Below are 72,089 nucleotides of genomic sequence, written 5' to 3'. Positions count from 1 at the left end.
CTTTCTTGTTGATAGATATCCAGCTCATACATTGGTCTCTATGGCATCAGAGCCTTGTAAAGCAGTGGAGCATAAACACTGGCAGCCCCTGTGCTAACTACCAGTCTGTATGCAAGAAGTCCTTCACTGCCAGGGGGTGGGGCTGAGATCCAAGCGCCTCAACCCCCCGGGCAGCCATGTTGCTCGGGGGCTCAGGTTCTCCCCATCTCCAGCACGGCACACCCAAGTACGTGGGCTGAGCGACTCCTGGGCGGCCAGTGCGCCATTTGGCACCAGGCTGTGCCTGCTGGCTGCCCAGCCAGGGAGTTCTGGAATTTGGGTTCTTTGATATACTGCATGAATGGCTCCAGGCTAAACCCACAGTGCTCTGAGAATGTGTATTAGTCCTTAAGATTCTCAGTGGCAGTAAATCTTCCTCCGATGATCCTGTACTCACTTTATAGTGCAGATTGCCAATCACCAGTTCATTTAAAGGCAAAATTACGGGCTTGTCCAGCAGGATGTCCCCATTGCCTAATAGGATGATAAATTAGCAGAGGGGTCACAATAGGCAAGACCATGACATTGACTGGCATTCGAGAACCATACCCTGGGTTAGAATGTGTCGGGCTGTGTGGGCCAATCCCCATGGAAATTCTGACCCCACTGGATGGTTTAGGAGGGCCAGTGGAGACAATGCAGGAGGTATGACAGTCTATGGGGCATGCTGGACTGACCCAGAGCAACCACTGGCATACTTAATACTGGCAGGGAACAGGCCTGGTTGGGGAGCTTGTGGGAGGCCTTGGCTGGGTGGAGTCTACCACTAAGGAACACAGGAACTGGAAGGGGGCTGAGTTCTGGTCAGGTCACAGTTGTAGTCCCTTGGCATAAATATGGATCAGAACTTGATGCACCATGCCAGGTTAGACCACAGCACAGTTTGGTGCTCTGGAGAACCAGGGTAGACGTGGGACGGACTTGGCTAGGTTTCAACCCCAACTGAGCCATATAAGAGCTATATGTGGGTATGAACTAGCCGTGGCTGGGCTGAAACTTCCAACAGCAGGAACCAGAATGGGTTGAAGAGCGGAGCTGGCCCAAGGAACTGCTGGTATGCGTGAAGCCTGACACCAGGAAGGGGTCTGATGGAGGAACCTGAACAGTTCCTCTGACAGGACACTGACCCTACAAATAAACGCAGGAAGCAAGGAGGTAAACAACCCAGAAGAGGCGTTGGAAAGTAACCCACTTGCATACATTGGCTCAGGCTGGGGGCGGACCAGGCTGAGTTAGCTCGCGTTATCCACTGGCAGGTCTGTGCGCTGGAGCTGTGCGGGGGTCTGGCCAGGTTCGGTTGCGATAATAAAAAAAAGTATACAATACAAAATGCTAAGGCAAGGCTGCCTGTGCCGGTTAGGAATGCAGCACCCAACCAGCACACCTCCCACTGGTTTAAGTGAAGGATGAGTGTGTGATGGCCAGAACCAGGATGGGCTGCAGTACTCATTGGTTCCAGTAGAGGTCGAGGCTGAGAATAGAACCAACCCAGCAGTTGCAACCAGTAGCTGATCGGGGTGATGGATTGTGGCAGGCACTGTGCTTACTAGTACATGTAGGAACCTGATCTGGGAACACCTCAAAGTTTCTTTGGGAACTCCCTTAATCATAATGGAGGAATCAGAACATTAACCAAGAAAAGACTGAAGATGGAATAGATCAATCAACCACCTCAGTTATAGGTTGGCAGCGAAATACTGGACAAGGGGAGACGCTATGATGGTCTAAATCAGTCAGTGGACTCTGCACCAGCCTCATCATACCTGGATTGTTGCTGATGATATGTTGGAGCCTCTAGTTGATTGGGATGACACTCTGTTGGCTCTGCCTTCGGACCTGAGAGGGCCTCCCTAAGAGGTGGTTGAATTTGGACGATGGGATGCTGGACTCTATGTATGATATATGCTTGCAATGAGGGAATCCCAGCGGAACTTGAGCTGTGGCTATGCATCAGGATGGAGGAATCCACCAGAGGGGGGAGGGTTTGGGGTGAAGGGGGGAAAATCCCAGTACCTATGAAATTGTGTCGCATAATACATTGTAATTAATGGGAAAAAATAATAAAATTTTTTTAAAAAAGAAGTCCTTCACTGTTTTGTCTCTGTTTTAACATGTGAGATTTGCTGAGGATCATCTATCTCTCAGCCCTCAGGTAACACTTGTCTGCGTGGCTGTGAATAGAGTGGAGAGGGGTTCCTTGAATGCATGCTCAGCCATTCCCTTGCCTGCAGGAACAATATCCTCTTTTCAGGCTTGGTCATGCTGTATTAGAAGTGATCATTTTTCTCTGTAATAGTTACACGTGTCTACAGGAGGAATGCTTTTTGAGTTTTGCTTTCTCCCTGGGCTTTGCTTAGAATAAAAAGACTCAAGTGTCTGTACTATCAGATCTCCACATTTAAAATGAACTTTTTGTACTATCTCACCTATTTGGCAGGGAGATGGGTGTATGTCTCTCCTCTCCAAAACTCAAAAACAAGCAATTTTTCCTTTTATGTCCAACACTCCTGTTTCTTCATATTTTTCCCCTGGTCTAGTTCCAACTATTTTTAGTTCATGAGAACATGAGAACTTGGCCAGCACACAGAGAGCTACCATTACTTACTGAAGTCACATGCTTATCACAGGAGTCATACAGCTGATACCCTTGTTTTTCGGTTGACTTTTGGGAAAGATACATTGACTACAATATATGGTAGATTTTTACTTTTTCCCAAATCATCTATTTTATTTTATTGTTAAGCTTAACATTATAGATAATATGCACAGCAACCAGTAAAAAGTTTGAAAGAAAGATGCTATATAAATAGCAATCATTAAAGTTTTTGAGAATGAGAAAAAATGAGCAGATGGCTCATCAGGCTTTGGTTGGCTTTGAGGTTGGTTCCAAATGGCAAACTACTGTCTGGACAAATATTTGGGAACAAATGACCCTACATTGTTTGTTGAGGATGTGTCAATACTGTGTGCTCTGCAAATCATGTTCACCACTGAGAGGACATAACCACTAAGAGAGGAAAATATCTATGATTTTTCAGAGCACTGGGATGCAGTTAGAAAATAAAGCAAGTGAAGGAACAAATATCCATCACCAAATGGCCAAGATACTAAGAAGAAGAGTCTGAGCACATTACAGAATTTGAAGGCAGAGTGGCATAACATGTTAAAAGATGTAATTGAAAGGCAAAGCAACTGAGAAATAGGGAGAGGGTTAGGGAGAAACAGAGGGGGAGAGAGAGATAAAGGCCTTATATCCTCTGGTTCAGTCTCCCAATGGAAGCAACAGTCAGATCAGACAAGAGTCAGGAAGTCTGTCCTAGTCTCAGATGTGAATGGCAGAGGCCCAAGTGTGTGTATCATCTCCCTTTGCCTTCCTAGGCACATTAGCGGGGAGCTAGGTTGAAAGCAGCGCAGACAGAACTTAAATTGGTGCTCTGATAAGGAATGCTGGAATATCAGGCTCTGGCTTCATCCACTGTGCTATACTACAGCCCTGTTTGGTTTGGGAAAATTGCAGAGAACAAAACCAGTACCAAATGAGAAGTGGATATTTAGTCATACACATTGTCCTTAATAAGCCTAAGACAATATTCTATTATTTTGATTGAATCAGTAACTTCTAGGAGGAAATTGCTTTGAGGAATTTTTGTTTTGTTTTGGTTTGGTTTTTGCTGTTAAGTATTAAATCATTATATTCTGGAATAGATCTTGAGAATCTATCAGTGAAATTATCTGGGCTTAAAAAGAAACAGGCTTTGAAGAATACTTGGTAAGATAAGCCACATTTTGGACACATTTTGGCTGTCTTGGTGCCCTAGTTTATTATTGGAGATTACTTAGAAGACAACATGATGGGTATACAGAGGCTAGAGAGCATGCTGCAGCCTGCACAGTCAGGTCAGCTGGAGTCTGAATTACAACTGCCCCATGGAATAGCTGTTTGAGGTTTGGCAAGTCATAACCTGTCAGATTCTACCTTCCTTATGTAGCAGTTTCTTCTTTTTGTAAAATGGAAATGTCAAAACCTAATTTGATATTTTCAAGAATAAAATGTAGCAGATATTAGAAAGCAACTTGGCACAGTGTCTGAGATTTAGGGTCAGGAATTTTGCATCTAGTTCTTTGAAATAAACCTGCTAAGCAAAGGACCCAACTGTTACTGCATATTAAATGCTTCTTTAGACATGTTTAGAAATAAACTCTATGAGCAGGCACATTTGCTCTCCTTCGCTTTACTTAATGCTTAAGGAAAACTGAAAATCTGTTGGAAGGTGGCTACAGAGACCCAAGTTCCCTGTTTCTGTTAAGTTTCCTTGAAGCAAAATAGATGTGTTTCTTTGGCCATGTTTCCACTGTTTCATTTTCTCATTCTCTTTCTCTGTGCAGTTGATACACTTAGTTAGGATTTGTATTTGTCATTGCTAGACGTTGGGCAAGTGTAAGCTAGTTCACTCCACCTCAAAGTAATATTCCTTCCTATAGTAGGAATTTACTCTTCTTTGTTATTCTGAGAAAGAACAGTATGTCATGGGGTAGGGAAGAGGAACCCTTTAAAAAGGTAGGAATTTTTCAAGATCTTGTTCGTGTCCTGTCCACGAAACCTGTTTCTTTGATTCTCTGATAAGAGTTTGTTCCTTCAGATTCCCTTAAGTGGTCTGTGCAATTCAGTTTTGCAAATGCCTCACTGTCTTGCGTACTGCTTTTTCTATTCGTCAATCTGAAAGAGTCAATAACCTCTCTGGGAGCAAGGACCAGTCTGCTTCACTCTTACCTTTCCCGCTGCATTCAACATGTGGTCTTGCACAACATAGGCAAGCAAACCAGGTCAGTGTTTGTTGTTGAATCCTCATCTACAGTGCCTGAGATGAAGGTTTTGAGGTCTGCCTATTTGTAGCTGCAAATGCATATTCTTGGGCAGTGTGGAGACTTTCTAGCTAGCTGCAATTATCTACTGCCAGAGTTGGAGGCAGGTGACACAGATCAAAGATTATGGAGCCAGTGCATCACATCATGTAAAAAGCACGTTCTGGTCCTGCAGGCTTCTTGCACCTTGACCTAGGAATGCCACAGACTGCTGGAGCTCCTTTCCAAGCCAGAGGCATAGATTTGCACAGTTGTGACTACTGCTGCTTCCAATTCACATCTGCTTCTCAAATGCTCCCCTCCCTTCACAGTAATATTTTCTCACTCCTCTGTATAAAATTTTCTACTCCTAAATATGTTTTTCTGAGAGGGATAGAGACTCTTACATGAAAGAAAAATGTGCTTGGCATAGGCCATTGCCTTGGACAGCTGACATTTACATTTAGCTGTTACCCTTCTAAAAAGTAACAATATCCTTTAAGGCACAAAACTGAAACTGTGTTATACTCTGATCTTAAAGAATCATAGATATTCTGGGTCGTATCTAGATCTATTTGTCTTGGAGGGAAATGACCGTGTCACCCGGATTCTTTCATTGGTATTGTATTGAAATTGACAAAGCTTTGTGCTTATTGATTGGAAAATGCGCATAACACTTAAAATTGTTTCCCAAAAAAGTCTTAAGTCCTTGGATGCAAAGTTGTAGGTCAGTGCAGATTCTGATGGTTGAGTTACAACTCACTGAAAATCAGGGTTTTAAAGGGAAGCACTGACAAACCTTCAAGCCAGGGCAGCATAAATGGCGCCTTGATAATTTATAGTCCACAGGCAACTCTTGGGTTTATTATCACAATGACAAATGCACTGTCATTGTTAATAGGATATTTCCCAGCAAGGACCTCTTGTTATGCAAGCCAGGTTCGGTATGTCATGCAGCATGATAGCAATAAAGTCTACAAGAATTTGTAATGAACTTCAATTACTAATAGATTATGGTTAATGGGAAATATGTGCAGTAAAGATATGGGTTTTTATATGCGCCTTCTGGTATTCTATGAGGCAATGATTTATGCTACAATTTATGTTAACATTTTCCATGGTGAAAAGGCTCAATTTGGTAGAAAGCTACTTCATCTATAAAATATATTTAAGATAATTCTGCATACCACACATAAATGAAGGCATAAAATTTGATATTAATCTATTTAATTCAACATTTTTATTTTTATTGAAGATGAAGACCTTTTCTCTTCTGAATAGTACTGGCGAATAAAACTCCCACTATACAACAAAACATGAAATGTACTACTGTCTTTGAGTTAAATGTAGCATCTTGAGTGTTAATTTCTTTGTTTAATTTCCTTATATATCCAGGACTCCATAAAATTTGATATATATTGGTAAGTTGCTTAAGTGAGTATTATTTTAAGAAAATCAGCAAATATAAAATGAATTTGTAAGCCACATAAGTTTTTCTCTTAACACAAAGGCTGATAGCTGTAATATAAATGTGGAAGGGCATACAAAAATAATTTATCTGTGTATGCAGACACAGATACAAGATTTTTCACACAGTCACAACAGGGCACTTCAGAAAATTCATGGAAATGTAATTTGAAAAATTATTTTGGTACAAAGAACTTTAAATCCTGGAGTACTTTTCATAATAAGCGTTTCCATGAACTTACAAAAACTGCTTCTATGGAAGGCCTATTTACTCGTATGTACATTGACAAAACTAGAGAAAACTGAAAAATACTGACCAATACTTAGCCAATTGCAGACAAAAAATGAATGAAACAAAACCACAAAAGGAAAAGATTCACTAAAATAGTTTTGATTCAACTGTGAATCTTATGAAAATAGGGGCGTCACAATCTTAGGAACCTAATGAATGCAATTTTATAGCTCCAAAATGTGTGAGAATGTATACGTGTGTGCATAAAATTGCTAAGATAATTTATTACAAAAAATTGGTCTTTAAAATCAAAAAACATATTTTGCTTTAAATTTATTTGATACACAGAAACAGTGATCTCCCATTTGTTGATTTACTCTCCCAAATGCCAAGGTTAGGCTGGATGGAGGCAGGATCTCATGCATCAGTGGCAGGGACTCAACCACCTGAGTCAGTACCTGTTACCTATCTTGATGTGCATTAACAGGAATGGGGAATGGAGAAAAGAACCAAGACTCAAATCTGGGAAGTCTGGTACGGCATACAGACACCCTGAGCCAGGGTCTACCCCCTGAACCAAATACTCACCCAAGGAGGCACATTTTTAGAGTCTCTTTTTTCTGATCTCTGAATTCACGTTCTTTTCCTGACAACCATGGATTCCCATGCTATCTTACACATGAAGATTATTGGCAGAGACAGACATAATGAGTATCTTGTGCAGTCTCTACTAGCCTTTCATGAATAACATTTGAAGCACATATTTTTTCCTCTCTGAATAGTGATGACTATAAGAAATCAGAGAAGTCTTAGCAAATCTTTAAAGGGAAGTGATTCCAAAAGAGACCCGGCTCTATCCCTTCTTAGCTTGGACTATGTACAAGTCTATCTAAATTATCAAACCTCTAAGTCATCATCTAAAGATGAGAATAGTTAATAAAACCAACTTTGGATTGTGAAAAGTACATTAAATTGTCAGGAATGTTGTCCAATGCCTGGTGTGTAATAAGTACTAAATGTGTTGAAGACAGCATTGACATATTGGTACAGGTTAGCAAATGGTGAACTGTTTCTTTAAATATTGCTATTTCTTGTTGTTTCATTAGTCCTTACCTTAGTGGCTTGTCAATTTCGAGATGCCAGTAAGCCAATCATTGACTCTACTCATAAAAAGAGGCTTTAGGCTGCACATATGGTTCAGAGACTAAAAAAAATGCATGTCTAAATATCTTCCCTCTGATTCTTCAGTCTATTGAAATCTTTTCAACTTTATTTGCCAGGCATAGAGGCAAATAGAGAAAGAGACAGAAAGTAAGAGCACCCATGTGTAAGTTCCCTCCTTCAGTGCCTGTGAGCTAAGGCTCACCAGCAGCTACAAGTCAATCTAAGTCTCCCATCAGGGTGACAAGAAACCAATCACGTGATCCATTATCTCAGCCTCCTGGGTGTTCACTGCCTGCAAACTGTACCTTCTTATAAGGTAGAGGGGTATTTCTTTCCTCACATAACAGAGGGTGGGCAGTTGACCTCTAATGCAGCAATGTCATTCCATCAAGTCCAGGAATGCAGATCCTTCCACCTTGTTGGTCTGCATATCCCAGATATCACTGCCTTGTTTGCATGATCAGAGATAGTATCCCACTCACATCCACAGCCATGACACATGGGAGGAGTAATCACAGAGGAGCAGAGTGTACCTCTTTTGTTCTCAATGTGCCCATAATTTTGTACTTCTCTCATACTGTAGGTTAAAACTGTTACATGATTATTATTTCAAGGGTATGTAAGATATGATGTCTTCCTTTGGACAGTCTATGGCTGAAGAAAAATTGTACATAGTATTACCATAAAAAAGAATACCCAGACTGCATAATAGCAGTCACCTAATTATCTACTATTACTATGCCCAGCAGTGTCTCACAGACCTTGATATTTTCCATTAGCAGGTCTCTTGTTAGGGATACTAAGTAACTGAGGGTATATTTATGTAAGTTCAAACTAATAGAAAAATTCAGTGCAATTCTTTTCTAAGCAATGTAAACATGAATTGTACATTGTGAATTCATTTCTCAAGATGGAACTCTACCAATCAGAGGGACCAAAGAAAAGAGAAAGGAGAGATAAGCCAAGGAAACCATTTTTAAAAAAGATTTATTTATTTTTTATTGGAAAGTCAGATGTATATAGAGGAGGAGAAACAAAGAGGAAGACCTTCCATCCGATGATTCACTCTCCAAGCAGCCACAATGGCCAGAGCTGAGCCGATCTGAAGCCAGGAGCCAGGAACTTCTTGGTATCACAAGTGAGTGCAGGGTCCCAAGGCTTTGGGCCATTTTGCACGGCTTTCATTGGCCACAAGCAGGGAACTGAATGGAAAGCAGGTCCTGTGGGACACAAGCTGTCACCCTATGGGATTTTGGCAAGGTGAGGAATTCAGCCACTAGGTTACCATGCCAGGTCCCAAGCAAACCATTTTTACTCCACCATTCATAAGGTCACAGATGGGAAACACATGAGTGCCAACCTTGCCAAGACAAAAGCATCCCATGATTCTTCTCTGAGGGCTGTAAGCCCTCACTGATTACCTTTTGTATTTTTCTTTACAACTTCTAGGTAATAAAAAATCCACACTCTTCTCCCAATCAGTCCTGCAGAATTAAAAACCTAATAAAAACAGCAATAAACAAATCATAAGAACAGTGAGACACCTTCTATTGAAATCTATTGTGAGGTAGACAAAGCTGCTCGGAAACAGTCCAGGACAGTGGCAGCATCTTGATAAATAAGCTAAGGTTGCAAGGTGCTTGTGCTGATAATAAGTAGCCTGGAACAAGTGCCTCTTCTATACAACCCTGGGATTTATGTCCACTCTGCCTGCTCTGAAAACCAGAGAATTAACTCATGAAAACCATACATCAACACGTGGAGGAAAAGGAGTCCTGGTATAGAAATGAAATTAGCATGGAATTAGTTAGCTGTAGGACATAAATAGAAAAAGTGACATTTTCCTGTTTTCTATATCACATGTCTTTGGAGAGCTCACCGAGCTTGGACTACAGTTGATGGCCCCTGTGATTTATTTCAACATTTTCAACTCCAGGCAGGTTGTTTGCGAAGTCCTTCAAGTATCATTAAGACAAATCAGGAAACACAGATACTTTTTCAAGAGGAGAATACGATCATGGGAAGACATGGCTTATAGAAAATGTCTGCAACATATCATTGCAGCCTCCATACCATGCATCATTGTATTTATTACTCTACTGCTGCAAAAATTATGGCAATATGACATGGAACCCTAATGAATTTTTGGCACATTTGAAAATTGTTACTGCTGTTTTCCTGGCAGCCTCTTAAATCACTACCACCCAATCCCCTCCATCTCACATGTTTTACTTCAGTTACCTTTTCATGCTGTGCATCATGTTAGGAAGCGGGGTACATGACACATAGCTTCAACTGCTCTGCGTTAGTTGATCATGTACTATGGATGTGTAGCATCTAAATCATAGGGAGAAAAGGGATAATAGAATTTAACCATTAAATTGGTGATGTCTGAAAAAGGGAAGGGGTAGAGCCTAAGAAGTACTGGCAAAAGTCAAGGGACCTGGATGAGAGAGCCCAGGTTTGGTGAATAGCTTCAAACAAACGTATTAGTGAAGTGTCATGTTTTGAAACTTTGATGCATCATTGATATTGCATCATTCAAGACAGATATTGGTTTCCCATTTCTCTTTTAAACATTGATTGATTTCTTTTATTATCAGATATCCATTAGTTTACACATGGACACTGAGGGGCCAAGTTAATTTAATATTATGAAATTTTACACTGTATCCAAGATAAAACAAGATTATAAATGTAATTTGGCCAATATAGACATTATATATAGGATACATGTAATGTGTATTAATATATTAACACTATCTCAGTTTCCTTACCTGAAATTGTGATAATATGAAACAATGCATAAGGTAACATTCCAGATTCACATTGCATGTTTTTTTCTGAACTGCAGAAGCATGATAAATCAACATGTGACTGTGACAAACCTTTTGTAACATCATATGCTGCACAAAGAAGCCCATTTTCCTATCATTTGTGTTTAGAGAGCTCCTCATGATTAACCTTTAGGTATTTATAATGATTTTTCTTATAGAAAATACTTCCATGTTCTGTTACATTAAACTGATGCAGGAATGAATGTATTTATCTTAGTATTTTATACTAGTCTTTGCAGAATGAGAAAAGACCATATTTATGAATACCATCCTAGAGACATCACTTTCAATCTTTGAATAGCATGCTAGTTCTATTTTTGTTTTTGCACATATAATTTTTACAAAAGGTTACAGGTTGCCTGACATAATCTTGATTGTCATGCCTCTGGTGAAGTTGTTCAAGGTCATCTTAGTCCTGTACCCATCATTCATGTGTGTCTCACATATTTCCTTTGTCACTAGTACGTATCAATATGATGAATGGTCTAGTCTTCATGTTCAACTATCTGATAGGGTAAATGTTGTTTCATTGGTTGGAATCTATAATTCAAAGCACACTGATGAAGTTGTCTGAGAAAAGAGACCAATGCAGATCAATTTTATTTATTATGGAACACAAGGCCTGGCAGTTTGTTAGTATAAGTAGGCTCTGTATTCTGGTGGACTCCCAGGGGGAGAGTGCAGGGATTAGGCATGAATGCAGACTTCTTTTTTGTGACTACAGTGCAACATGGAGTGGTAGTCCTGTGTTAAAGACTACCTGTCAAATTGGATTTAATGCCTCCTTGCTGGGAGATCGAGAGTTCATGAACTCCTGAGAAAACCTTACTATCCACCTGTTTTAGACAGCGAATAGTAGTTCTTTCCTTATAAAAATTGCAGAAGTAGTTGTTTACTTCCCTCAGGAGGTATACTGGTTTTAAAAGAATGACAAAAATAAGGAGCATCGGATAAGTGACTTAAAATTCTCTTGGGGCAGGTGTTCAGTACAGGGGTTTGAACTCCTGTTCTGACACTTGTATTTCAAGTCAGAGGGCCTGGGTTCAAGTCCTGGTGCTGCTTCCTGTCCAGATGCCCGCTGAAGTAAATGATGCCTCAACGAACTGAATCCCTGTCATTCATATGGAAACCCAGATGGAGTTTCAGAAGCCTCTGGCTTACACCTGGCCCATTCCCAGTAGAAGGAATTTAGTAGAAGGGAGATGTTCATCTGTGTGTGTCTTTTTTTTTTCTCTCCATCGTTCTGCCTTTCAAATAAATAGGCGCACACTTTTAAAAAACATGAAACAAAAAAGAACTTTTAGGCTAGCACAGTGGCGTGACAAGTTAATTCTCCACCTGCTGATGCTGACATCACATACACACATCAATTCATGTCTTGGCAACTCAACTTTCCAAGACCTCTGCTTATGGCCTTGGAAAGCAGAGGAGTATGACCCAAGTCTTTGGGCCCCAACACCCATGTGGGAGACCTGGAAGAAACTTCTAACTCCAAGCTTTTTATAGGGCCCAGCTCTGGCCATTGAAACCATTTGTGGAGTGAACCAGTGTATGGGAGATCTCTCTTTCTCGCCTGCTCTCTCTAACTCTTACTGTCTCAAATTACAGTGTTCAAAGATGATGCTTGCTCAGTGACACAAGGTACTAAATAAATCAAAATATATTCAAGATTTTCTGGAAATTTAATAACTAATAAAAGGTGCATTTGAAGCTAGTACAGGGGCCCAGCACAGTAGCCTAGTGGCTAAAATCCCCACCTTGCCTATGGGTGGCTAAAATCCTCACCTAGTGGCTAAAATCCTGCCCCAGCTGTTCCACTGCCTATGTAACTCCCTGCCTGTGACCTGGGAAAGCAGGAAAGGATGGCCCAAAGCCTTGGGGGTCTGCACCTGTGTGGGTGACCTGGAAGAAGCTCCTGGATTTGGAAGGAAGATCTTTCTATCTTCTGTCTATAAATGCCTTCCCAATAAAAATACTTGAAAATCCTAAAAAAAAGTCTAGTACAATCTCTTGGATTTCAGTACATTTTGTTCCTGTAGCTGGTTAATATTTGATGAGCTTGGGAATAGCTTGTATTCAATCTCATTCTTTGCACATATTTAAATTTCAAGCATTCCACTCTTCATTTTTCCAAAAAGTAAAATCATCACTTCTGATAAAATATTAAATTTTTAAAGAAAATTTATTTTAGAAGGACTTTCAAAATGTACCAGAAACCCAGAAATAAGAATAGGAAAATTATATTAAGGTTACATAAGGTAGAAAACATTAAGTATATTTAAAAAATCACAGACGAAATTATAAGAGGAAACAATGAGAAGTGAGAATGCATAACAAAGAGTTAATCTGTAATATTCTAAAGTGGTGTCAATCAATAAAAATACATAAAACATAATAGAAAACAAATAAAAATGTTTTTCAACAAGTTCACGGAAAATGCACAGAGTTAAAATTTTTTTCTATCATGATAAACATGATTTAGTTCCATTTTCCATAGTTTTTATCCATAAAAATATTTAATATGCCAAGTAATGACAAATACGTCTATTTCAGAAGTATTCAAAGAATCTATAACATACAGTTCATTAGTATTCTAATAAATTTGTATACAACCAGTAAAATGAATGGATTTTACTTTCAATGAACCATTGAAACCCAATTTTCTCTACATAGGTGCTGTTTAGCCAACATATGTTCTTTATCTAGAGGAAGAATAGGCTACATCCTGCAATATCTCACATAAATCTACATGGAAGACCAGGAATGCCTTGGAATATTCTAAACATATTTGAGATGATGCTCTATCTCCTTTAAGATATTTACTTGATAATTTTAATGTTGAAGTAAATGAGTGATTATTATTTTTCAAACATAGTTTTTAACCTACTCTTCAGTTATGCCTCCATCACTATGAAACTCAGATTATTGTTAAAAAGAACCTTCCCCTCTTTTTTAACACTGTATTCAGGCTCTTGTAGATCTTTCATAATTTCTGCCTTAAGATCAGGTGGTGCTGTTTTGTTAAAGTTGCAGGTTTCTGTCAAAAAATCCCAAAGCAGCTCTCCATTTTCATTGCCATCAATGAAACAGTCAGATATATCCAAGGTGGACAGAAGATCGTAGCTCTCATACTTAATCCCCAAGTCGTCGAGCATCTGAGTGATCTGAAATGATGTGACATACTGGCAGAGGTCATTCTGGGGTAAGCGAGGTCCGTATTTTGTGAACAGCTTGTTCCAGGCACTGGTTCCTATGCAAGAAAACAAAGTTCATGCTCTCATTGACCTTCTATCAGGCAGTGAATGCTAACAGCAGAAAAGCGAACAGAATACTACGCAACTTAATTTAAGTACAGTGTAAGGAGCAGAGAGACCTAAATGAAAAACTCATCAGAGGAAGGGATAAGTGGTTCTGAGAAGGAGCTGGCCTTGTGACTTATCACATTAAACCACCGCCTGCATTGCTGACATTTGACATGGGTGCAGGTTGGACACCAGCTTCTCCACTTCCTTTCTAGCTCTCTGTTAATGTACCTGGGAAGCAGTGGAAGATGGCCTAAGGCAGACCTGTACCCACATGGGATGCCTGGAAGAATCTGTGGTTCCTGACTTCTGCCTGGCATAGCCCTAGGTGCTGCAGCCATTGGAGGAGCGAGCTAGTGGATAGAAGGATGGTGCATTTCTCTTTCTCTCTCACCCTTTCCTCTCATTCTTTCTCTAACACTGACTTTCAAATAAATAAAAAAATCAAAGGTAAATGGTTGAAGAGTCTGCTTCATTACCTAGGGTCATCATGGAAATGTTCTAATAAGGCAACATTTGAGTAAAGATCTGAGAGCAAGCCCTATAGACAGCAAAGGAATTGTTACTTCAGATTGAAAAGCACCTATGAAGTGCCAGACATAGAAGCATGTTGGCCTATCTATCTATCTATCTATCTATCTATCTATCTATCTATCTAAAGCTTTAAAGGTTTATTTTTGATGATGTTTACATAGTTAAGAAGCATGCATGCCCATATAGAATAATTATTAGGGTTCAAAGGGTCAAAGATTAGGGAAAAGTGGATGACACTCTTGTTTTAAGATTTTCTTTTTTCTTCTTCCTGTATCTGGAAAAAGGCAGGAGAGGGGGGCGAGATGCCGTATCCAGCATGCTAATTGCACCAGTACCCAGTGATGAGGAATGGTCACTCAGTGTCATCCCAGGGTCCCTGATGTAGAGCATGCTCCAGGGGTTCTGTTTAAGTGGTTTTGGTAATTCTGAAATGCTGTCGATCTTGCCAATGCAAGGATGAGGAAATCTTTCCAAGGTCCACTGCCTAACACAGTCCATCTCAGGGTCTCCATCTGTCCAGATACTTGCTAACAACACTTGGCTGGGAGAGTTGTCCAATTTGTTCTGCCTTCCATCCTCTGCTATAATACTAGATGTCCTCTGCAGGCCCCAACGGACTGCCACATCCTCTATGTGCTTCTGAGCATACCATCCACAGCTCTGTCTTAGCCATTGAGGAGGCCCGATTCTGACACATTCATTGTATGGTCTGTCCACAGATCCTACAGTTCTCCCCATGGTTGGAGTTCTCAATCCAGCAGTTCAGTTGGGATGCTCCCCCAAAAAATCTTACCTGAGGTGCCCTAGACCTGACTTTTGTGTGTGTTTGCCATTACAGGGTCTGGCTCAGTCTTCACCTATGTCAGCCTATGCAATTTCTGGGTTAGTTTTGTCTCCAGCCCCATCTCTTTTTTAATTTTAATTAATAATTTTTATTATTATTTTATGATACAGTTCCATAGGCCCTGTGATTCCCTTGATCCCCTTCCCATTTCCCTCCCCCACTTACTGAGTTCCCCTATAAGATGACTATAATATAGTACTTCATAAAAGGTCATATGTCCATCATTGTGGGCATGGACAATGGCAGAGAGTCCAGCATCCCATTGTAAAGATATAGTAAACAGTTTCAATGGGAATCTATCTTTGTCTGGAAGTAGAGATGCATACTGCTTTGTATCCTCACATCTGGATATGATAGTCTCCATTACACAGTTACTCTACATCCCCTTAAGTGAGAGGCCACAATACAAAATCAACAATAGGAAGAAAAATACAAACTTACAATGACATCAAGTTAAATAATATGCTGCTAGGTATGACAATCTCCATTACATAGTTACTACATATCCCTTTAAATTAAAAACCACAAAACAAAATCAATAACAGGAAAAAAAAACAAATTTACAAGGCCATGAAGTTAAATAACATGCTGCTGAATGAGTAATGTGTCACAAAGGAATGAAAATCAAATCAAGAACCTTCTTGAAAAAAATGATGCAACTGTATAATCTGAGTCATTGAAGAATTTAATGAAAAGAAATTGTTTTGAAGAGATGAAAATAACAAAAAAAAATCAAAATCCATGATACTGTTTCCACTGATCTTTGTTGGTAAAATGTGTCTCCTGTAGGCAACAAATAGATGGTTTTTGTTTTTTAATCCAGTCTACTAATCTGTGATGCTTGATTGATGAGTATAAGCCATTTACATTCAGGGTTAATATGAATGGGTGGTAATTTGGTCCTATCATTTCGACAATGGATTGTTCATTGATTTAGATTTCTGTTTTTATTTTACTGGGATGTTCTTCCCATTTGCCTTTGGTTTTGGTGGGTGCTATTCCTCTGTTAAGAAACCATCTTCAAGTATCTTTTATAAGGCACATTTGGAAGAGGCATATTCTTTTAACTTTTCTTTACTGTGGAAGAATTTTATTTCATTTTCAAAGACAAAGGAAAGTTTTTCTGGGTACATTATCCTGTACTGACAATGTTCTGCTTTTAGAATCTGGAATATGTCACTCCATTTTCTTCTTGCCTGTAGAGTTTCCTGTGAGAGGTCTCCTGTGAATTTAATTGGCATTCCTTTATATGTCAGTTGATTTTTTTCACATGCACATTTAGGGATCTTTTCCTTATGTTCGATTGAAGAGAGCTTGATTATCATGTGTCATCGTGAAGATCACATTGGTCAACCCTATTGGGAGTTCTGTGCCCCACCCCCCAGATGTTGTTTCTCAATTCATTCTCCAGATTTGGGAAATTTTGCCTTATTATTTCATTCAATACATTTTTAAGCCCAGCTTCTCTTTCTGCACCTTCTGGGACTCCCATTATTCTTCTATTTGGCCTTTTAATACTGTCTTTCAATTGTTGAATACTTTTTTTGGCCTGATCCAGCTCTGCTTCCAGCTTTTTGTTTGCTTCCCCCTGGTGACAAGAAATATCTTCTAATTTTGAGGTTCTTTCTTCTGCTTCCTTCATTCTAGTTTGGAGACTCTTCACTGTACTTTTAATTTGGTCCACTGTATTCTTCATTTCTGATACATCAGCTTTCTTTTTTTTTTTTTTTTTGTTAATTTCATTGCATTATGTGACACATTTTTTTATGCACTGGGATTCCCCCCACCTCTCCCCAAACCCTCCCCCCCACACGGTGGATTGCTCCACCTTGTTGCATTTCCATAGTTCAAATTCAGTTGAGATTCTTTCATTGGAGGTTTTGACCAGTCATAAAGTCCAGCATCTTATTGTCCTGGCAAGTTCAATGGCTTCTTGGTGAAACCATCTCTGGTCTGAAGGTAGAACCAGCAGAGTATCATCCCAATCAGGTAAAAAACCCAACATAATATTTACAACCATTTACAACATTATGGCATTAATTGACATGGTATTGATTAACCAATATGTTACCAGGGAAATGCAGGTTCTCAACCACAACCTGTGACTTCCTCATAGACATTTCAATTTTGGTTTATATTCAACCATGTTCTATATACCTTAAAATGGCTATAGATTGCTATTCAGCTGTCTCTTGTCTATTTTAATGTTAGTATTTAGCATTTTATGGCATTGAAGCATCAGCTTTCATTTGAATCATTTCCAGTATGACGTATTCCTTGAATTCCTTGAATGCCTTCTTTTGCTCTTGATCATTGTATTCTGGTTATCAGATTCTTCTCTTTGGGGAAGGTTTGTAAGCTGCAGGTCTAGAGTTTGATTTTACTTATTGCAGTTGGTATCCAGTTCTTTGTCTGCAGTCATTTGTGCCACTCATTCCAGTGAGTTCCAGGTCTGGGTTCTTACGTTAGATTTCCACCATGGTTTCTGTAGCCCTAGCTGCTGGCTCACCACTCTCCACCTCCTATGATACTGTGCTGAGGCTGCACTGTTGTCTCTACAAACTTTCTCTCAGTTCCAATTGGAGCAGATCCCAGGATTAGGGAGACACCAGGCATCCTATATAGCTAGGTTGTTGGTGGTAGTGATCTTGCCGGAACCTATTTGGCATTAGGTCTGAGGGCCACACAGACCTATTTTGTCCCATATGCTGCCACAGTCAGTATTATTTTCCTTTGGGACGAGTGCAATGCAATGAGTTCAGTGCGTTTTCACGAGCTCAGTGCACATGTACCTCACTATTGTCCCTGCAATCTTAAGTTTTTTGTCACACTGTACAAAATGGTGCCTGATGTGCCACCACTAGAGTTCTTGATCTGCTGGCCATCAGGTCTGAGGGCTATCTTGGGTGGAATCTATGGGAAGCCACAGTGTTGCAGTTTGTTGAGCCAGAAATGAGCTCACTCCCAGCTTAGTGTATGTATAGTACTGTGCATAACTCTTGCCTCCTTAAACAAAATGGTGCCAGACTGGGCTGCGGAATTCACCCAAACTGCCCATCTGGGGCTGCTGCTCTGTCTCTGCTACTAGTCAAATCAAACAGACTATCAGGACAGGCAGCTCCCCACCTTTGTTCACTTCCTGAGCTCCCAGCAAAAGTCCCTTCCTACCTGCCCACTCTAGCCTGTGGATCGACTCAGATTGCCACTAACTGAGTGCTGCCAGGGCACCAGTCACCACCACAACACCACCATGTCCACTGCCTTCCCATGTCCACCAGTCTCCAGGTGCCCCTCTGCTCTCGTTCTGTCCTATTGTATTTCCTGGAATGTGCCCTCTCGCTTCACACTGGCTAATATTTCTCCATCTGTTTAAACATGTCCTTACGCTATTCTGCCATCTTGATTCTCTCCAGCCCCATGTCTTAAGCAAATCACTGGACACTATGGCCCAGACCAACCCAGCCAACTACACAATTGGTCCCATGTACTCCAGCAGGAGCTGCAACCTTATTAGAGTGACCCCCATTCACTCCCAGCAGGCCCACCCCCAGCCCTGGTTCCTGTGCATGTCAGTTTGTGTGCCAGACTGGTCCAGTTTGTCCCCCATCCCATTGAACTTTTACACACCAGTGGGTGATGCAGCCTAGCTCAGCCCATCTGACCCTAGTATCTAGCCCACACTTATGTTTGCAGGTACTGCCGCCTGTCTAGTTAGGTCCACGCCCAGCTCTGGTTCTCATGCTCACCATTGGGATCTGTAGCCCATAAGAGAGGTGCCCATAGTTTGCTTAATGGGCCTACTCTCAGCCCTGGATCTTGCATTTTCTAGGTAGCCAGAAAGCCTATGGAATTGGAGCTGGGTAGACAAGAACGAAAGTGAACTGAAGTAAGGTTGAATTGGGTGAAAAAAATGGATTACATGCCAGATCACATTATTACTTTACTATCAATGACTCTACTATCTACTAGAGCTTTCTGGACTCATGAACATGTTCTATAACTGTGTTTCAAAATGATTGTAGCCATGAAGATCTTGGAAGGTGGCTAGTGTGAGTGAACAGCATAATATTAGGCCTCAATTTCAATTTCAGTAGTCAAAAGCAGCTTCTATGTTGGACAGTTCAACATGATAGTTATTTTAATTCACTTATTAATAAGGTTACTCTGGCCACATAGGTGAGAATAGACTAAGAACATAAAAGCAATGGCAGGGAAAATACCTAAAAGGCTACTACAATAATCGGAGTGACAAAGAATGGCGACCTAGACTACTAATATGGAAGGGGAAGAAAAGCTGCTGGATATTTTGAAATATATTAGGTTCCTAGGAGTTTGTCAACAATGTGAATACAGTGTGAACAAAAGAAGGGTTGTGGGAAATAAAAAGCTTTTAAAAAAGGAAGAAGAGGAGTCAGTGGATGCAAGACTTGTGGCTTCAGGACCTCAGAGGTGGATTTGCCATCACTAGAAATGAGAGCAGCAAAGAAGGAGCAATGCAACACCCTGAAATGTGAGTTTGAGCTACCTATTACCGCTTGTATGCAGAAACACTTTATGCCATCAGTCACTAGGTGTATTTTTAAAATTTGTCCCAAATTTGGACAAATTAGCACTGAAGCACTGGTTTAGAAAATATGCTAGCATTGTCTGTTGTATTTTATTGAAAAATTACTCCAGCTAGAAGCTGAGAGATGTGTCATATGACAAGAGAGGGAGACATGAGCTGAATTCTTAAGCTTTGTGAATGATATGAGACTTGGTATTATGAGATGAGTTTCCTCATCTTTAAAATGAAGATTACAATACTGACCTTGAATATAACTGAAGGCAATCATTGAGATAATGCACATGAATCATTGTATGATAGAAAGAATAGTGCAGGTCAACAATGAATGTTCAGAAAATAAATAAAGTGGCTTGCTAGTGCACCTTTATTAGTTGTAAGTGTGAAATTTTTAAAAAAGCCCTCTGTTCAGAAATTTATACCAACAACAAATGAACTTTTATTTATGGATCTTCTAATACTGGTTTGTTGTGTACTCCAACAGTATTGTGCAGTAATTATAAGTCCAACCACCTAAATATGAAGTCTAGATTTTTTCCTCTTGCTAGATTTGTGAACCTTTGACTCAGTTTTATCCCCTGTGATATTACAAGTGATCTTCAGAAAGTTTATGGAAAATGTGTCTTATGAAAAACAATGCTGCATAGATTTTCAAGCCATTGTCTGCACGCAAACAAGCTTATCTTTTAAAAACATTTGCTGCTTGATAGAGTTGACAAGCAAATAGACAAGAAAAGAGAGAGAAGGGAGAAGGTGGAAAGAGAATGAGGAGAGAGAGAGCAAACCTATCCACCTGTTCTTCCTATAATTCCCAAGCCTAAAGCCAGGAGCTAGGGACTCAAGCTGAGCCTCCCACTTCAGTGACAGAAATTCGCCTACGTGGGCTGTCACTGCTGCCTCCAGAGTCTGCATCTGCATTAGCAGGAATCTAAAGTTAGGAACCTGAGCCTGGAATCAAACCTAGGTACTTCCTTGCAGAATGGCTACAATGAAAATCTGCTCCTAAACTTGTTTTATAACTCAGCTTTTCTGTGGACTTTTCATAGTCGTCTTCTGTATGCTCCTCCACATACTGAGTTAACATGGTGAAGGTGTTTAGAACCATGCTCTCACATGGCAAACAGTGCTGAGGCATTAGGGAATTAAGCTGGATTTGGACAAGGAAATGTAAGAGAGAATATTTTCTGTGTGTTTCCAGGAAGATTTCAGTGGTAAGCTCTCTTGGTCCCCCAATCTCCCTTATGATCTAATGAAAGTAATTGACCATGCAGAAGAGTACTCAAACAGTGCTTTTGCACACAATCCTGCATGGATTTTTATACAATGTTCACAGACCTCTGCCGCCTCCTGGATCAGCCTCGAATTCCCAGATTTACCTTAACTCATGATATTTTTACTGTTAGGAACTGGTAAATAAAATAAAGCCTAGATATTTGATGTTTTGCTAATATTTCAGAAGAGGGAACAATAGCTTTAAGATATGATCTAGGGGAAAGTGAAATTGGAATAAAGTAGAAAAAATTAAATCTCAGTAGGATGAATAAAATGAGGGTCATGAGTAGACATTGTCATTCAAAAGACAGTGGATTGTTGTCTTCAATAAAAATGTGCCTACAGACAAGACTGTACAAGGCTATGAAGCATGTCAGTTGTCACCAATATTATTTCTTTTCTCCTGGCAAAAGAGAAGGAACCAAGCATTAACTGCAGAGAATTTGCTGGTGTCAGGGCTGGGATTTGGTGCCATTTCTGACCTAATCAATTCTACACTAACTGAAGTGTTAGCATAACGACTCTTGTCGGGCACAACATATACTGTTACTTTTGCTTTCAGCATGATAGAAAATGAATTCTCTTTTCCTCTCTATTAAAAATAAGACACCCTGACTTCCTCCTTCCTCAGTCAGACAAGGGGAGAATGGAGACAAAAACTTCAGCCATCTCTTCCCTTCATCACTTAGGTTGCGTTTCCATGGCCATGTCTCCCGTCAATATGCAGCAGCAACATTTGCTGGAAATGTACCCCTGACATCATTGTAGTGTGGGCTACTTCTCATGAAGAACAAACAAAAAACTGACTCTTTTTCTCTTTTTTTGTCTTTTTTTCTTTATCCTCACATCAGCTTTCTCTGTGTCACAATCAGAAACTTCTACAGGTTCTCACTAAACCACGTTTACTGCACTGACTAAGCTAATAGTCATGGATACTTGGGAGCTCACCAGAAGGGTTCCTTCTCTTAAGCAATTTGTTTCTCCTAGGGCACCTGTTAATGTCATTTCATTCTGATTTCTAGTTATCTTTCTTTTTCTAATTACATTTCATTCTTTATTCAACATTACTCCTGTCTTGCTTTTTTGCATACAGTGAGTGTATGTAAATGCATGCATGTGTGCATCTATGCACCCACACACATGTGCTTTAATATCGAAGCCTGTCTGCAAATGTTTAAAACTTTGTTCTCTGATCTCATGGCAGTTACACAATCTGTTGTAACTGAAATGTATTCCCTTTTTTTGGCTAACTGTTCAGAGTTTATTGACCTTCTAATATCATAAGGCAGAGATAATAAGTTTTCAGTCACTTCAAGGACAATGGTCCCATATCTTCAGTGTACCAAAGGCCTTACAAAGACAGAAACTGAAATAAGAGACAGGGACAGAGAAGGCAAACTCTCTGGAATTCTGCTGAAGCTCCTTATATGCTTCTGATAGGAGCTGCAGAACAATGCCAAGTGTTTTCCTGCCCGAGTTGCCCATTAGGACAGGAGCCTTTCAAAGGGAGACATAAGTGAGGAGCCATCTTTGCAGCCTTCAAAGTAACTCTGTAACAGTGGGTGCTTGACCAGCTGAACGTGCAAACCTACACATCAGCACCTCCTGCAGCAAACATGAGAAGACAGCTGTTTAGAATAAAGCTGAACACACAGTGTGCCAGAGGGAAACTAGATCCTCTGCCTAACTGCTTTGAGGGATAGACTCCACTGTTTGTGACTTTACAATCCAACAAATTTGAAATACATGTGTCCACATGGCATTCAAATAACAAATATCTGTCCAAAAAAAAAACAACCAATCAGTCTGGTGCTAGATCAGTCTCTGAGGCAGAAAGGCAAGCACCTGAGCGACATGTCATACCCTGGATGTCCTTTGTAGAAGTGGGACTCAATATTCCATAAATCATTAGAAAACTAATTTTGAGGTTGAAAATTTGGATGGCCTGCGAGTGATGTTATAAATATCCAAATAGCCCTTAGCAGGCATGGTGTTAATTTACGTCACCGAGACAGACCTATTAGATGAGATATTAACCAAATGAATGCTCTTGGGAATTTCATTTATTAGCAGTTATACATTGTTCTAAATCTTCCTGCAGAGGGTTCTTGGACGGCATTGCAGACCAATTACAGATGGCAATACTACTCTGATAAAACAAATGTGCCCATAAGTATCTTCACTTTTAGGAAATTATGGAGTGAACTCATTTAGACACTGACATCAACAATCCTAATAAAAACAAAGCCTCATGTGAATTATTTCAGGGTGGGTGTTCTAAGTTTGAGAGTAATATTCAAGGGTAAGAAACGCTTTGCTGTGGTAAGTATATGATGAATGGATTTAGGAAGATTTTTTTTCAAAAAGACAGTTTGGGGAAATAGTTCTTAAATATGGGAAAGGAAAGGTGTAGATTTAATACTTCAGCCAACCTGGGGAGGATTTTCAAAGTCAGTTTCTTTCTAGATACTAGTCTAGTAATTAAGGATTTGAAGCGGTAGCACTAGATAACAAAAGTAATTTGTAACAATCTAGGTAATTTCAAAACATGGCCACTGACAGTGATTAAAAAATGTGATTAGAACTTTCTTGTGATTAAAATTTGTATCTGGTGCTGCGGGAAAAAAAAAGCCTGATCTATTTATTTTCTTTTTAAATGCTCCATATCTGGGACATGAACTGGTGCCATATGTGAGCTGGTGGCAGTTGAAGCTATTTTGTCAGCCTCAGGTGATTGTTTTTTTTTTTTTTTAACATGTGATATTTCTTCAATATCTATGTAAGCCCCATGTAAGATAAAATGTAGATGAAAAAGAAAGGAACTTATTAGAGATTATTTAATCTGACAGCTGTTGTTTTTGTTATTCTATGTCTAGGAAAGTTAACATTATTTTTGTCTTTGGGACAATTATCTCTCATGTTATAAGCCATAAAGAATACTATGAATTGAATATTGATGAAGTGAATACCATGTACTTCTCAACATCAAACCACATTGAATGAGTAATTGTTGACTAAAAGTAGTTTTCAAAGAAAAGCAATTTTAGTTTTTGCTCATTTTCTTTTGAATGTTCCCCCAATGATGCATATTAAAATAATAGATAAAGTCTATGTACAGAGGACTGTAATGCAGCTATCAATAACTAGAAATGCCTTTAGATAAGACAATACTCAGAGACAGGGTTTACACAGTGAGGTGAATCTTAGCATTCTTGCTGTGTGTCATCCTGTTTTTCACAGTCTCTTTTGGTTGCAACAGTTCTTGATGCCAATAATTTCATACATCATATCAATTCATTCAAGATACAGGTGGGAGAATACTGAAATCTGTGACACTTAGTCAACTCTTGGGTACTTATAGATTATTTATGTACTTGCTGAAACTCAGTATGGCTCTCTGTTACTGGTAGACACATTTACAAAACGCTGCATTCTGGCATATAAATGTTTAGTTTTCTGAAATTATTTTAAAATAAATCAGACATAAGTTGAATGATTTCCAGTTTACATGAAATATTTTCCAGAATTAATCATAACTTTTGAATCAGTTACCATTTGCATGTTTAATACTTCATTGATTCATTTTATCAAGCATACACTTCCACAATTCTCATAACTGATTTTACTTTTGTGTCCCTAAAAGTCATGCAATGTACTTTAGCCAAATGTCCTCATCTAGAGGGCTGAGTATGACAGATCCACTTTCCATGCATTGTTCTAAATGAGAAATCACAAATTTCCCACAGAAATGAGTACTTTTAACTTGCTAGAGACATAGTGTATCATGTGGTAATGTTGAGAAAAAAAAAAGCTTACAGGAGCTTTCTATTGCCAAATTCCACTAAGTACAAATGCAGGATTACAGCAAGCAACATTATTTGTCATCCTTAAAGCTATTTCTCATATTTGAGAATAAAGTAAGTTTTGGCATCATGGTTTTTCATGTGTGGAAACTGCTATCAGCCCAGGGAGCAGGAGACTTTCTAACTTAGGGCAGACAACCTATAATGCCTGCTGAGTGAAAGAAGTAATGAACAAATGATCTTAACAAAGCAAAGTTTGATTTAAACAAAGTGCTTCCTGATTTTCCCTGTGTGGCGCTTACTGTATTATCAAGTGGTTTATTTGGAGGAAAAAACACTACCACATAAGAAAGCAAGTCAAGCATTCTGATAGATATTTGAGAAAGGGTACAGTGAGCTATGTTGTTGACAACTTCAGAAACTCCAAGTAATGAGTTATGATGTCATCTCACATATTTAGATCTTATTTAGGAATAAAGATTACAGAGGAAAAATAGACACTCAAGTGATGTTTAATAAGCAAATGTAAATATTTAAGTCTAATAGCATCATATAAAACTTATTTTTTGGATTAAAATAGTTTCCTCTTACTTGGATAAGTTTGAATAAAATTCTTTTCAGCTGAATCTTCTTTCAGTTATAAAAAACAATTCCTATAGAGAAGGCAAACATTTTTGCTAGAGAGAAGTAAATGTCAAATTCTGCTATTCCCCCTATATTGAGAGCCCTTACAAATGACTGAACTAATGCCACAAAAATTAATTGGCTATGATCAGAAACAAGGAAAAAATTCATAACAAAAAGAAAATATACCAGGTTTCTTCAAAAATATGATTTTATGCAAAGATACATTACTGCTGTTTTAAAATCCAGGCTGGATGAAAATAACTTACCTGACACAACAATAATGAGAATCTTAGCATTTGTAGCTAAGAGACCATGGAAGAATTTCAAGGTAGCTGAGATGTCTTTTACATAATATATCATCTAGAAAGAGGGAAAAAAAGAGAAATAAGATACTTCTCAGTACTAAAGTCTTTGCTTCCTAGACCAGCCACTATAAAATCTGATTTTCAAATTGAATGGATTTTTATACAACAAAACATTTAAGGAATTTAAGCTTTAGATTTAGATTTTACATGAAGAAAGAAAACAAATGTATGACAAAATATTTGGAAAGGAAAACCTGCTATTCATTCAACTAGAGTCAGATAGCTTTAAATGTGTTCTTCCTGGGCTCCACAATACATGCTTAGTCTCCATTTCACATGAGGACACTGATCTTATACTGAATCTATAGTTTGTGAGTTTTAGTTCTGCTGGGAGAAAATTGTGCCAGCACCATTTAAAAAAAAACAACAGACCCCATTTCATGGAACATTACTTAAAATGAAGCCCTCTGCACCAGATTCTCCATATGCTCACAGAGGCTGTTTTTAAATCACGGGAAATGTGTCAGACTCTGATATCGACATATTCTCTTGGAAATTGGGCTGCATGAAGCAAAAGGTTGCGTGTGTAGTCACTGGATGTTAGGAGATCTGGAGGAGATTCCTATCTCCTGGCTTCGGATTGGCGTAGACCAGCCATTGCAGTCACTTGGGGAGTGAATCATCGGACGGAAGATCTTTCTATCTGTCTCTCCTCCTCTCTGTATGTCTGACTTTGCAATAAAAATAAGTGAATCTTTGAAAAAATAATTTTCCATAAGGATAATAAATAGGTTTCAAAATACAGCCAATTAGTTGGCTAGCAATTTATGACTACCTGACCAAAACACGAGGAAATGGGCCAGGGAAGATGTGCTAAACATTTTTTTTTAATCTAATAAACATTGTGATTCACCATGTTTATAGTGAATCTTAAGCTAAAGATCTTTGATGAGAGCATCAGATTAGTAAAACTATATGGAGCATGGACAAGACAGAGACACAGCATAAACAGGGTAGAGAAAGAGAAAATAGCAGAGAACCAAATAAGGCAGAGTTGCTATGAAAGACTGAACATGGAGGTTTTGAGAGAAGTAGAAATAGTTGGTCTTTGAAGCCACAGCATTTTCAAACAAGGAAAGAGGAGCCAAGGCATAAGTAGATAGGGGATTGGGTTTTGACCAGAGGAGGCTTTTGTAAGAAGATGGAAGATTAACAGGTGTATTTATGTTTGCAAGTTCATATGGTTAAATATGACTTTTCATGTTTACTTCCTTTGTACTATAGTACTGAAGTCTTTTGGGATTAAAGATTGGGGGAAGTTGCAGAAGGAGTAAGGAGAAATGGGAGTCGTAAAGCCACATGGGCAATAAGAAAGCAAACCTAACAAAATACCATAAGCTTACTGGACAAGGCCAATTATTGCTTATTTGGCAGAAAATTTCTGCTATATAGAATAGCAGAGATGTCAAATTGTGTGGATATGTCAACCTTGGAGTCATTTCTTAAAAGTTAATTTTTCTGGGGATCACTATGATTATGGACTACAGAAAAAAAGGCTTTATTGTTAATCAAGTGGTGTAGCTAAAATGTGCACATTTCCTGAAGATAGCTAATTTGCAAACTGCACATATCCCTTAATCTGTCCAGAAATATCAGTGACCCCTGGAAATCTAATTCCATGTTCACTACAGTTAGTCTGTAAGTAGTACTGGACCATGGAAATAAATTCCTACTTAATGTATGGCTGACCATCACTAAAACTTTATTGACCTGAAGAATTCTCTAACCTGACCTTCTATGGTTCTGCTATCAAGGTCATCTATACAAGGCAAAAATTAGGAGAGAATTTGGGGAGAAGTTATGGAAATCCCAGATCCTATGGAATTGTACCATGAAAGTTAAATATATATATATATAATTGTAAGAAAAGGTAAAGAAGATTCAGAAACGCTAAGACAATGGTCCTTCCAGGTCATGGAGCCACTGGAGATCTGGGTGGGATATATTATTTTTTTCATGGTTAAATATCTTATTTAACAATTATAAAGTAGGAAGACTATAGTTCCACAGGAGTATAAACAAAGGTAAAAACAATGGTCATGCCATGAAATATCTCATTCCTACCTTTTTTCTTGTATTCTATATTCATTTTGGTATTTGAGAAAGTACACGATATTTGTCTTTTAGGGCTGACTTACTTCATTAAGCATAATGACTTCCAGGTACACCCATTTTGTTGCTGGACACCTGGGTTAATTCCATACCTTAGCTATTTTGTGTTTTTTTTAGCATTTTAAAAAATGTTATTATTATTAATTATATTGCATTATGTGACACAGTTTTATAAGTACTGGGATTCCCCCCATCCCTCCCCAAACCCTCCCCCCATGGTGGATTCCTCCACCCTGTTGCATTACCACAGTTCAAGTTCAGTTGAGATTCTTTCATTGCAAGCATATACCAAGCATAGAGTCCAGCATCTTATTGTCCAGATACGTTCAACGACTTCTTGGGGAGACCATCTCTGGTCTGAAGGTAAAGCCAGCAGAGTATCATCCCGATCAATTAAAAGCCCCAACATAACATCAGCAACAATTTATAATGTTATGGAGTTAATTGACATAGTATTGAGTAACCAATATGTTAAAAAATGCAAATTCTTAACCACATCCTGTGACTTCCTCATTGACATTTCAATTTTAGTTTATATATAACCGGGTTCTATACACCTTAAAATGGCTATAGATTACTATTCAGCTGTCTCATGTCTATTTTCATTATAGAATTTAGCTTTTTATAGCGTTGAAGCATAATTTTGCTATACCTGGCTTTCTTTCGGGTAGTCTAGACTGGCTTATAACTCTAACAAGACATACGTCAACAGTTTAGGTACAGAACAGTTTTAGGAGGAGTGTGCAGAGAAATCTTCAATACCCTAGTGAGGAGTAACTAATCTTTGTGTCAGTGGGATATATTATTACTTTACTGTCCTCAAGTCCACTAGGAACCTTCCATTCTTGACAATTAATTGTCAATATTTCTTTTTAAAAAAGGTAATTGTGGATTAGAGAAAAGTAGCTTATTGAATGTTAAGGAAATTTTTAATATCAATATATTTCACTAATGATTATTTATAAAATTAAAAATTAGAAGAATATTTAAAATTAATTTTTTATTCCATAAATGTCTTTCAAAAGTCTCCTTTTTGTTATAATGAATGTTTCTTACCTGTATCATATGAATAAAATCCCATTTTTGAAGCCCCTTTTCCTCCATCACTCTATGTTGATATTCAGATGCTGTCTCCTTATGCCAAGCAAACTTTATGTTCTCCAGGCTTGATGTCTTGACTACAAGCTCTAAAACACAGAGACGAGGTGACACACCATCAATTTTAATTGCAAATGTGGAATCCATTACCACTTAGAATTTTAATGCAATCAATGTTAGATTTATAACAGATATAAAGATTTTTTTTTTGCTTTTTCTGTAGCTCTGAGAAACTAAAAGAAAATTTGTAGTATTAAATGAAATTGAGATGAAACAGTCAATATTACATAAGTATGAGAAAACTAGCCAGACATAAATAATATTACTTATATTAACAGAGCATCAACTGGTGAATCTTACCAGGGAAAGGAGGATGTGAAATAGGTGAAATGCTTGTAAATCCGGGAGTGGGCAAATCATGATTCAGATACTCTGTCTTGCCTACCAACTATTTTGACTTTGAAACACAAGCAAAAAACATATATATTTTCTTCTACTATGTTTCAGCCATTCGTGAGTCATGTCATTATGTGTTTGGGTAACTGAAAGAAGAACAATGAATAACTTTCCATAACTTTTTAAAAATGACCTGAAATTTAGACTTCAGTGCTTATAAATAAAGTTTTATTGGGATACACCTGCACTCAGGACACATTTATCTATGCTATCTTTGTGCTTGTGGATAACTAGGTGAAACAGAGGCTGGCTGGCTCCTGATGGACTATTTGCCTCTCTTCAGGAAAAGTTTGCTCATTTCTGCTGTGACCCTCTAACATAAGCTCTTCAAGGTTAGGCATTCTGTTTAAGTGTTTCTGAATGCAAGGATAAATGACTCTATCCCTAAGAATAAACATTAAAATTGATAGTTGATAATGAGGGAGTGAATGGAGAACCAACAGAGCAGTCTAATAGTTTACTGCTTACATTGTAAAGTGTTTAGCAGTGTCTGCCAAGAATGAGTGAGTTTCTTCTCCCAAGAATCTCCCAAGGAGCATAAAACAATAACAATATTACTAATCATTTAGGGAACAAATGTTGAGAAGTCTGGGATAGGTTTTTGGCCCTTAGGGGTTTAGGTTACAGGTACCTTTGTACTTGGTGATTTGCTCAGCACTTGGTTCAACTACTTCGTTTCTGATGTGAACTCCTGGAAATTGAGCTTGGACTTTGGAGATAATCTGAAGATCGATTTCACCTAGAGGATGAATAGATGGTCAGATAACATTATTCCAGAAAGAAGTGATTAAAAATAATTTGATTTCATTTATCATCTACTACTTTCTATTCTCTGTCATAGGAAAGCCTATTTTAAATAGCGCATAATTCTCATCTGTTGTCCAGCCACAATGCCTATGATGAAGAAAAGTTGGTTGTAAAAAATAATAATTACATGATTTTAGGGGAGATATGAATGCTAATGAAAAGCCACAACACATATTAAACAACAGGAGGAAACATGGAAATTTACATGAAGTTAATTGGCATGGTACTGAGTGACCAATGTGTTAGAAAATGCAAGTTCTTAACCACATCCTATAACTACTTCATTGACATTTCAATTTTAGTTTATACATAATCAACTACTATAAACCTTAAAATTGTTATAGGGTACTATTCAGCTGTCTCGTGTCTTTTTTTTTTTCTTCATATTTACATTTAACAGCTTATAGCATTCAAGCATGATTTTTACTGAGCTTCATGAATTTTAGGATAGTCCAAACAGGCTTATAACTAACAAACCATATATTAATGATTGAGGAGCAAAACAGTTTTAGCAGGGGTGTGTAGAAAAATCTTCAATACCTTAGTGAGGAGTAACTGATCTTTATGTCCTCCCTATTAAGTTATATGGGAGTCCAAGTTGACTTTTTCTTGTCTGTTCTAAGCTTTCCTTATTGGTCTCTGTGTATCTGATCTAATTTGGGGGCTCCAGAGTGACCCTGATGGTCATTGCAAGAGAGGGTGGGGAGCCAAAGTTGGAGCTAAGTAAGGACCAGAGAAGGGTCCTCTCGCAAGTCCTGAAGGAAATTGACTGTTCTGCTTCTGAGGACCGCTTGGGGCTCCTGGCTGTTGTTCAGATATCATTAGACCCTGTGAGGAGGATTCTGGGCTTCTTCCATCATGTGTGGGAGATCCTACAGGGAATGGTTGACCTCAGAGTTCTCAGCCTAGGAGGGCACTCCAATTCCCTGTCTTCTCCTTGGCAGTTGGGATGTAGTCCTTGGTGCCCATACTGATAGTTCTTGATGATGATCTGGGAGTCTCTTGGGTTGGTTTACAAGCCTCCTCCAAGGCAGAGCTTCTTAACCATCAGCGTAGTTTAAACATGCCCACAATAGTCAGGGCTGGGCTGAGCCAAACTCGGAACCACAAATTTAATCCAAGTCTCTACACAGGCAACATGGACTCTATCATTAGAGCTGTTGCCACTGCCTCCCAGAGTCTGTGTCAGCAGGAAGCTGAATTGGGATATAGAGCTGAGAATTGAACCCCACTCCAATTAGCTCAGATATGCCTCCACTTAATTGCATCTTAACTAGCATCTTAGCCACTGAACAAGGGCCTGTCCCTTACATTAACTATTGAAAATATCTCTCCCTGTATTTCATTAAGTCAAAGATACTGACTTAATGTCAACCATGATTTTTCCTTCACTAAGTTGCAAAAACTGCTAATTGTATTTTTATTGTTTTATCAGTTCAAAGATAAAATATCATATACTAAAATATTTTATAAATTGTATAACCAATAAACTAAGCTAGAATAGAAGAATATTATTTTCTTAAGTGTCAGTTTTTTAGAACTTACACACAAGTATGTCAGGAATCAAACATTTGCCAAACAGTAGTCCTCAAACACACTGGCCAAGACAGAAATGTAAACAACCCTAATTACACTAGGTTGCCAGAGGAGGAAACAGTGAGGGAGAAGGTGGCAGGAAAGGCTGGAGTGATGCGGAGCTTTCTGCAAAGAGAAGGTGTTTGTACTGTATCTCTGGGGGATGGGAACGGGCCCAGACTTGGCAGAATGAAGGACTGCAGGAAGAGGGGACAGATGCAAGTCAGGAAGTTCATGTGTGCATGGAGCACTACTAGTTCAAAGTTTGTAGACTGTTGGGCAAAGCAGATCCTCCAAAGCAAATGGGGAGGAGATTGTGGGGAGAACACATATTTACTTACATTAATTCATTCACCAGTTATTTATCATGTACCAAGCACTGCTCTAGGCCCTAGCAAATGTGATAAGAGTACATTTATCCCTACCCTGATGAAAATCCAGTCCACAAATTGTAAAGGTAATTTAGGACAATTTGCATCTGAGCCCAATTTCTCTGCTTCTGAGGTGAAAATGAGCTTGCATAGTTTGTTTTTCCTCTGCATGTTTTGTTTCCTCAACGGAAAAACTAATACTAGTATACCTAATATGTGAATTAGGTTAGGGTTAATTAGGTGATATCTATAAAATGCGGTGTAGAATAGATCAGGTACTGAATAAATGTTAGTTACTATTATTTTATTGATTACATTGAGTCTGTCCCTTAAAATATCTCTCCTCACCCTACTGCTGATGTCTCCAATTCAACTTTTGCACTTGTATTGGAATAGACTATGATGCAGGCCTTCATTAAAATGCAAGTACTTCCTGGCAAGATTATCATATGAAAATTATGTAAGTCTTTAATGTTTTGGCATAATTGGCATTAACAGTACATTTCCAGGGTTAGACATGGCAGATGGCAAAAACACAGATCATAGTTCAGGAGTTTAAAAAGGAGGAGATTAAAATAACAACCAGGGATAGGCGATGCGAGGCTAGGAAGCACTCAAACGGCATAATGGTTGCCCCCACATATTGGTAAATAGTATAGGGTGGGGGGCAGCGTGGCGTGGAGAGAAAACAGAAGGGGAGGAAGGCTGAAATGCAGAAAGGATATCTTATATGATAGTGTCCTCCAAAGCAGGTCCTTTCCACAGGAAATTTTTATTGCTTCCTTGATAACTGCGGCTTCCGTTTATTGGTGATCCACTATTTTCCAAATTCTATGATAGGCACTTTTCTGAAACAGTTTACTTAGTTTTGATGGCAAATTTGAAAATATTATTTCCAAATATTAAGATGAAATACTTAGGAAAATCTTACGTAGCTTGTCTGATGAAATAATACAATGTTTTTCTAAGTTAGGGAGATTCCAACAAACAGTTCATAAGCATTCTTCTGTACAATAACTATTTTTCAAGGAAATAAGAGCTAAGTCAAAAGACTTACAGTAAAAGTTTTAAGGGGCAGGTGTTTGGTCTGGTAGGTAAGAGTTGGCTTGGATTACCCATATTGAAGTGCCAGGTTCAAATCCAGATCCCACTCCTGATTGCAGCCTCTAACTATTACAGCAGGTGTTGTCTCAAGTGTTTGGGTCCCTGACACTAATTTGCAAGACATGGACTGAATCTTCAGCTGCTGGCCTTAGCCTAGTGCAGCCCTAGCTATTACAGGCATTTTGGAAATGAACCAGTAGATAGCAGATCTCTCAGTCTGTCTCTTACTCTCTCCTATCTTTCCCATACTCCCACTCTCTCATATTAAACAAAATCATAGTAAACAAAATGCTGTGGTGTAATGAGAATTAGATTTGAGCTGGCACGAAAACTACATAAGTGTATTCTTAAATCTAACAGCCGACCAATATATTTAAAAAAAAAAAAAAAAAAAAGGCAGCCCTATTCTACTGCTTTTCCCAGGCTATTAGCAGTTAGACTGGAGCAGCATTCTCAAGTGGTGGTTTGAACCACTGTGCCACATCAACAGCTATGCATCTCATTTTAGTGACTCATCTGGTTGTGTTTTCTTGTGTCAAATTGTTAATATTATCATACGTCCATTATTCTCCTTTCATGTGCAGTTCCTGACCATCCTTTCACTTTCAGGTTCTACGTATATTTGTTGGTGTGATGTATCTCTCTAGGCAACAGATAGATGGATTTTGTTTTTTTGTTTTGTTTTGTTTTTGTTTTTTTTTTGGATCCAGCCTGCTAATCTAGAATAATTTACCCAGAAAAGCTTTCCTTTGTCTTTGAAAATGAAATAAAATTCTTCCAGACCTGTCCTACAAATGATACTTAATGATGTTCTATTGAAAGAGAAAAGAATAGCATCTACCCAAACCAAAAGCAAACGTGAAGAATGTTCTAATAAGACATCAAAGGGAAACTAAATCAAGAAATGAACAGCCCATAGCTAAAATGACAGGACCAAATTAAGACAATACACTCTTCAGTTTAATATCCTGTAAAGTTTGCTTTTCATTATTCCTCAAAAGTAGGATACATGCATTTTTTAAAAGTCAGAGTTACATAGGAAGGGGAGAGAGAGAAGGAGAGGAAAAGGAGAGAGAGAGATTTTGCATCTGCTGGTTCACTCTCCAAATGGCCACAATGGCTAGAGCTGGACTGGTCTGAAGCTGAAAGCCAAGAGCTCCTCCTGAGGCTACCACATGAGTTCAGGGACCCCATGAGTCTGCTGCTTTTCCAGGTCATGGAAGGGACCTTGATCAGCAAGTGGGGCAACAGGAACATGAACTGGCACCCACATGGGAACCAGCACAGCAGGTGGAGGGTTAACATATTATGTCAACAAACCAACCCTAAACACATACATTTTAAGAAGTATTTTTATCTAGAATAATCAACACTGTGTTGAAGAACATCAGTCAAACTGAGGGACTGATACTGTTTGACTTCTAGACTTCCTATAAAGCTACAGCAATCAAGGAGATGTTGTGATTGACGAAACAAAGGACAGATAGATTGGTGGTTCAGAATATAGCCCCAGAATAGACTCACATAAGTACAATCAAGCAATCCTTGACAAACGAGCCAAAGAAATACAATTGAATAAGGACAACCTTTTCAACACTGATGTTTCCTTACTCAAAAAAGAAAAAAAAAATTCAATCTAGACACAGTACTTATAACTATCACAGATGCTAATTCAAATGGACAACAGATCTAAGTAAAATTGCAACATGTGAAACTCCTGCAAGGTGCGTTATTGTTACCGCACTGCCTGGGACATCTGCATCCCATTTTGGAGTTCCTGGGTTTGAGTCCCAGCTATGTTTCCAATTTCAGCTTTCTCCGAACGTTCCCTGGGAAGTAGCAGGTAATGGCTTAAGTACTTGAGTTTCTGCCACTTGTGTGAAGTGTTAGGTTAGTCAACCCTAACTTAAGAGAACTCATTATTTCCCTGTTTAAAATCTTCTAGAAACTTTGATCAACTGGATAGATGTCAAGATCCTTGACAAAAGAAAGTCCACACTGCCTGCTTGCTGAGTTTCATCTCTCACAGTTTCATGTTTTGCAACTTTTGGCTCCTGAAACCCAGAATTGCCTGGGTCCTCTCTCTGTGCCTCCCGTCCCCAAACATACACCCTCACAAGTGTTTCCTTTGCCTGTGTTTTCTTTTCTGCCAGGAATACTTACCCTCCTTTCTATGCTTCCTCTGGCTAACTTCTATGCATCTGAAGTCCTATTACACATGACTAATTATCTTAGTTGTCCTTCCCATGGAGCCTGGAAGCAGCTCTAGAATCCTCGAGACAGTAACTCCCCATAAATTAGCTGGAGTTGGCAACACAGATAAAACCTACTCATCTTTTCTGACTTAAATTATTGCTTTTCTTCACTTCTTTGATTCACGACCAAAGAAGAACCAAGGACTCCAACATGCTGGAGTGAACAACTGAGCTGGTTGGATCATCAATCACTGAAACGGTTTTGAGGGGTTATCAGACCCTGTGCTAGCATGAGCCAGCAGTACGAGCGATTCAAAAACAACCACCATGAGGGGAAAGACCATTTGTACTTTCTCAACTGAACCCTCCAGAGCAAGAGCCATTACATTATGAATGTGTGTCGGTATTGGGCATTAAGCATCCTGTGAATGCTTTTAAGGAGCACACAAGCCAAATTAATGTGCCAAAAGCATGGCTGAAAGTAAAGTATATTTGCATCAGTCAAAAAGTTGGGAAATCTCAGCAAGTGAAGGAATAAGCAAAAAGGATGTGGAAACAAACAATCTGCTTTTATTGAATATTGTAAAGCTTTGTGAGAATTTTAAATTGCCAGAAAACAGCATCCAAGGCAGGTAAAGCAGTGCATACTTGGTTTATAGTCAGTCACCTTTTATATATAACCTAGTGTTAGGCACTTTTTAATAGTAAATTTGACAGTTGTTTTCTGTATATCTTTGACATTCCAAGCCTTTTAGATACATGAGTACTATTGTTCAAGTTAACTAAAGCTCTGCTAAGTAATGGCATGCTAAACATTCCCCTACAGGAACAAAACCCACCAAGTTCCCTGCAATAAATGGAAGATTATTAACGGCTAAACTACTCTTTTCCAATATCTCATTATTCTTTTCTATTTTTTTCTCCCTCTTTTGTGAACAACAAAGCAAGTGATCTTGGAGTCTGAGTGTGTTAAAAATGAGGTAATAGATTTTCTCAGTCGGCAGTATGTGTACTTGCGCAGTTAGACAGAAAGTTAGCGGTAGATAGAAAATAATACATCTCCACATATAGTGTTTATAAAGATTTGCAGATTTGCAATCAGGAGTTATCTCGTGGTGTGTTTCAGGTTATTTTTAATTATCTAGCCATTCAGGAAATGAAACTAAAACCACAATGAGATATTATCACATTCCAGTTAGAATGGCTACTACAAAACAGCACATAGTAACAATACTGGACAATGTGTGGAAAAAGGGGACTCTGAGTACTCCATCAGTGGAATACAGATTGATAGTCATTATGGTGAATAGTATGGAAGTTCCTCGAAAACTGAAACAGATCTGACCCAGCTCTCCTAATTATGGCGTATATGCTGAGAAAACGAATCTATACTTGTCTATAATTTAAAATATTTTATAAGATTTTATTTTGAATTCATTATTTTGATGTGTCAACATATACTTATAAACAAAGATATTTTGCAAGGTTTAAACAAAAATAGAACTCAAAGATGAATTTATTTTGATCCAACATTTGAAATCCATGCAGTTTTTTCATAATATACAGTTCCATGAACTTTTTGAAGACCTCTCTGCACAGGACCACATACATAAACAATTTGACATTTACTCTAACTATTTAGCTTCTCCACACTAATTGTCTTCTCAACTAGTATTATCTCTACTACTAATATCCTTCATAATGTTCCAGGTGCTCTCTCACAGTATATACACTTGTTTTTCTAGGTCCAAGCTATGTTTTAGCAATGTTAATATGTTGACAATGGTAACAGATCTTAGATAACACATGGGCTTCACTGGATGACTCAAAGGACTAACGTTCGGGGTTGGAGATTTCATGCACAGAGAAGTGTGCTTGTGAAAGAGACTATACAATGAAGCATTTATGGCTTAAAAATATGGAAGAGTGATTACATCGCTGGTTATATCAATATGATGGACCAGAAAAATGCCTATTGGCAAATTAACTACTTAAATAAATAGAAGGGAAAATTATATAGTGAAGAGGGAAGCCATAATGTGAAAAAAATGGGCATTCCAGGTGCTTTGTGATAAAAGATTGTGTAAAGTATGAGATGTAAAGTCAGGCTAAAAGTAAATTCCAAGGCAACAATACACTGCCAAGACCCCACCTGTGGCTGGCACATTGTGTGAAATTCTATTCTTAGGACATGTATCTAAAGTGAACATGCACTTCCACCTGCTTACCAAGAGGAGGCAAACACGTCTGTACGTGGCACTACAAGGCAGACGATGGAGTTTGAGTGATGATGTAAATTCTCTTTCTTAGAGATCTATTTATTTTCTTTGAAAGAGATACAGAGAAAGAAAGAGGGACAGAAACAGAGAGAAAAGATTTTCCATTTGCTGGTTCTTTCCTCAAATGGTAGCAAGGGTCATAGCACAGCCAATCCAAAGCTACAAGCCAGGAGTTTCTTCCTTGTCTCCCACATGGATGGAGGGACCAAGCACTTCGCCATCCTCTGCTTCTGTCCCAGGCCATTAGCCAGCAGCTGGATCAGAAGTGGAGCAGCCAAAACGTGAATTGACATCTATGTGGGATCCTGGTACCACAGGTGAAGCATTAGCCTATAATGCCACTGGGACAGCACCAGTTATGTAAATTCTCCTTAGACTGTGGTTTTATAGTTTTTTGCAGGCATTTTCAACATAGAGTGAGAATCTTATAGTTCATGCCTCTTGTATCTCAAACTATTATTTTTGGTATTGTAAAATGATAACCTTTGCTACTATTTAGATACAAAGAACAGAACTTCGTGGCATGATTATTAATATAGCGTATCTTTCAGTAATTGCATAATAATTATATTGATCTCTTGCCTTCCCTAGCCAAATGCCCCAATAATTTCAAATTTTCCTTAAAGTATTGCTAGAGTTCTTCATATCTTATACAGGTTACTTAAGTTTCTCTTGACCACATTTCTTGCCTTTAAGAAGGGACAATATGACTCAAATGCCGTTTTTGTTCCAGAAGATAACGTGTTTTAAATTCATTGTAGATTAGGTTAATATCATTCTCTCATCCAAATTTAGAATCTTCAGTCATAAACTCAGGCAAAATGGTTGATACAATTAAATTTTAAAAAGTCTCAGTGTCCCAGTATTGAATCAGTTCTGTCAGTATCTGAAGATGAGTATAAAGTATTAACATGGCTACATATGGTCTCAGGAAAGGGATTGTAAATATAAATACTGAGTCCAAAGGGCATTGCTATTTGCTTTCATGTTTCTTCTGGCTCTTGGCCCAGGAAATCTGCCTGTCTCTGCAACTGCAGAAAGCCTAAAAGCCAAACAACTGGAACGGCTTATGGTGTCCATAAAGGCAGCTAGCAATGGTTCCAGTGTCTGGGTCCTTGTTACCCACGTAGGAGAACCTGCTGGGGCTCCCTGCAATAGAGTATGCGTACTAGATGAGAATGTTTTATTCATTAGTGAATGTCAACCGGAACACTCTGCACTAAGCATGAGACTGTATCCCCTAGTGGCACAAAAACTGGCAAGATGCAAGCTTGTCCATCATCCAAATTACAGAGAAACACATGCCAGGGGCATTCCTGTACATTGTAAACTATCCAAATTGTGAAAGAAAAACTCTCCAAGGTTAAAACAACAATAATAAAAACAAAGGAGAATCTATTATGTTGCTTTCAATTTATTTCACATGTGCAAAACCATTGCTGTATAATTATTACTCCAAAACGTTACAATTGAGTTTATTTTTTCTAAGTATACAGTCATTTAATCTGCAAATAATGATAGTTTTGTCTTTCCGTTATCCTTTGTCTTTCTGTTTCAATCTTATTAAATTCTGTGTTAATGACAGTGATTCCAATGCTACAACACTGTTCTCCATTCTTGTAAATCTGTAATGGATTTGCCTTTAAGAATATTTCTAATTTCACCGAAAATTTCCAAACAACTGGGGGAAAATTATAGAAGAAAAATCATGCATCATTTAATTATCAATTTATGAATGCCTTAGCAATACTTTACAACCACACCTGTGATTATCTGCAGAAGTCTCTAATCCTAGTGATTAGTGTAACCCTACAGTCTAGATCCTAGAATCAAAGCTCTTCTGCAGCACATGAGTAAATAAGTACTTACTGATTTTAATGTGTAAGCAGTTACAGTCTGCATTAAAAATTGTTCACATGTCTCAAAGCTCCAATAAAATTCCACTTCTTCAAGGTGCTCAAATACAATGATAAATACATGATTTTGGAGAAATGCCCACCATTTTCTAGAGGAGTAATCAGAAAACCAGAGATGTTCAGTATTGAAAATACCTTTATGAAGTAAACAGATAAGAAATCAGTGAGTTTCTCCCATTGCCTTTTCTTATGCTGACATGTAGTGAGTGGTAGATGAAGTCGGCTTTCATTTCTGGACAGGTTTGATCATTGACAAATACTTGTACCAGACCAAGAATTCACTCCCCAGATGACACCTGCATCCCATGATAAAGTACTAGTTTGAGTCATGACTACTCTGCTTCTGATCCAAATCCTTGCTGACCCACCTGGGAAGCAGCACATGATGGTTCAAATACTTGAGCCCCTAGATGAAGTTACTTGTTCCTGACTTTGGCCAAACCCAGCAGCTGCAGCTATGTGGCCATTTTTGGAATGATCCAGTGGCTGAAACATTCTCATTCTCTCTGCTTTTCACATAAATGAACGTGTCAATAATCAAAAATCACTCATCAGAGCTTTCAACCAATGCCTCTTTGGAGCAATAATTTGTAGCCTTCATTTTATATATATATTTTTTCATTGGAAAGGCAAATCTACAGAGAAGAGAGACAGAAGTGGGCAGGAGGAAGAGATCTCTCAACTGCTGGCATATTCACCAAGTGGCCGCAATGACCAGAGCTGCGCTGATACACTACAAAACCAGAAAACTCTCCCAGGTCTCTCGTGTGGATGCAGGGTCCTAAGGCCCTGGACCATCCTCTGGTGCCTTCCCAGACCACAAGCAGAGAGCTGGATGGGAAGTGGAGCCATTGGGACATGAACCAGTGCCCACATGGGATTCCAGCACTTGGAAGGGAAGGATCAGCATTCTGTGCCATTGCACTGGGGGCCTTTCTGTAGCCTTTTTAGCAGGAGATACCTGAAGTTGGGAATGAGTACATACTAATTTTTTTTTCCTTCTGGGAAAAATAAAATTTTAAAAATTAGCCAAATTTCCTATAATTCCCCAAATAGTCTTCATCTTTTGATCCAGCCTGTTGGCTTATTCCGGATGTTTAGAAAACATTGGCCCTCCCATCCTATTACCTCTAGTTTCTAAACCTACATACTAACTCTTCTAGTTTTTATTCTTAATTATTCTGTTAAGGCTCTCCAGCCAGTTTAAACCACTGAACTTCTGTGTCACCTTGACATATCATTCATGAAAGGAGATAAGATTTGATTTGATTTTCAAATAGCTGGCTATTACTAAGTACCTCATGTCCCCTTTATCAAGTTAATTAATTTTATTCTGTTTAACAGTTTACTGGAGTGGTCTAAAGTGGAAAACATTTATTCTGCTTTGGTGGCCCTCAGGTTTTTATTTATAAAATGAAAGTGTTCATAGTCTCCAAATTGTCCTCTAGTTTTAATCCCTGTGGGAGTTCTGATTTTAAATGTGCAGAATAAGAAAATCACATAAGCATATGTTCTTAACATGTCGGAAAAATTATTTCCAAAATTATGTAAGGATTTATGCCACATATATGAGTTGCTTGAATGGTTTAAAAATTTTTGTAAACATCTATACCCCTGTATTATACACGTATGGTAATTGAACTGGTGTACAATAGGTTAATGAAAATAAAAACAAAGTTGAACACAGATTATTTGTTTCAGTTCTGTCTACATAGAAAACTTTCTGACATTTCAACATTAGAATTGAACTGTGGGGTAGATAAAATGTTTCTCATTTAGGCAGAGCCCAGAGCCAGGAAGACATGTTGCTTATTACTGCCTCCTGGAACATTTTTCCAGGCATAACTGTATGCACTGTAAATTAATAGCATTCTCCCTTACCCACATAAATAAAAGTTTTTTTCTCATGTACCATGTCGCATAAAAACAGCACTCATTAAAAGTTGAATAATAATGAACCTCTGTTCAGCAGTTTAATTCTAGAAAACACCAGTGTTGATAATGGACAAGAAAAAAAATAAAAACAGATTTTATGAGATTTAGAATGTAAGGCAATGTCGTTCAAAACCCAAAACCGGTTGCTGCAGTTAGTGATATGGCGACTCTGAGACCTTGAATAAAACAATTGCAGCTTCTCAATGCATTTCATTAAAGTACAGAACTCATGCTCAAGTATATGCACTTATAATAACTTTACCCAGTTGGGGCTCTGTAAAAGCTGTGTACTCTGTATTTCTGTTCATGGTCTACTTTTTCCCATAGTTTTTCTGGTTTTATTTTATCAGAGTCACATGCTATTAATTTCTGATATTTTCCACAGACACTCTATAGAGAGCAATGTTAACATATCAGTTGTGTTTTATTTAAAGACTTCACCAGTTTGCCATCAATTGCCTGTTTTTGTTTGCTTATTTCTCAGCACTAAAGTGTGAAACTTTTTTTTTTCAAACCACACATTCTTTCTTAAGCAGCTCTCTCCATGGGGACACCAGCTTCTGGAGAAAAGGGGCTTATTGAAAAGACAGGTTGCCTAGACACCACTTCCAAGATTATGTTACTCAAAACAAGGGCAAATTGGGTTCCAGGAGCAGGAATAGTAAGTGGTAATTAAAGTAGGAATTTCACTTGGAGAGGCTTTTAGTTGTTTTTGTTAATTTTTTTTTCAGTTGTGATAGAAAGAGTAGTATGATTATCAGGCAGAGAGAATATTTGCACAACAGGCAGAAAATTGTAACAGGAATCTGAGCTGTCAAGAAGAGAGCATCTAGAAATTAAAAACACAGGTTGACCACATGCAGCACCAGCAAAGCACTCCATGTGAGCACCTGTTGGAGTCCCTGCTGCTCTGCTTCCAGTCCAGCTCCCTGCTAATATGTTTGGGAAAGCACTGAGAGATGGACTCCTGTCACTCATTTGGGACACCCAGAAGGAGTTCCCGATCCCTGGTGTTGGCCTGGCCCAGCCTAGCCCTACTCACTTAGTCATTTGGGGTTATAACTAGTAAATAGAAGATCTATCTCTGTCTCTCTGCGCTCCTCCCCCCCCCCCCCCCCATTTTCCTGCTTACCAAGTAAATAGCTAAATCTTTAGAAAGAGAGAAAGAAAACAGACTGAAAAACAAAGAATTCATTAGGATTCTATCAGCGGTATGCACAAAGCACAAACTACGATACAGGGCTGGCGGCGTCACCTACCAGGGATTGGAATTCAGTGTTTGACTTGGAAGGATACTCAAATAACAAGACAATGTAAAACTCTCAGGCACATGTGGACTGTAGATATGGGAAAGCCATTTTTCTAAGGGAAAGTTGAGAACCATTTCCCTGTTGCTGTAAGAGCCCTTTAAACAGTTGAAGTTCAGTATCTTCTCTCCTCAAAACACTGCTCTTCCATTGGAAGGACACTCACTTATATGCATTTTCTTTACTTGGATAGCAGAAGCAGAGTATCTATAACTTGAACTTCTCTTAGAATTCTCCTTATGCTTTAGAACAAATTCTTGTGAAGCATGACCTCAATGGGCACCCCATTCCTCCCCAAAGCAAGCATAGCCTGGTAGTAATGCAATGTTAGGGCTCAGTTTAGAAGAACTTCAAGTCATGCTCCCTTTATTTTCATAAGTTTTCCATATTAGCTCCTATGTGCACCTTTATGTAAAGAATCGCTGAGCAGGCCAAATGTTCCCTTCTCTAGATAGCTTATAAGCATCTGGATAAATTTGCATTAGAAATTCAATTAACTTTATATTGAAAGGTCAATTAACTTGGTCATGATAGAGATTGTTTTTAATTACTTTTCCTTGTAGGGCTTCCCTTCTTCTCTAAGCACAAGTGACACTATCAAATGATAGTCCCATTGCCTGTTGGTTGCCTGCAACTCATATGCAAACACAGTGGAAATGGTTGTCTTGGCTTAGAGAATTAATAGGGTATTCTTTGGGCAATTCATCACTATTATAATCCTTTGGGCTTAAAGTATCTGTAAGAAATATTAGAGTATTTAACTTAAACACGGTTTAGAATGTTACTCATGACAATATCCTTCATTATTTTTCCTTGTAGGTTTTTATTTTTAAGTGAAATATGACAATAAGCAAAAATAATTTTAAGGATGAGTCCTTACTACATTGTATCACAGTGTATTCTCTGAATAGTGAACAAATAATTACATCAAAACTAGCAAGCTCATTTCATTAGAGGCATGATGATTATTTTCGTGTTAATATCAGCCAGAGTTCAAACCATGCGACTTAAAAGTACTCATACTTTACAGACTCAGGGAATTACCACAGGGCACTAGGCAACAAGTAATAATATGGTATCCACTTGTCACCACATGGTAGCCATTACTAAGACATCCCACAGACAAAACATTAACTAAAGTCACAAAAATATAAATATATTAATCTATTTCATATACTAATATTTTAACTTAAACTTCCAGATAACTTACAACTTAAAAGTGAAGTAATCACTGGGTGCTGAGATGAGGTCATTTTAAGAAGAAAGTTGCTTTGTTTTTGCAGAATCGAACAGCCTTATGGGAACAAATAATGATCTGTGAAATCTTTTCTAAACATTTCCTTTACCCATGAGTGAGAACTTATCGTTCCCATTTTACTGGTTGCAAAACTGAAGCTGATGTTTTTCAGCCAAGGTAACACACTACACTGGAAGAAGACTCAGAAATGACATCCAGTCAGCTTTCCCCCAGGATGAGGCACTGGTTCTAACAGTAGTGAGGCCTGGCATGCTTGAACAAGTTGAAGAGAGTTTGGCAGGGTTTTGAACACTTGAAAGGCAGTTTGGGAGCTCAGCCAGAGGAATGATACATTTAGGCCAGATTAACTCAAAAAGTAGATTCACAGTCATTTAAGTTAACCGCATTGTTCAGCATAGTTCCCCAAGGTGAGATTTTTCTAAATCAGGCAGCTGTTTGTCACTTCCATTTCTCAGGCACGTTTCCATTCTCTTCATGGACCAATAACAGTTTGCACACCAATCACCAGCCCATGGATCATGCTTTAAGATGCACAATTTAAAAAAATTTCTTATGAAATTTTATACCCCTCTGAACATGTAGATCAATTTGGATAAAAAATTATTCTTGAAGTTATCCTATTAACATGGTATTTTAAAAATTCATGGAGATAACTAGGCTGCAGCTCCCACTGGTTCATGTGAGGGCCGAGTATGTGCTGGGCAGAACCAGGATGGACTGCAACACCCATTGGTTCCAGTGGAAGTCGGGACTGAAAACAGAACCAACCCAGCAATTGCAACCACCAGCTGATTGTGGTGATGGACTGTGCCCGGCCCTGTGCTTACTAGAACATACAAGAATCTGGTCTGAGTACAACTCAGACAAAGTTTCTTTGGAGATCTCCCCAATCGAACTGCTGGACTCAGAACTCTAGCCAAGAAAAGACAGAAGACAGAACCACCTCAATCAACAACCTCAGCTATATGTTGGCAGTGAAATACCGGGCAAATGGAGACTCTATGATGGACTATGTCAATCAGTGGATTCTTCAACGACCTCATCGTGCTCAGAGTGGTGAGATTGGCAGTGATTCATAACTGGTGAACTATCAAAACCACTTAAGCAAGTATCTCAGAGCATGCCCCACATCCGGGACTTGGGGTGGATGGGAAACTGGGTGAGGCTTCTCCCTCAATATCCCCATTTACCTCAGATACATGAAGGAAACAACCTGGAAATAATAGTCTTACCCACTTCCCTATAGCCCTCGAACCTTTTTACCCAAATTAACTATGTAAAGATTGTCAAAATAAAACTTAAAAAAAATTAAAAAAAAAAAAATTCATGGAGATGGTCTGACCATGCTTGCACGTGTCAAGCCGAGCCTCCTCAGTGGCTCAGACAGAGCAGTGGACAGAATATACAGGTGCACATGGACGATATGGTAGAACATTGGAACCTGCAGAGAACACCTAGTACCAGAACAGAGGACAGAACAAATGGATCAACACCCCAAGCCATGTGTTGGCAGTGAAAATCTGGGCAAGTGGAGAAGCTAAGGTGGACTATATCAGGCAGTGGACTCTGAAGAGATTTCATCAGGCTTGAAACAGCAAGATTGGCAGCAATTCAGAAAAGTTGAACTGTCGAAACCACTTGAGCAGTGACATTGGAGCATGCGCCAGATCAGGGACCCTGGGATGGTTGGGAGGGTGGGTGTGGCTTCTCCCTTTGTCTCTCCCCTTCCCCCAATACAGGAAGGAAAAAGCGAATGTGGAAATAATGGTCTTATTCACTTTCCTGTAGCCCTTGACCCTTTGTGTCCTAATCAACTATATAAAGATCAACAACAACAACAACAAAAAATCATGGAGAAGGTCTTATGAAAAAACTGCATTGAATTTAAGCGTTTTTATGAACCCAAACATTTTTTTAAACTTTATTTTCCATGGACTTATGGATATACCCTTATTTTTACCATTTATTAAAGCAAGTAAAAAATTCAGATTATTTATATTACAGTGCATTATGAAGTCATATAATTAAACCATCTAAGACCATGGAGACATTAATCTTAGTTTAAGTGATGATAATAACTTAATTATTTTTTATCAAAGCAAAAAGAAATGCTTTTCCTGAAGAATGAAAAACAGTCATAAAATTACATGATTTTTGAGTGAAATACAAATTCCCACAATGTGTTATTCATACCTGCACCTCCTCCTATGCTCAGAATCTTAATTTCCGATTTTGAGTCTCCAATTCTGAAAAAAAAAAAAAAAAAGAAAAGTGTGGGGGGATAGTTAAGAAAATGTGCTATGTGCTCTGTGAAATCTGATTACCAGGGCTAATGCCAGAGAACAGAGAAAAATATATGAAAATGAGTAAAAACTTGGACCAGATAAAAGGTCCAAGTTACCCCAGTGTTCTGCTGTATTCAGAGTTTTTTTTAAAATATAAGGCCCATTCATTAATAATTTTTAACTGGGAGATACAGAAATAACACTGGGAACATCTCTGAGGGAAGGGAACATTTGCTTGGAGAATAAAAGCAGAAGAAATTGACCTTTGAACCTAATGATATAGTGAGCCATTTGTTTTAACTGGGAAAAATTCTGTAGGAGGTTCACATTGTCTCCATGAAGTCTGCCTTCTCCCCTTCCTCCTTTGTTCACCTTCTTCTCACTGAACAAATGTTTAATAAGCACTTATGGTGTGTCTATTGTAAACAAGGTGGTTATAAAATGAATGAGATACTCCTTGGCTCTTAGATTGAAATGGGCAATAACAAATCCTTGACTTATGACTCTAGTGCTAGAAACAGAGTGGAAGAGACTGACTGGAAAGTAATTCAGTAGGACTTGTGTGAAAGGGTCAGAAAAACATTGGCACGCACCATGGATGTCCTTTTTCCAGCTTGGATAGCTGGGCAATGAATAATCCCAAATAGGAATGTGATATTTAGAATATGATTTGGCAGCTTATTTACATTTTATTGGTTTTTCTGAAAGAAATCTAAATTCTGCAAGCATGTGGGCATGCAAGATAAAAGCTGAGTAGGAGAAAGAGCTAGAGTAATGGGATGTTCTGAAACACGTTCTCTGTAAATTCTGATCAAAAGTAGAAGGGAAGATTCCATCACCAGTGATTTTGCAAAGAGTTAGCAGAGTGATGATACAATCCCACTTTTGAAAGCCATTGGGGAAATACACAAAGGAGACAGAGAAGGAAGGTGATAAAGCTGAGCGAGAGCCGGGAAGAATCGAAGACAGATAGCCATCAGTGGTGTCAAAGCAGTGCCTGGGTACCACTAAGAAAGAAGAAATCTCCATTGACTTTCACGGTGTGCATGTCTGTGATAATAGCCATTTTTAAAAACAGGTTGAGGACCGAAGTCGAATGGCAGTGGGATTAAAAATAAACTCAAGAAAGAGGAAGTAGAATCTAGAGACTATTGAAATAACATGAGAGGGTAGGAGGAGAAGAGAATATGGCTAAAAGGAAAGATGAACAGTAGGATGTTGTTTGTGCGTCCTTGGGGCTGGTAAACAAGCCTTCATTTTTGGCTAACGTAAAAGCTTGCAGAGACCAATTCAATCGAACACAAAGTATGTATTTGTTTATTTATTCATTCATGTATTATTGGAAAGATAGATTTACACAATGAAGGACAGACAGACAAAACGATCTTCCATCTGCTGGTTCACTTTCCAAATTCCATAATGGTTGGAGCTAAGCCAATCCAAAGCCAGGAGCCTAGAGCCTCTTCCAGGTCTCCCACATGGGCATAGGATCCCAAGGCTTTGGGCTATCCTCTATTGCTTTCCAAGGCCACAAGCAGGGAGCTGGATTGGAGGTGAATCAGCACCCGTATGGGATCCCAGTGCTTGGAGATGGAGGATCAGCTAATGAACCAATGGGCACAGTGACAGTGTTTGAAACCAGGTTCAAGGGAAATTGGGAAGGCTGGAGACAAAGTCCAAAGTGAATGATATCTGAGTGAGTTCTAATCATCTTCAAATTAAAAATGCCGATTCCTCTACTATCCATGCCCATCTTTGTCTTCTGTTGGCTTAATTCAACATAGCCAGGAAAGCTATTGGATGGATCATCCAGTTTGGAATCCAGTTTCATGCTCACTTACTTTCAGTAAGTTATTTGACCTCTCTATGAAATAGGGCAATCATGCCACATTTTTTATATGATTGTTAATAATTCCATATAAAGCTTATGAAGAAGTTGTAGTAACTGGATCATTTATTTCCTGTTAATCCCTTAGAAGTGAATTTGCATGTTACAAGCCCTTATCTGTGAGAAATATATTCCACAAACTTGGGGCTCACGCGAAACTATAGATTGCACCAAATGCTATATGAATGTATGAATTTTTACTAGTTCTTAAAACATACATAACCAAGATAGACTTTAATTTATAAATTAGTCATGGTAAGAAATTAACAATAATAAAATAGAATAATTATAGTAATAAATCATGATAAAAATTATTAAAACTTATGAAATTCTTTATTTATGACATTTTTTATTTAATATCAAGCAGAAATAACGAAACTGTGGGGCCCTGGTGCAATGGTTCAAATGGCTAATTCTCCCCTTGCAAGGGCCAGGATCCCATGTGGGTACTGGGTCATGTCCCAGGTACTCTACTTCCCACCCAGCTCCCTGCTTATGTCCCGGGAAAGCAGCCTGAGGACGGCCCAAAGCCTTGGGATCCTGCACCTCCATGAGACGTGGAAGAATCTCCTAGCTTCTGGCTTCGGATTGGCTCAGTTCCAGCCATTGTGGCCACTTGGGGAGTGAACCAGCAGATGGAAGATCTTTCTGTCTGTCTTCTCTTTGTAAATCTGCCTTTCCAATACAGATAAATAAGTCTTGTAAAAAACAAGCCAAACCAGGCTTGGCACTGTGGCCTAGCAGCTTAAGTCCTCACCTTGAACGCACCAGGATCCCATATGGGCGCTGGTTCTAATCCCGGCAGCTCCACTTCCCATCCAGCTCCCTGCTTGTGGCCTGGGAAGGCAGGTTGCTGGTTACTGGCTTCGGGTTGGCGCAGCACCCGCCATTGTGGTCACTTGGGGAGTGAATCATTGGACAGAAGATCTTCCTCTCTGTCTCTCCTCCTCTCTGTATATCTGACTTATTAATAAAAATAAATAAATCTTTAAAAAACAAAACAAAACAAAAACTAGTCAAACCATGGAAAATGGAACTGAAAATAAGGAAGTTGGGGAGAGGACTAATATATCAGTATTACTGTGCTTTTGAATATAACTAAGTACTTCATATGAATTAGCTTTCTGAATCCTTATAATGTATGGGTTAGCCACAATATATATACCATATAACTAATAATTATTGCAAACCCACTATACTTGAAGGAAGCATCTAAATGTAACATGTACCTACAATAGCCATAAAAGTTACTATTTATGGGGGTGGCTCAATACAGTAGTAAACTAATCCTCTGCCTATGGCGCCAGCATCCTATATGGGAGCCAGTTTATGTCTGGTTGCTCTACTTCCCACCAAGTAACCTATGTATGGCCAGGGAAAGCAACAGGAAATGACCCAAGACCTTTGGCCCCTGCATCAATGTGGGAGACCAGCCTGAAGTACCTGGCCCCTGACTTCAGATCGGCTCAGTTCCAACCATTACATCCATTTGGAGAATGAATTAGTAGATGGAAGACCTTTGGAAACATCTGGGGAGTGAATCAGTATAGAGAAGGTTGCTCTTTCTTTCCCTCTCTTCTGTAATTCTGACTTTAAAGTAATATAAATATGCTGTTAAAATATTAAAAATTAAGTAATTTGAGTATGTATCCTATACAGTGAGTTACACATTCAGCGAACTTTATATTCCAAACATAGAGAATCCAAATTCTTTTTAGTGTCTGGTATATTACAAACAGCTTTAAATATCAGTTTTAAGAGATCTTTAACTAATACTACCTTTAGGGAAAATTAATCTTTTAATAAATAGTGCATGGATTTCAGATGATCCCTGATTATTTATCATTCATTATAGGGCACATTCAGTTTGCCTGTGAAAATTCTTAGCCTTTCACAAATGTGGTGTTCAGTGTTTCCAATAAGATAGTACATGGCTTGAAGCCTGGAAAAGTGACATCCATCAATCATTATGTTATATCCATTCATTGTTCCTCTTCAAACCAAACTATTAGGCTAAAGAAAACCAAGAATGTGGATAGAGCATGGCTTAGTACTGAAAGACAACTGAAAAATTAGCTTAGCTGCTTTCAGTTTAAGAAATGAATCCCAAAAAATCAAAGGAGTATGCATTCCTTCACAAGCAAGAACTTATATTGGTGCCCTGATTTTACATACTAATTATAAATGCATTATGTAACACTCTATTTTTGCAAAAGTACCCTTAAAAAAACCAACTTGAACCATGTAAAGTAGAAAGTAGAAAAGGAAATAGAATTCCATATCCTTCCAACACTGTCTGCCTTGGTCAGGCTGTGAGGCATTGCCCTGGTCGGAGTTGCAGGCCTACCATGGAGAAGCCCAGCAAGAGAGAAAATATGTGGTTCCTCTGCTGTGTGCAAATTGTATCCACAGTCAATCATTTATCCCCAGTTCTCCGTCATTATTTCCTGAACAGAGTGAGTGAAGGCAATTCATCCCCAGATAGGTGATTTGATTATCTTGAGCATGTGGAATCTGTTACTCTCATAACACTTATCGGTTCTGGCACAAATTGAATGCATTAATCACACCCCACCCCACCCCGCCCCACCCCCAAGAAGAGTCTGTAAGAAGAACGGAAGCTAGGGAGTTTCTCTGATCATAGGAAAAGGCTCTCTTAAAAGGACCATCATGCTAATCCTAAATTGAAAGCAAAAGAGAGCCTTGGGGCCTGGGGGGAGGGGGAGCCTGTGAGAGTATTAACTCCAATAATGGATAAGGAAAGTGAATTAAAATAGATATGAAAAATGAGAGACACCTACTCAATTCTTAGGGGCAAACAACCATTGACAATTATTCATGTTTGATTCTAATGAAAGGAATACCAGCCTTCCCCTAGGGACTTGATGTTTGAAATGTAAAATACGGAGGAAGGTTGAAAAGTAGGCTTCCAAGATTTGTATCGTATCCAAAATGAACAGGGATTTGTGCCTTCAAATGGTTAATGCTTATCTCTGTGTAGCTGGAAATGCAGCCTACATCGGAGGCTCGGAGGCTCGGTGCGTAAAGCAGACATCTAGCCAAAGCACGCAGGAGGAAGGCTGGAGGAAGGGCGGCGAAGAGGAGAGGGGGAGAGCAAGTGGGGGAGAGAGAGCTGCTATCAGTAACTCCCCTTATTCCTGCGCCCAGCGGGCTCAGCTCCATCTATCACTGGCAAGCAGCGAATGGAGGCTTGACTGACAAAAACATCCCTTTTTGTTACCTTGCTATTATGTCTGGCAGCTTCTTGTCCATGAATTCCTGCATGCACTGGTGTTCCGTGGAATGGCTGAGAAATCTCCGGAAAGATTCCACATATCTGCTGTGGTCAGTATACAAGCTTCTCATGGAAGATGCCATATTTGGTTTCCAGAGAAAGCCAGGGAGGAAAGTGAGCTTTAACTTCCTCTCCTTCTCTTTTCAGTTCCTATGTTTCTTCTTCCTTTCCCCACCCCCTTCTAATTTCAATCCAAAAAAAAAAAAAAAAAAAAAAAGTCACCAATCTCGCGGAGCTAAGCCCCAAAGTCTAGCGTCCAAAAATCCACAACTAAGTATTTGTCCAGCACTTTATGTTTAAACCACCATCCAAGTTGTTTTTTAAAAAGAGATGGTAAAGCAAGGCAATGGATCCAGAGCCAAACTCTGTTTTAAAGCTGCAGACACACAGACATCCAGGAAAACAGATCTGCATTCCAATCACTGCCTGCCTGGCCAGCAGCTGCTACAAGTGAGTTCCAAGGAGGATTAAGGCTGTTAAATGAAACGAAACAAAACAAAACGAAACAAAACAAAAAAACAAACCAAAACAAAAAAACCACACAGGGAAATCCACCTGCACAGTCCTTGCTAAAATCTGTAGCCTGGAAATCTCTGACAAAAGATTATTACCTGACTCTGCTTTCTACAGAATAATCCAGAAAAAAAACTGAAATCTTTAGTTTATGTGCTTCAATTTTTCAATTGCTGATAGATGGGTGTAACTCCAAGAGTCAGTGCAGAATAAATCATCTTGGAGGTGCAGAAGAAGGAGTAGCTAGGAGATGTGAGAAGTTGAAGCATTGTAGAGGAAGGAGAGGGCCCAGAGAGGACTGGCAGGACACCAGGGCAAGCAGTTTCCCTTAAGAAAGTCTTTCCTGTTTCTTTGCACTTGACCTCATAGGTGCATTGGGTTGAATGGATTTGCCTTTGGAAGTCCAAGGGTCTCACCCACCAAGGGACACACAGAATGCTGAGCAGTATATCTAGGAAGTGGCTGGAAGAAAAGCATTTTTAATGAGATTTTATAACAAATATTTACCCATTTATTTGAAAGGATAGTTGGAGACATAGAGATAGAGAGAGAGAGAGGGAGGGAAAGACCTTTTATCCCTTGGTTCACTCTTCATATGACTGCAACAAGCAAAGCTAAACCAGCTTAAATCCAGGACCAGGCTTTTCCTGGCACAATGACAGGGAGGGGAACTTGAAGCAAAGCAACCAGGACTTGATGCAGTGCTCATAAAAGATATTGACATTGTAGGTAGCATATTGGCCAATGCTGGACCTGAAAATATACATTATCCAACATACAAGGGTACTTCAGAGTTAGTGGAATTAAGTTAAAAGGGAAGCTTATTTGATTCAGAAACTTTGAAATTTATGCATAGGAGAAAGCTTGCAAAAAATGTTTGGCAATACATGTATGTAAGTTCTGAAAGCTATGAGTGGATTTCAAAATTTTGTGTACCAAAATAAGCATTTTATTGAATTTCCCATGATTATTTGAAATACATTTTACGGTTGGTAATAGTAGTGTCCAACTCTTGGCACAGTTTTGAGGATTAAGTGACCCAAGTTATGTAAATCATCTGTAAATATATCTTCTTAAACATTCCCTTCTATTGGCTAAATTCTAAAACTGTCCTCTTGCCATACAAAATATTACCCAATCCCTTTCTTCTTTTTTTTTAAAAAAGATTGATTTTATTTTTATTGGAAAGACAGATTTACAGAGAGAAGGAGAGACAGAGAGGAAGATCTTCCTGTCTACTGGTTCATTCCCCAAATGGCTGCAATGGCCAGAGTCAAGCCCATCTGAAGCCAGCAACCAGAAACTTCTTTTGGGTCTCCCCATGTGGGGGCAGGGTCCCAAGGCTTAGGGCTACCCTGCACTGCTTTCCTAGGCTCATGCAGGGAGCTACATGGGAAGTGGAACAACCAGGACATGAAGCAGAGGCCATGTGGGATCCTGGCACGCACAAGGCGAAGATTTAGCCACTCAGCCATTGTGCCCGGCCCTGTCCAATCCCTTTCTATAAGCATGCCTTGTTCTCCTTATTCTTAGAATCAGGTAGAAAAGACAGCTTGATGCAGGTGTCTCAGCTACTAATGAACTGTGTGCATGGGCTTTGCAGCATACACTGCTGTTTGTTCATCAGCTAAATAAGAACATTGTATTTCATCTCCTGAAGTTACAGTACAAATAATATAGAGGTAAGTATTTGGCCTAGCAGGTTAGAAGCGCCTGGTGAGTTGGGCCCGGCGCAATAGCGTAATGGTTAAGGTCCTCAGCCTGGATGTGCCGGGATCCCATATGAGTGCCTGTTCTTTTTTTTTTTTTTTAAAGATTTATTCATTTTATTACAGCCAGATATACCCAGAGGAGGAGAGACAGAGAGGAAGATCTTCTGTCCGATGATTCACTCCCCAAGTGAGCCGCAATGGTGGGTGCGCGCCGATCCGATGCCGGGAACCAGGAACCTCTTCCGGGTCCTCCCACGTGGGTGCAGGGTCCCAATGCATTGGGCCGTCCTCATCTGCTTTCCCAGGCCACAAGCAGGGAGCTGGATGGGAAGTGGAGCTGCTGGGATTAGAACCAGCACCCATATGGGATCCCGGGGCTTTCAAGGCGAGGACTTTAGCCACTAGGCCATGCCGCTGGGCCCATGGGTGCCTTTTCTAATCCTGGCAGCTCCACTTCCCACACAGCTCCCAGCTTGTGGCCTGGAAAAGTAGTCCAGGACGGCCAAAAGCCTTGGGACCCTGCAGCTGGAAAGAAGTTCCTGGCTCCTGGCTCCTGGCTTCGGATCAGCGCAGCACCGGCCGTTGCAGCAGCCACTTGGGGAGTGAATCATTGAACTGACGGAAGATCCTCCTCTCTGTATGTCTGCTTTTCCAATAAAATAAATAAATCCTTTAAAAAAAAAAAAAAGAAGCCCCTGGTGATTCCCACTCCAGGCACTGTCCTAATTCTAGCCTCCTACTGCTGTGCTCCTGGGAGGTAGTGACTGAGTTTGTTTCACCCACTTGGAAGACTTCCCCTGCCCTTCTCTCCCCATCCCATCTCTTCTCTTGACTCTTGGCTTTGACCTGCTCTAGTTGTGTCCATTTTAAAGTTATGAACTTAAAAAATAACTTTTGAAAATGACACTAATTTATAAAAATAAAAATAAAATGACATTCATTTAAATTTTCATCAGTAGTGTCCAAGGGTTCTCCTCTCTCCGTATCTTAGCCATATTTATTATCTGTTGCTTTTGGATAATACCCAATCTCACTGCAATGTGATCTCATTGTGGTTTTGATACACTTGCATGTTCCTGATAATTAGTGATATTATGTATTTCATTTTTCATATACCTGTTGGTCATTTATGTGGCTTGCCCTGAGAAATGCCTGTTCAGATCTACTTCCTGTTTGTAATTGAGATGTTATTGTTGGATCCTATTAGCCACTGAGGCCTGGTTGGCCAGCAGAGTCACTGGGCCTGAACCCCAGTCTGAATTTGAAGATGAAGCTAGATAATCCAAAACGAGTGGAATGTGTGTCACTCAGGAAAGCCTCATGCCTGGGACACTCCCAACTGCTTAGACAATGCGCTGTCAACGTCACCACGGAGTTCTTCTGCATGTGCCCACCTGCCTGTCATAGTCCAGGTGGCACTCTGTGTCTTCCCTAACAAGCAGCCTAACAAGTGACTGTCCACTGCTCAAAGAGCATGGAGCCCGTCTTCAAGCCCCCTGCCCTCCATCCCCCTTTTCACTCCTCCCGATTCTGTTTCCTCCAAAATAAAGTCTCTTTTCAACTTTAACTAGCAACCCCCTTCAAACCCTCAAATCCTAAAATACTGGTACCAAAATGCACGATGGAGGTGCATTCCAGTCCATTGGGAGTTCTCCCCACCCCTACTGCTCCTTGGACATGCCATATTTTCCCAAGAGCCTTAGTGTTCATATGCTTTGGTAAAGTGACAATATTTAGTTTGCAAAACACTGCTTTAAAGCTTTCAGAATTCGAAAACCTCTTTAAACAACTATGCGTTAGAACTCTGTGTTCTTTTAAAAGATGCTTTGATGCCGAGCTTATATGCTGTGCTTATACATGGTTCTGGTGCTCATGCACTGGGGTTAATCACTGTTTATGGGACAGAGTTACTGAGAAGACTCATCCTCCAGGGCTTTATACCAGAAAGCTTTTCTACAGGTTGTGTTGTCTCTGTGATGGGAAAGGATAAGGAGAAGCCTCTGTGCCTTGTCCCCAACCAACTAATGTTGCAGGGTCAGCCCAGATACAGAGCTGACTAAGCTTCCCCAATCACATGCCCCTGCTGACTTGCAATCTGCCCCACACATTGTTTCAATAGCCACAACCAGTTTTAAAAAAACAATTACATGAACACTTCTTTCCCTGCCTAAAACTTCCAGCTGCTTTTCCTGCTTAAAAAATTACTTCTGACCTTGAACATAAAGCCATAACCCTAATAAATAGATAAATGGTTCAAAGTAACTGACCTGTTTGATTCTATCTGAAAGCATTAGCAGCTATTTCGTGCAGTTAATGTATATGGTGATCTGCTTGAAGGAGACCCAGCTGGGCCAGTCCAACCACAAAATATTACTTGTTTTTGATATAAAATCCAGGGGATCAAATAAGTAGCTGTCATGATAGAATCTGGCTTCTGATGCCTACTCTTCCAACAACATTTCCATGGGAAGCGAGACTACCTCCTAGAGTCAAAGAACCCCCAAACAGAATTACAAATACTAATGGTCTCTACCGAAGTAACTCTTGGCTCAGCCTGACATTGTTGTTATAGGAACAGCCCAGAGTCACTGTTGGACTTATAGGTAGAACTATGAATTTCTGTACTCTGCTCTTACTAGCTAGGTGTGCATAGGCATGCCTTATTAATCTACGCGTGCAGGAATGACTGAAGGAAAGTTAGGAATTCTGTGTGGTTAAATGACCAAAGGTTTTGTCATGGTTTTGAGGTGGATTCCAGCTATGTTCTGGTTGGGGTAAGCCTAAGAGAATCTCCCCAATCCTGCACCAAGGGAGCTGTTGGGATCAGAAATTACAAATGTCAGGTATTATTTTTGTCCCACAAATTGTTCACCAAGTTTCCAGAAAACTTTGCCATGACATACAAAGGGCACTGTAAAGTCATGAGAGAAATTTTAATAATTTCACACCCAGGCAACCCTCTACCTGGCAGTGTTCCAGATAGGGAGCAGAAATAAAAACTCAGGGCCCATACATTCCCACAAAATGGTATTAGCTCAGCTTAGCGGACTAGTGGCTAGAGTCCTCACCTTGCATGCACCAGGATCCCATATGGGCGCCAGTTCTAATCCTGGCAGCCCTGTTTCCCATCCAACTCCCTGCTTGTGGCCTAGGAAAGCAGTTGAGGATGACCCAAAGCCTTGGGACCCTGCACCTGCATTGGAGACCAGGAAGACGCTTGGAGCTCCTAGTTTCTGATTGGTGCAGCTCTGGCCATTGTGGCCACTTGGGGAGTGAATCAACAGACAGAAGATCTTTCTCTCTCTCTCTTTTCTCTGTATATCTGATTTTCCAATAAAATTTTAAAAATCTTTTAAAAATACTCTTAAGGACTTCCCTCCATTAAAGCTTCAATCTAAAGTCACTCCCATCATTTGGAGTGAACTTTTATGTGTCACTGTAACTCCCTTAGCTGTTATACTTTTCTTGCCTGGATTCATGTCTGCGGGTTAAAACTCACCCTGATCCAGGGAGAGAACTGGGCCAAGGCCCTGAGGAGGTGATCATTATGATGATGCTCAAACTCCATCTATTCCAGAAGACTCTAAGAGATGGCTGCTCGCAAGAACCGTGAGCTTCCATGTCTGATCTTAGTCCCACAATCCTATCCTGACCTTTCTCAGAGTTGCTATCTGCATAACCAATAAAAACAGAAATGGTTTCATTTTCCTGTGGGAATGTTTTTCCTGGGGCTGTTTTAACCAGTGTATTTCTGAGTGCCTTTGTCCCTGGTTAGGCCATTCGATTTATTCTGTGCTCTAACAACTAAATATGTTCAGGCAGCTTCCTCTCACAACTGCCCTGCCTGACTCCAGCCCAGTACCCATGTGTTGCAGGAAAACTGGTTTGTATCACCATATCGTTAAAAATTACCAATTTACAAGACCAGACACAATGGTGAGAATAAAAGTGAAGTTGTATTTAAGTAAGAGAAACTCTGAGTGGAGGGGCTGGTAGAGAGATTAAGCAGCTAAGATCTGAGTCTACGGGTATTTGTATGCCTTCAACACATTATCAGCAAAAAGAAAGTGTGCTGGTTATGCATTAGCCACTGTTCTTGCAAACCCCAGAATTCAGAAACTTGCCCCATTGGCTAGGCTGACATCAGGAATGCCACCCCTACTTGCTACCACACCCAAGACTCTATAACAGCTTTGTAAATACGCATGCCCAAAATAAGGGTGTGGCTCCTGCAACTGCCTTGTAACTATGACTTGCAGATATAAGGTGAAAAAGTAAAGGAAAAAAAGTGGGGGAGGCAAGAGCAGGATTGGCACTTGGGAGTTCAGTCAAGTCCTTATGCATAAACGAATGTGTCTTTCTTCTGTCTTCTTCCTGACTGTAACAAGGTGAAGAAAGAGGCAGTGTTTAATGGAGCCCTTTTTAACTCGCTTCTGTAGAAACCTAAATCTTGTTCAGTGGCCGTATTTGTAACGAGTGGCTCCAATGAGCTGGCAAGTAGTTGTGGGATGACTTTGTCTGCCCTGTTCTAGTATGGCCCTCCCGTGCATGAAGCATTTTCTTGCTGCCCATGTTTTAGAACCTACACTCAAACACTCAGTCTCACCTCCCTTATAAGTAACACAAGTACGGATCTCACAAAGGACTGCTGGATGTCTCTCTGTCCTCATCCTCTGCTTCCTTCTGCAGTGCCTGCCTCATTGCCCTCCTGGCTCAGCACCACAGCTGATCTGTCTGCCAAGTCACAAAAGGCAGCAGCAGTTTCAGATGTCACAAAAACTGTTTTCAAAAATCATCCTACAGCTCAAGCAGAAGGGACCATCTGGATTTTGGAGGTCTGCACAAGGGGTATCACAAAGTTCCCTTGCCTCAAAAACCCCATGCTTAGCCCAGTGGATACTAACACAGTTCCAAGCCAAAGGCCCCTTTATGTATCACAAGGCCTCTCTACTGCTGCAGTGTTACTCTGGGAGATACCTCTCTGACTTCAGTGGAGTAATGACCAACATTACTGGTTTTATAAGCCACCTGGCTCACTGGGTTAGTTACTATGCCTCCCCTGAGACTAAGGGCAAATTCCTACAACTGTCTAATTCACATGCTCCCATAGTCCCTCTCTGCCTAATTCTGAGTTCTGTGTAGGCCAACCTTCTATACCACATGGGCTCTTTCCTTGTCAATCTGTTTCAGAAACTCAGGGGAGATGGTGCCTTCTTCCAAATGCACCTAAAAATTCCACCAATGGGTTCTTCTTAGAGATCCACAAACATTTCATTCTTTTTTTTTTTTTTTCTTTTTTTTTTTTTATTGTTAATTATTTTGCATTATGTGACAGTTTCATAGGCTCTGGGTATCCCCCCCTCCCTCCCCCTCCCCTCCCCCCGGTGGATTCCTCCACCTTGATGCAGTATTACAGTTCAAATTCAATCAAGATTCTTTCATTGCAAACATATACCAAGCATAGAGTCCAGCTACTTATTGTCCAGATTGGTTGAACAGTTTCTTGGGGAGACCTTTTCTGGTCTGAAGTTTGAGCTGGCAGAATATCATCACAGTCAATTAAGAGTCCCAATATAACATCAACAGCAATTTGCAATGTTATGGAGTTGACATGGTTTTGAGTAACCAGTGTATTAAAAAGAAAAAAAATAAATAAAAAAAAAAAAAAAAAGGAAAACAAGTCCTAGCCACAACCTATGATTAGCTCATTGACATTTCAATTTAGTTCATATACAGGACCGGCTGCTCTATACCTTAAAATGGCCATAAGGCACCATTAATGCATGAGGGGGGAATCGGGTGCGATCCTGACAACCTCTTAACAGGAGGTCATGTGCGTGGAGCAGGGGAGCACTCCAGAGTGGAGCAGGTGGTAAGGAGGAAGCTTGGATCCCAACCATGAAGACTCCCAGACCTTCACCACAAACTATTAATACGAGCAACAAGGACTATATCCCAATTGCCAAGGAGGCCACAGAGAATTGGATGCCCTCGGAGGCCGAGTACTCTGAGGTCACCCACCCCCAACCGGAGCTTCCACAGGGGATGGAAGAAGTCCAAACACTACCGTGCAGAAACCAACGTCATCGGAAAGACAACCAGAAGCCCTGAGTGGTCTGCAGAAACAGAAGAACAATAAACGTCCTTCTGGACCAGGGAGGAGAGCTTTCTCTGGTCCGAGCCTGGCTCCACCTCTGGACCCCCTCTCCCTCGCAATGACCATCGGGATCGCTTCGAAAACCCCTCACAGCAAACAAACAATCATACAAACTAAAAAAAAAAAAAAAAAAAAAAAAAACCTAAAATAAATAAACAACAGAAAGTAGAACTTGAAATCTGACAGGAAAGAGCTGGCATGGATTGGCTCATGCCTCGCTGGGTGGGTCACAAAGATTAGTTTTACTCCTCACCATGGTGTTGAGGATTTTCCTGCACACCCCCCCCCCAAAAAAAAGTTCTGCACCTAAAATGTTGACATATATCTTGTTAGAGTTACAAGCCAGTCTGGATTATCCTAAAATCTGCCAAGATCAGCAAAATTTTACTTCAACACAACAACTGGCTAAATACTAAGATGAAATGGACACCAAACATTTCATTCTTAATGAAAAGTCATCAGAAGCCACTCAAATTAACCCCAGCAGTCTCTTACAGGTACTGCATGGGCAGGCACTCTCAGGTACAGCATGAGAAATTTGCATACTTAAACATGTTGTTTGTTCATATGACTACTTGCTTACATAAACAGGATTTTCTTCCTTTGTGGGCTAACACTTCTGCCTCCCCACTAAACTGAGCCAGAACTTCTCTTACCTTTCCCTACTCCATTGTGAACATTGCTCTCAACCACTAATTTTTTTAAAGATTTTTTTTTTTAGAAAAATTTACAGAGACAAGGAGAAACAGACAAAAAGCTCTTCCATCTGCTGGTTCACTCTGCAAGTGGCTGCAATGGTGCTGGGCTGATTGAAAGCCACAAACCAGGAGTTTCTCTGGGTCTTCCATGCGGGTGCAGGATCCCAAGGCTTTGGAGCAGGGAGCTAGAGGGGAAGTAGGACCGCTGGGATTAGAACCAGTGCCCATATGAAATTCCAGAACATGCAAGGCAAGGATTTTAACCATTAGGCTAGCGCACTGGGCCCCCAACAACTATTTTCTACCAGTTTTTCTAAAAAGAGACTTTCACCACAAAGAACTGCCACTCTAATATTTCTACTAGTCACTTAAAATCAAGCTTTTTCTACTTTGAACTCTAAAGTCTTTTTTCCTTGAATTCTAAAGTCCTAAAGCTTAATAACTGTTGGTATGGTTATGCAATTGAATTTCTTACATGTTCTGAATAAGAACCCCTTGTCAGATGTATACCTTGCAAATTTCACCCCCTTCTGTAGGCTATTATTCCCCTTTGCTAATAGCTTCTTTTGCTGTGCAAAACTCTTTGGCTTGATTAGACCTCATTGGTCTATTTTTTCTTTTATTTCCTGTGCTTTTAGGAAATCTTTGCCCAGTGCAATGTCGTAATGTTTATTTCTCTATGTTTTCTTCTAATAGTTTCAGAGTTTCAGTTCTAGATTTATATCATCTTTTAAACTATGTTGATTTTTTTGGTATGTGACAAGAACTAGAGGTCTAGTTCCATTCTTATTTTACAATGTAGCTTTATGTAACTTATTGTTAACATCATCTCCTTTGTAAAAATTCTCATTTTTCTAGGATCCTTTAAAAATGCTGCTTGAAAATAAACACAGCCCAAGGGTCCAATGCAGTGGCTCAATAGCTAAATTCTCACCTTGCAAGCACTGGCATCCCATATGGGTGCTGGTTAATATCCTGGTTGTTCCACTTCCCATCCAGCTCCCTGCTTGTGGCCTGGGAAAGCAGTGGAGGATGGTCCAAAGCCTTGTGACCCTGCACCCACATGGGAGACCTGAAAGAAGTTCTTAGCTCTTTACTTCAGACTGGCTCAGCTCTGGCCATTGCAGCCTTTGGGGAGTGAACAAGCTGATGGAAACTCTTTATTTCTGTAAATCTGATCTGCCTTTCCAGAAAAATAAATAAATACATATTTAAAAAAGAGAGAGAGAGGGGTGGCAGGAGGGAGGGAGGGAGGGAGAGAGAGAAAAGAGAAGAGAAGAGAAGAGAAGAGAAAAGAAAAGAAAAGGAAGAAACAAAGAAAGAAACAAAAGAAAGTCCCAAACTGTCCCCAAACTGCCCAGATGTTGGAAACTGTTCCAGCTGAGGCTTCACCAATGTTTCCCAACCTTCTGCTCAACATCAATTTTTTTTTAGACTTTTTAGATATGCACAACTGAATTTCATATTTAAATAGTTTGAACGGGATCTTTTCTGTAGCTAGCTTCCTCTGGAGAAAAATTGTTTGTCACATCCCTTCTTGAATTGCAGACATAATATGTCTATGTCATTCCTTTGATCAGGTTTCCAGCCTCTTCCCTCTCCCAGAAACCAGAGAATCTAGTGTCTGTCAGCATGATTTGTATCTGAATAAATGCTTGCTTCAGCTAGCCTGATTTCCTTTTGAAATTTTCTGTAGAAGTAATATCTGTTTCATAATCCCTAATACAACTGATTTTTTTCTCAGTACTGAAACAGTTATCTGGCTAGTTAAAATTACCATCTTTTAAAAAAAATATTCCTTTTCCCCCTGTTTGAAAACTGGAGCAACAATCTATGTATCAGTTATTCGCCACAACTTTTCAGAGATCTCTACGATGGTGATATTGTTGTTTCACACTATCAGCATACTGCCGTAGAATTCTTCTAGATCGTAAAAAAATCATCTAGCTTAAATTTCTTGGGGCAGCCTAGTAGTTAAGTTACAAATTGGGATACTGCACTTCATATCAGAGTGTCTGGGTCTGAATCTGATCTCTGGATTGTGATTTCTTGGAGGCATGAGTGATGGCTCAAATAATTGGGTTCTTTCCGGCCAGACGGGAGACCAAAATTGAATTGTCAGCTTCAAGCTTCAGCCTGGCCCAGCCCTGTATGTTGCAAGCATTTAGTGTGTGCACCTGTACAAGGAAATGTTCATTTTCTCTCTCTCTTCTTAGATGTGTATTTCTGTGTCTCACAAATAAATACATAAAATTCTTTCTTATTTCTTTTATTTTTTATTGGAAAATCAGATTTTTACAGACATATAGAGAGACACAGAAAAAGATCTTCCATCTACTGGTTTAATCACCAAACAGCTGCAATGGCCAGAACTGAGCCTATCTGAAGCCAGGAGCCAGGAACTTCTCCCAGGTCTCCCATGAGGGTACAGGGTCCAAAGTCTTTGGGATATCATATACTGCTTTCTCAGGCCAAAACCAGAGAGCTAGATGGAAAGTGGGGCAGCTGGGACACAAACTAGCATCCATATGGGATCCAGGTGCACACAAGGCAAGGACTTTAGCCACTGAGCTACCATGCTGGGCTCCTTATATTTTCATACCTAGTTGGGGCTTGCAGCTTTTATTGCCTACCATTTATGAAGTTGCTGTTCCATTAAAGCAGATAAGTGCTACAAGATCTCTTAAGTCATATGAGAAGGCCCTGGTTCCAAAATGTTTAATTCTAAGACCCATTTTCTTTCTAAAAGACTGATTTTATTTTTATTGGAAAGACAGAAGGAGAGACAGAGAGGAAGATCTTCCTTTCTACTGGTTCATTCCCCAAGTGGCTGCAATGGCCAGAGTCAAGCCCATCTGAAGCCAGCAACCAGAAACTTCTTTTGGGTCTCCCCATGTGGGGGCAGGGTCCCAAGGCTTAGGGCTACCCTGCACTGCTTTCCTAGGCTCATGCAGGGAGCTACATGGGAAGTGGAACAACCAGGACATGAAGCAGAGGCCATGTGGGATCCTGGCACGCACAAGGCGAAGATTTAGCCACTCAGCCATTGTGCCCGGCCCTGTCCAATCCCTTTCTATAAGCATGCCTTGTTCTCCTTATTCTTAGAGTCAGGTAGAAAAGACAGCTTGATGCAGGTGTCTCAGCTACTAATGAGCTGTGTGCATAGGGCATGCAGCATACACTGAACTCTCACACTGGACTTCCATTTTTTTTAAATGATAGCATATTGCTTGTTAGCACTCTGTACGTTTCCAACACAGTGATACCTTTATGTGTCACAGAAGTTTAAATCAAAGAAAAATAGAATAATTCTGTAATATTGCTAATCATAGAATACTATCTATGCGTGTTCAATAACAAAAGCTTTCTCCTTGTGTATTCTTCTTGCTCTGGAAGTGTCATGCAAAACAAACAAACAAAAACAAAATCAAAACAAAGCAAGCAAATGAACCAATGAGAAAAATCATATAGCAAAATCCTCAGGACTCATTTTATTGGATGTCATGTTCTTGAGGTATCTCCACTCACCCTGGCTTTTAGGCTTTGGAATACAACGTGTGATGCTATTTCTTATCAATTTGGTTATATGCCCCATCTTCTAAAGAGCATAACACATACATATTTGACAATCACAATATTATTGAAATCTCTTAAACAATCACAGAATCCTATTCTCTTTTCTATTGATAAGAATGAAGAAGAAAGGAAGTCTTTTGAATTGTCTTATTTAATCTGTTTCTTCATTTGAAATTTAGCTGGCAAATTGCTCTCTGAAGTTTGAAATCATGTAGCATGCGTAACATTTCAGAATTCAGTTACATAGATTATCCCAAATGTGATAGACAAGAAATGTTTCTTTTCTGTGGGACATTTTGCGAGTTTCTCCTAAACAAAAAACAAACTTGGGCGCTAAAGAAATTTAACCTCTTATAAGTTAATTGGTGTGATTACCTCAAACTTTTTTTAAAAATTCAGAGTGATGTGGGATTAAGGTGGGCAAAAAAGATCTTTAAGGTTACCCAAACTTGTCATTGTCTTCATTTTGGGGGTCAGTATAGTGGCATAGCAAATTAAGTTGCTGCCTGCAATACTAGCATCCCCCATTGGCACTGGTTCACGTTCAGCTGTTCCACTTCCCATCAAGCTCCTTGCTAACGTTCTTGTTTACTGGCTTTAGCATGGTCCAGCCCTAGCCCCTGTGGCCATTTGAGGGGTGAATCAGAAAAGGGGAGGCCTTTCTCCCTCTCTGTGTTTCCATCTCTCCTTGTAACTCTGCCTTCCAAGTAAATAAAATCTTTAAAAACTCATCACCTACTGCAATCAGAATGGCATGAAGAGGGTTGGAGAGGAGGTGATGTGTAATTGAGAAAATAAGAGACAGACACAAGATAAAGACGAATGAAAGTGGATGGTCATTGCGAAGCCCCATTCTTTGAGGAACTAGGTTGAGCTAGAAGGCTCCCTGCATCAATCTTTAATTGAAATGTTTCAAATCAAATCATAGGGAATCAAATCATAGGAATTGATGCGGCACAAACATTGATAGCTATGTTCCATATTGATGTTAACCAGCCAAAGGTTGATGATCAGGAAGGGACAGTGTGACCCAAGTACAGAAGTCAGTACATAACTGACTCAAAAATACCCTAAAGCACATAGTTCTGTGGTCTTGGACCATTACCCCCCTGTGGCCCCTCGTGCACAGACCTCAACCTTGGTCTCAGACTTTTGCCCACTTGCAGACCACTGCCCACAGAGTTTGACCTCAGTCTCCGGCACTAGCAGTCTGCGAATTCAAGATTCCAGACACAGTCTGTCCTGCTCTTCTTTATCAAGTCACACTATTTTTTTTTAAACAAACTGCCTGCTGTACTCTTATTTAAAAAAAAATGTAACTGATTGTTAGCCTGTGTAACTAAATGTAGATATATATCTGTGGAGAGCAGAATCTCTATATTCAGACTATTGCCATTAAGTTATGAATAAAAACCAATATAGTCTCTGGGTAGCCCTTAGAATTTATGTTACTTTTACTAGGCAAAATTTAGCGATGTGAGTTGCTTAAAGTCACACAGCTGGTAATGATGCTGTATATCTTATTTAATGACACCGCTATTACCTTTGTACTCTAATACAATGTATAGTTCATAGTGAAACTCTTTCAATTAACTCAAGTTACAGGGTATGTGAATACCCCATATACAGAATCAGAGACAAATGAAATCAAAGGCTATAGAAGAATTATGTGGGAGAGAAGCGGGTAAGTAGAAAGTAGGTTGGTATATATACATGAAGTTAAAAGCTATGTAAGTATTAATGAGTTATATTTTAGAGGAAGATCATGGGAACAAAAGTATAGAGGTAAGGAAAAGGATACCAGTTGCTGCCACTGTACCACCACGGGAATGGGCTCATGGGGCCTGGGGCTCAGTGCTTACAGAGGTTTTAGGGCATAGCACCGCTGGGGGCGAGCTAAGACCTGTGGACTCAAGCTGAGGCAGCCACCATGAGCCTGGGTATTTCCCCACATACTTGGTTCCAGGAGTGGTGAGGAGAGGGAAGGTGTGAGGAGAAGGGCAGGGCGAGCCCTAGATTAACATGCTGGTGTGGTATTCTGGTGGGTCAGGCTTGAGGAACTTTGAACAGATCAGGAACTTGAGTTGATGGAGGGGTAAGGTCCCAGGCCAGCACACATGTCAGGAGCTTGGGACCCTAGTGGTGGGTAGAGCTCCAGGCCCACACCCCACCTCTCTGAAATACTGGACTTTAGAAGGCTAGGCTGGTGCTCAGGGACTGTGCATTGCTCAGGGAAGAGTGTCTGGGGATCTGTGGGAGTGAGGACCACAGCGGGAGTATGTTACAGATGAGGAATAACTTATGAGGGTCTTGCATTGACAAGGCTACTGTACTTGCAGGTAAGCAAAGGGTTGATACTGAGCAGTTTGGAGGAGGAAACTGGAGGAACTTTAAGGGTCAGACCAATGTACCAGCCGATGTGGGAGACCTGAGGTAGGCTTGTTAGTATGGACTACCACTGGCCACCACTCAGTGGCACACACAAACTTTAGGTCTAGGGGCCTACCTGGCAGGGCTAGATCACAATACCTGCCAGTGAAGGTCAGAACAGGGGGTGGGTGATGCTAAGCTGTGCCTTAACATTAACCAGCACATGAGAAAATCAGATCTAGCGGCAGATCCTGTGCACAATATGTGGGCCCACCCCTCTGGAACTATAGTTTGCACTGGTTTGCTTAAGAACTTGGGTAGTGATGGGCTGAGGTAGGCATGAAAATGGAATCCTCCAACTCTCATGGGTACTGGATTTGGGACAGGCTGGGGTTGACCAAGCCGCCATACCCACAGGCACACCCAAGAATAGTGTGTGGGGTGGGCCAGGCTGCAGCATACATTGGCTCATACAAAGGCTGGGTCAGAGGGGGCAGACTTCCAGGTAAGGTACTAGCACCCACTGACACATGAAAGATATGGGGCTGGGATTGGGCCTGATGAGGGAACTTGGGAAATTGCCCTGGTGGGCCATATCTCCTGCTGGTGAGCATGAGATTCAGGCCTGGAGGTTTTTCAGGCTGGGCAAGGTAGTTCCACCTGTCAGCAAGCGTATGGGTTGTTTCTGAAAAGGGGTGCTGATTGGGGAGCTAAGGAGACACCACACCCGGGTTGTGGTTCCCGCTGGTGAGTGTGAGAGGTGGAATGGGGGCAGTGATCTGGACTGGACATAACTGCAATGTCCCTTGTCATGGGGGTAGACTGGGTCTGAGGTGCACCAGACTGGGCTAGACTATGGCAAGCAGTGGTGCTTGTGAAAGCCAGTGTGAATATAGGATGGACTGGGATAAGTCTTGCCACTCACTGAATCGTGGGAGGACTATGTCTGGAATGCATGTGGGTTGGTTGGGAAGGCCGCTGTTCCTGCCAGGACAAGAGGTGGACTAAGTTAGTCTGGGCCAAGGACCCACTAATGTGCATGAGATCTGCCACTGGGGGGAAGACCTGATAAAGGATCTTGGGGGACTCCTCTGTCAGGATGTAGTCCATGCATGTGAGAGCAAGAACCAATGCTGGGAGCAGCCTAGACCAGGCCAGATTACAATATCTGCCTGCATATGTATGGGGGTTGGCTGGCTGGGCTAATTCATAACACCCACTGGCACATGTAAGAACCATGACTGGGTGCATGACAGGCTGAGTTAGTCCACAGCACCAGCCAGTTCATATTACGGCTGGGACAGAGGGCTAGCTGGGCTGGGCTAGGCTACAACACTCACCAGCATAAGCTAGAACCTGGCAGATTGGGCTAGGCCAGGCTACAGCACTCACTGGCAAAGGCCAAGGTGAGGCAGATCAAGGCAAACTGGATCAAGGCACCCACTGGTACACATGAGACCCAGGGGGAGGGAGGCAAGCCTGGTAGGGAACAGCACAGACTCCCCTGCTGTGTCACAGCTCCCACTGCTGAGTTTGAGAACTGGGAATGTGTCCAGACCAGGCAGGGCAGTGCTACAACTCTTGTTGTCCTCCATGTGAACTAGGCTAAGGAAGGAGCAAGATTGGGCTAACCATCTGTATTCATTGGTTCATGCATGAGCCAGAGTAAGTGCAGGCTGGTTGAACTTTGCTGCACCATCAACTGGCAAGTGCTGGGACTGGGGGCAAAATCTGTGAAGTTAGACTGCAGAAACAGCTGGAAGGCACAAGATCTAGGACTGGGAGTTGACCCAATAAGGAAACTATGAATACGTCTCTGATGGGCTGCAACTTCTACTGGTGAGTGTGAGAACCATGGCTTGGGGTGGACCTTGCAAGACAAGTGGTGGTATCTGCCAGCATGAGTGTGGGCTAGATAGTGGGATCAGTTGGGCTGAACAAGGCTCCAGTGCCCACTGATGTATACAAAAGCTAAATGGGATGTGGGACAGCCTGAACCAGTCTGCTGCACATATAGGCAAGCACAGTAACCAGGGTTGGGGGCAGTCCCAGTGGGAGTTATTGGGGGTTGCTTTGACTGGGCTGCCATTCTGCTGGAGTACTTGAGGGCCAAGTGTGTAGTGGGCTGGGTTGCAGCAACCATTGGTTTGTGTAAGAGATGAGTTGGAGACAGAACTGACCCAGCATTGCAGCTGTCAGTGTGCATAGGCTTATGTGGGTAACAGACTGAACAGGACCCTGTCCTGGTAAGCACATGCAAGAATCAGGTCTGGGATCATCTCAGACTAGGTTTCTTTGGGGATCACATCAACTGACTGCTGGACTCAGAACTCCAACTAGGGGAAGAATTGTAGGATCTGTGGATGGACCACACAGCGCATTTGTCAGAACTGGGCCTCCTCAGTGGTTGACAGTACAGTGGATGTTATGCCCAGATGCATATGGAGGATGTGGTAGTCCTTTGGATCTACAGAAGACATCTTGTACCATAGCAGAGGATGGAATACAGAAAGATCTGTCAACTACCCCAGCGAAGCATTGACAGCAAATATTTTCATGGATTGAGACTCTAAAGTGAACTGTGTCAGGCAGTGGACCTTGGAAGGCTTTCCTCATCCTTGGATTGGTGAGATCAACAGCATTTCAGAACTATTGAAACCACTTAAGCAGAATCCTTGAAGCATGCTCCTTATTGGGGCCCCTGGGCTAACATCAGGTGGCCATTCCCCATCCCCAGGTATTGAGGCAGTTGTGAGGCTGGGTGTTGCTTCTTCCCTTATCTCCTCACTTCTCCCAGATATAGGAAAAAGAAAAAGCAAATTTGAAAGCACCAGTCTCATCCACTTTTCCTAGTCTTCAATACTTTCCACCATATTCAACTATGTAAATATCAGCAAAAATAAAAAATAATTTTTAGAAGGAACCAAACAGAAAAAATAATCTGAGAACTAAATTTCTGTTTAAAAGTCCCAACTTTCCAAAGTCATTAGGAAAGTACTTTGAAAAGGCGAAGGCATATAAAATAATTAGAACCTAATTATTATAAACTGGACAGCTATGAAAATAACAAAACAAAGCAATAATACAATAATGTAATTATTAAACTTTGCCTATGAATTCAGAACATAAATCATGAAGATTTCTGTGGCTACCCTGATAGGTGGATCTAATGCCATGTTGGGTATCTGGTGAAGAGAAGGGATTCATGTAAGAATGTTAATGGGGCCAGCGCTGTGGTCTCAGGACTGGATTGCTGCTTGCAGTGCCAGCATTCCGTATGGGCTCCATTTTGGGTTCTGACTGCTCCACTTCCCATCCAACTCCCTATTAGTGTTCCTCGGAAAGCAGTGGAGGCTGGCTCAATTGCTTGGCCTTGTGCTTGGGCAACCCAGGGAGAGCCTCTTAATCTCGGCTGCCTGGCCCATTCCCGGCAGATGGAAGACCACCCCCCCTCTCCTTCTCTCTATCTCTAACTCTTTCAAAATATAAAATAAATTTCTGTTTTTTAAAGAAGAATGTTTATAAGTAGAGGTATTCTGCTTGTAAGTAAGCAAAATGGTCTGTTTTTTGATGAAGAGCTATGTGTAGAAATGAGAGTGGGGCTAGAATGTTCTTCATCCTTTTTTTGTTTTTATTTTTATTGCAGTGTTTGTTTTTGCAAATTTTATTTGCAAATTAGTATTTTCTGTTTTTATTTATTTTTATTTCAAAGTCAAGTATATAGAGGAGGAGAGACAGAGAGGAAGATCTTCTGACTGTTGATTCACCCTCTGCCCGAATGACCACAAGGGCAGGAGCTGAACTGATCTGAAGCCAGGAGCCTGCAGCTTCTTAAAGGTCTCCCACATGGGTGCAGGATCCCGAGGCTTTGGCCATCCTCAACTGCTTTCCCAGGCCACAAGCAGGGAGTTGGATATGAAGCAGGGGTGCTGGGATTACAACTGGTGCCCATTTGGGATCTTGGCACATTCAAGGCGAGGACCTTAGCCACTAGGCTACCATGCCGGGTCCTAGATTGTTCTTATGTGGGATTTGGCTTAGTCTTAAACTGAAAAGAATGTGCACATGTCATGGGACCCCAAGCCAGTGCTTAAAACACAAGACATACCTTCAGCTCTTCAGTTTGAATACATGTGTGTGTTTAAATTGATATACGAAATTCTTCTATTTCCAGCCTCTTAGACTAAAACAATCAAATGTTCCTTCGCTCCCTCAGATAACTACCTTTGTGACTTTTGTTCTTGTGGAGAAATTTTTTTATTCCTAAACTTCATATATGTGTGTATTAATATATTCTCTTATGTCTCTGATTCTGAATTCTTTAGCTCAAAATACTATTGTTGGAATTCACCTGATGTTTTTTGCTTTTGTAATTTAGCAATTCATTCTCTTTCACAGATATGCTTCCTTCCATTGTGTAACCGTTCTATAATTTTTAGAAACATTTTAACTTAATATTTAGATTGTTCCTGTTTCAGTTGTATGAATTAAGCTGGTACAAACATTTTTCCTACTCCTTTGGATGGTATAAAAGAACTGATTTCTGTTGCCAGGAGAGCAAACATTATGTCATAGCTCTAGAATATATTGTAAAAATGCTTTGAAAATGCCCATTTATATCAATAAATTACAAAAACATTGCTTGCTATACACCCTCATCAATTCTTTCCCTTATCCTTTATGGCAATAGATAGAAATTCTGTAGTTGATTAAAACAAACCATTCACCTTTTTTATCTTTAACCAATGGTATGAGGAGATGATTGGTAAATTTTTGGAATTTTGTAGGCTGGTTGACACCATAGTAATGGTTTAAAATAAAATATGATGGTAGTATTTACACCATGAAAATTGGCAAAGTCTGTGAATTGGGACTTTTAAAATATTCCCTGGAGAGCAGATACCAGTAGCAGACACTGCTCTTAGCCCTGGGACTATTTCAAGCATGCATTATTATTATTTTAAATTAAGCTGTAGTGACATAATAGAGGCCTGCTTTCTACACTGTCTCAGCATGAACTTTTGGAAGAGTGTGTCTATTGCTTGCTGCGTGTGAGTATTGATATCATTATCCAGCATTGATCTATTTATTTATGTGTCCTTTATTTTATTTAAAGGTCAGAGAGACATAGAAAAAGATCCTCTATCTTCTGCTTTACTCTTCAGATACAACTACTAGGACAGTAGAAGGCTAAAGACAGGAGCTGGGAACTCGGTCAAAGTCTCCCTCATATGTAGCAGGGATCTAAATACTTTTTACTTCCCAAGGCATTACTTGCCCTCTTCTAGGA

The 72,089-nt window shown here is 40.0% G+C and overlaps 1 protein-coding gene across 1 annotated transcript; it reads right to left on the bottom strand.

The window, feature by feature from the left end:
• Positions 1 to 13,068: 13,068 nt before the first annotated feature.
• HNMT (histamine N-methyltransferase) lies at positions 13,069 to 51,983 on the bottom strand. Its single transcript, XM_058664452.1, has 6 exons — positions 51,720 to 51,983; positions 46,499 to 46,551; positions 30,190 to 30,297; positions 29,061 to 29,191; positions 25,794 to 25,887; positions 13,069 to 13,831 (listed from the first exon to the last, which is right to left on the bottom strand). The coding sequence occupies exons 1-6, from the start codon at positions 51,854 to 51,856 to the stop codon at positions 13,476 to 13,478; spliced, it is 879 nt and encodes a 292-aa protein (XP_058520435.1). The 5' UTR covers positions 51,857 to 51,983; the 3' UTR covers positions 13,069 to 13,475.
• Positions 51,984 to 72,089: the final 20,106 nt, after the last annotated feature.

The sequence above is a fragment of the Ochotona princeps genome, chromosome 5, assembly GCF_030435755.1.
Source record: "Ochotona princeps isolate mOchPri1 chromosome 5, mOchPri1.hap1, whole genome shotgun sequence".
Taxonomy (NCBI): Eukaryota; Metazoa; Chordata; class Mammalia; order Lagomorpha; family Ochotonidae; genus Ochotona; species Ochotona princeps.
Note: the sequence above shows the minus strand (reverse complement) of the source record. Positions and strands in the feature narration are given on the sequence as shown.

Bases quoted from the DNA above. Each gene is read 5' to 3' on its own strand.
- HNMT (XM_058664452.1), bottom strand. From the start codon at position 51,856: ATGGCATCTTCCATGAGAAGCTTGTATACTGACCACAGCAGATATGTG. The intron at 25,888-29,060 runs GTAAGAAACATT...CCCTCTTTCTAG, and splicing joins ATTTTATTCATATGATACAG to ATGATATATTATGTAAAAGA. The intron at 13,832-25,793 runs GTAAGTTATTTT...TTTCTTGCATAG, and splicing joins TCTCATTATTGTTGTGTCAG to GAACCAGTGCCTGGAACAAG.